General features: G+C 43.1%; 2 protein-coding genes across 3 annotated transcripts; one reads left to right on the top strand and one right to left on the bottom strand.

The window, feature by feature from the left end:
- Positions 1 to 15,975: 15,975 nt before the first annotated feature.
- Positions 15,976 to 49,238, bottom strand: adgra3 (adhesion G protein-coupled receptor A3). Its single transcript, XM_050066733.1, has 19 exons — positions 48,225 to 49,238; positions 37,395 to 37,466; positions 31,782 to 31,853; positions 26,749 to 26,820; positions 26,558 to 26,629; positions 25,414 to 25,574; positions 24,580 to 24,793; positions 24,290 to 24,454; positions 23,290 to 23,491; positions 22,964 to 23,113; positions 22,315 to 22,473; positions 21,819 to 21,986; positions 21,452 to 21,659; positions 21,049 to 21,257; positions 20,602 to 20,726; positions 19,999 to 20,122; positions 19,261 to 19,406; positions 18,456 to 18,551; positions 15,976 to 17,737 (listed from the first exon to the last, which is right to left on the bottom strand). Exons 1-19 carry the CDS (start codon positions 48,431 to 48,433, stop codon positions 16,291 to 16,293), a joined length of 4,071 nt encoding a protein of 1,356 aa, XP_049922690.1. The 5' UTR covers positions 48,434 to 49,238; the 3' UTR covers positions 15,976 to 16,290.
- A 2,473-nt stretch (positions 49,239 to 51,711) lies between these two features.
- gba3 (glucosidase, beta, acid 3) lies at positions 51,712 to 55,608 on the top strand. Of its 2 annotated transcripts, none has more exons than XM_050066767.1 (5): positions 51,712 to 51,929; positions 53,272 to 53,436; positions 53,531 to 54,333; positions 54,852 to 54,975; positions 55,378 to 55,608. In XM_050066767.1, the coding sequence occupies exons 1-5, from the start codon at positions 51,875 to 51,877 to the stop codon at positions 55,584 to 55,586; spliced, it is 1,356 nt and encodes a 451-aa protein (XP_049922724.1). In that variant the 5' UTR covers positions 51,712 to 51,874; the 3' UTR covers positions 55,587 to 55,608. The 2 variants fall into 2 exon arrangements, with proteins under 2 accessions (XP_049922724.1, XP_049922723.1); XM_050066766.1 differs by having other exon boundaries at positions 53,212 to 53,436.
- The last annotated feature ends 16,481 nt before the right edge of the window (positions 55,609 to 72,089 follow it).

The following is a 72,089-nucleotide window of genomic DNA, read 5'->3' as shown; positions in this document are numbered from 1 at the left end:
ATACATGTTAAGCTAGCATAGAGTCAGTAAACCAAGCTAACTAACACAGAACTAAAGCCAGAAACAAAATATATGATTGGTTGAAGCTTCACTGGAAAAAGTTAAGGCCAGCTCAGCTTTTGTTTGTAAAGCCTCACATCCATTCATATTGAAACGCGGGTGTCAGTTTGTAGCTTCATGTCACCGGCTTCCATTGAAAATGACTTGTAGCCTGTTGCTGTATTGCTCATAGTGCATTGAAAATGACTTGTAGCCTGTTGCTGTATTGCTCATAGTGTGAACACAGCATGATTCAAGTCGTTTCCACGCAGTGAAGCATACAGCTTATTAAACACAGGTACTGGATCAGCAGGCCTACTCAGTATCAGCCGATACACCCTGGACAGGTTGCCAGCCCATCACAGGGCCCCAGAGCAAGCTGTTGAGAAAAGGAATGGAAGAGTATCACTACGCTCACTTTTGCTTTACTACATTTTCCTCTCATGTAATGTAGCTTACAGTTTTGTTTGTCTGTGGAGGTTCGGCATCCTCCTAAAAGACAATTATAAAGCAGGGGTTCCCAGCCTGAGAATCAGAACCCACACAAGAAATCACAAAAGGAAAATCACTTCAAATTAACTACTTGGAAATGTGGGAATCAAACCTGCAACTTTTTGACTATGGGACAGTGACTGTGACTGGCAAGCCACTCTGCCACAATGCAGAACGCCATAACTGATAAACGACAAAAAAAAAAAAAGAATGTTATGCAATCGATCCTTTATCAGACTGGAAAAATAACGAATACAGAGCAACTGTCTGATGCTGCACACTGTGTTAAAATGTTAGTGGCATACTTAAACTAAAAATAGATGGACATTTTTCACAGTTGCTTAAAGCTCCGAAAGGCATTTCCTCCGTCTTCCTTCCAGTCTGAAGAAATGCCACAAACATCTTGGCAGGTCAGTCAGTTCATTGCATATTGAAGCAAATTCTGCTCATCAGAAATTTAATTCACTGACTCTCCTTATCTGTCAGAATGACAATAAACAATATTATTAAATATCTATAAAGACATATTATGCATATTACAGAGTTAAGAGAAACTTAAGCCTTGAAACATTATTCCTTGTAACTTCTTTAGAGGTACGTTCTTGAGTGTTGGAAGACGCACTTCAATTTCTGAACAGAAAGGTGAGAAATGTCAGTTGACCAAATTTTCTTTTTTTTCTGCTATTCTTCTGAGCACCAGGGAATGTGATTTATCTTCAATATGACCTTGGCACAAACAAAGAAAGACGCGTTTGCAAGCTGAGGCCAAGCATTGCCACCCAGTTGGCATGGGCTGTTTGGCACTCCATGCGAGGAAGTCAAATGGAGTGAATCTGTGGCATAAACAAGCCTGCGGGTGGAAGTATAAACATGAAAGGCGGGCCACTTCTTTAAGCCTTCAGCGATCATAAACAAACACCTTATGTTCTGCTGTCCCTATAGTTATCGCCACAGCAACGATGCTCCAAACACGAGCTTCACTTTTACGCCCCGATCCGTCATCCTGTGTCTCAATCACCGTCTTCCTCCACCTCTCCCTCTTTGTCCCCTGTATCCTAACCTCATCCTTTTTTCCTTCCACTCCTCCTTGCCTTATTCTTCTCTGGCCTGAGTCCCAAGGCAGATGGTCCATGCAAGCAGATGCTCCCCACCCAGTCTCTCGAAGGGAAAAACAAAGGCTGGATCCAAAGCAAACAAAATCTGCTGGAAGGTGCCCAGGAGGCGAGCAGGAAGTTCGTGGTACAATTAATCCCAGATTTGACCAAGGACCGTCTTTTTATCGACAGGTAGAGGGAAAGCGCACAGGTGGTCACAAAAACAATCTACCGATGATGAAGATGTCTTTCTGGGTCCCATCTTGATGCTAAGGAGTACAATTAACTTCACAGCAGTTGGTGTGCCATGAAGACCATCTGACGTGCCAAATCTGACTGTTTAATAAATCAAATGGTCCAATTTGAATCTATTTATAGAGTGAAGTGACTATAAAACTAGGAAAACAGATATGAAAAATCAGCGATCCTTGCAGATGTCTTTATCGTAAAACCTTTATTGATTTCTCTTCATCAAGAGGTGCAAAGCAAGACTAGATAAAGTCACACAATTACCTCTGTGATTTTCACAATTAGAAATAAAAACAATGCTACCTGAACATGCTGTCAAAATAGGTCTTTTATAAAGCTGCCACTTGCTAAAAATGTCAAATTATGAGTCTCCTTTTAAGGAGTTTATTCGAATAATCTTTCCGCCATACTTTGAAATCACCGTCACAATGTAATTTATTCCAACAACAAATCAAACGGCACATTTTTTTTTTGGCAGTAACACAAAGACAAAAAACCTTTCAGATCGGTGATCCTGCACAGCATACTGTCAAAACTTTCCTCTGAAAAACTGACACACACACACACCATTCTGCTGTCTGACAGATTTAGAGCAGTTTCTTCAATCTGTATCTTTACTTCGCTGTGATCTTGGGACCACTGGCTGACAGCTGCTGAGAAAACACACACCGCATGTGGTCAGTTCTCCACGTCACAAAAGCTCAAAGCTGACATCTAAGAACAGACTAATTACACTATGGTTGCTTTCTTGCCTCTGCAAAACAATTTCGTGGATTTTAGCGCAAGCACTGCGGCATATTATTCAAGGACATTCTAAACTGTGTTTTTCTAGACAACTTATATATTATAAGTTATAATTAGCTATATTTTTTAGGCCATCTTCAATCACTGTCACAGAACCTAACATTCAATAAAGTAAGTGGCTGTTTTTGTCATAACATGCACCAACAAACCCTGTAAACGCTGTCCTGAAATCTCAATGACTCAGGGATAACATTAATAAATGCTGCTAATGGGTTGTTGCCCTTGGTTGCATCACTGTCAAAGTACATAACACAGTGGCTCAAACATTAAAATCCTGACTCAGTAGTCCTTATTATTGATTATTTCAGAAAGGTCTGTTTGTCCTCAGTGTAATTTGTTCAGTCATGCATATGCAGATTTGTATTGTGGCTGACCTTCTGGATCTTTAACGCTCCGACTTAAGCTTGCACTGGTTCATACGGGTGCACTAACATTGCATATATCTTGGGTTGTGTCTTGACTGACAGCAATATGCAAAGTTTTAGTGTATTGCTGTTAACTAACGTAGCAGGTTAAACATAAGCCAAAGGAATTCAATGCAAATCAGAGTAAAACAGCTATGAGGTAATGCCTTACGGTAACATTTTTACTGTTTACTCTTCATTAATTAATGTTGTTTAGCATTTTTCAAAGCCCTGGACATACACTATGAGGCATAATTGGCTATGATAATTCATACTGACCTAAAGAAACCCACAACGGACACAACTTGTTCTCAACAATTTCAGCACATAAGACGGAGCTGGCCGTGGTGCTGAAAGTAGCTCATTCAGAACAATAAACCTTACGGGGCTGCGTTTCATATATCGCCTTTTTGAAACTCAGGGATACGGCACTAAAAGCAGAGAAATGTCTAGGGGAGCCGTTGGCACGCACAGACAGAAGTTGCAATGGTGATCTGAGAGAGCTCCAAGGCACTGATGCAAAGAATCACTGCACCGAGGAAGCAGCTCTTGGGAGGATCAGCTCATGGCTGGGTGGCTATAGCATTTTTGTGGGCGATCGTTGCATTTTAAGATTTCCCTGAGGAGGGATCATGATGTGGTAGCCCACTGGTGACAAAGCGGTGGGGGCTTTAGAGTGTGAGGGAAGAGGAAAGGATGAACAAGCATATTGAGGAAGAAATAAATACGTGATATAATTTGGTTTCTTTCTACAAGAATCGGCAATTACTAAAAAATTAAGGCCAGAAACAAATGCAGTGCATATTTCACGCCCCCTCAACTGACCCTCTGAAATGTAAGTCCTCTTACAATGAGAAACCCGGTCAGGAGTGCCAATTACAGCAAGCAAGGGAGGCTGCTGGAGGCAAACTATAGTTAAACCCCAAACCTTTCAGAGTGAGTAAAAATCAAAGTTAACAGTCATAAATTTTTAAAAAAAAGCTACTTCTGGACAGAGAACAGCAATCAATATCCTTCAATAACACAACACTTGTTTACACTCTCATCCTGCAGTATCCTATGACTGAGAAATTAGAGATAACAGACTGTAACCATCAGATGGCTTCACCACAACTAATGACTTATCTGGTCAAAAACTGAACATGATGTTCTCTGGGCTCATATCCACAATGATCTGGATTATTCAGCCCCTTTAGAGGCATTTGCTAAAGTCTGCATGTTCTCATTAGCTGCAACAAGTTTTACCACTCAATAGCAGTTATTTGAGCAGTTGCATACAATGCTGTTTTCCATTTTTCACGCCGTTAGTGAGAGAAAATCTAAATTCTGGACACACATTGCTGAAGGGGTATTAAGGTTTGAGAGGAATATCTCTCAACAGCTCAAAATCCTGACAGGTATCCTTAACAAAAGGGATAATTAGAAGTCAATTAGGTTTGCAAACAAACATTAACCTGAGCCAGGAGTGATGAGCAGTTAACTGCTCTTGTGGCTCTGAGAGAGGCGGTGAGAAGCCTGAGGGGAAACCTATGGACTATAACTGAGTGATCATTATTCTGGATGCCAGCCAAGTACTGTGGAGGGGGGGACCCAGGAGAGGATTTGTTCTGTACTGTACTGAATCCATTATACTCTTTTTTTTTTCCACTGATGCCCATGTGCCCATGTACTCAAATTCAACTATCACAAGGGGGTTCAAAAGTTTCTTGCATACAAAGTGTGGGCTACAGCTGCAGATAAACATAAGCAACCAACTATCTTTAGTGCAACAGGGATTTCTAAACCTTACCAGCCAAAACAATGAATGCCTGGAGGTGAAATTATTCAGCAGGAACAAAACTAAACAGAAATTGCTGCTGCCAGTTGAATTTCTGACAAATTGAACATAGTCGCCCACACAAACAGACCATCTACAAAGCATGTTTTCCTTTCAAGAGAAGGCAAAAGTCCAGACATGACTCCACACAAAAGAAAACACATTTATGATGCAGAAGCATGCGCGCTAAAGTTTGGAGTGAGAAAAAATTAGGCTACGCCATACTCCATTGAAAAAATCACCAATTTAATGTTGCCTTTCACCAACGGCACAGGTAAATGAACGATAATCACCTGTCAGTCACTTGTATAAAGTTTACTAAGTTAATTGAATTAAATTGCAAGCTACCCCCGTTGCCAGTCTTTTTAGCTTATATATGAACGTTGAGGACAGTGTGAGATAAGCTAGTTAAAGTTAACGCTAACGTTAACATTCAGTTAGCTAGTTGTGTAACTTAACTGCTGCTTTTTAAACAAAATAAGTGTTCATTGTTACATTAATTAAAAGCCGAATTAAAGAGTAGTCCTGTAATCATATTAAAAACTTATTTTCACTGTACCTACTCGATATTTTCGACCAAAAAGCAAGGCAACATTAATTTGTCATTTTTCTACCTGGAGTTTTGCCTGACGTTTTCTCCATGCACAGCAGAACAGCCGTTAATCACCCAATTATCGGAAACGCCAAAACATGCGACCACTGTCCTACCAGGTGAAGAAACAGCAGCATCCACCCGGCCAGAAATGGTCTCCACTTTCTTTGTGTCCATAGTTTTTCCGACGGTGGACTTTTAATTTAGTCGTAAGAGCCTCGTCTCAGCCACGGGAGCTCGTCGGCACCGACTTGTCAACGGCTGGTACTAGTTGCTGCTCATTCAACTCCCAAGTTAAACACTGTGAGGCAGCGCGGGAGCCCTGCTCGTGCACCCAGCGGCGGGAGCGCGCATGGTGGGGATGGTGTGTCTGTGTGGTCTCAGTGTTTCATGAATTATGATATGTATTGCTGAAACGATTAGTCAATTAATCTTCCACTAACAATTCAGATAGATTTACTGATTAATTGTTTATAATTTATGAAGAAAATTACAAAATATTTGCTGTTGAAAAGTGCTCCTCTGTTTTGCATTATTGCAAACTTCATGTTCTTGGGCTTTGGACGGTTGCTGAGCAAAAGTGACCTTTTAAAGAGATTAATCAATTAATATGGAGCATGGGCGGATAATGAGATAATGGGTGCCTGGGCACAGATTAGCAAAGGGCCCCACCACCTCTCCAACACAGGAGCAAGAAACACAGATGCTGGGGTGGCTTTGTGTCTCTTTGTGGTCATTTTGAGTCTCTTCCTGGTCGTTACAAGGCCCCCAGGACAACACATTCTCGCTCCGACCTCGTCACATTTTGACGTGTGGTCATGGATTTCCACGTCTACGTACAACGTGCAAGGTACCCTGGGCATGTTGGTTGTTGATGTTCTGGGACACCATGTAAAGCTCTGCCTGTTACATGCATTGTCTTCTTTCAAAATACACTTTAGTTTTCACAGGAAATTTAATGTTCACATACAGTCTCTTTCAAGTTATGTACTACGTCAGTACAACACCAAACTATACTGGCAACCCGCCGTGTATCATGCTGACATTAAAGGACACCTTTTTCGTTGGTTTCTGACGCCACAAGTTACTGCCTAAACGTTGGATTTTGAAGACTTCGGAGTGAGACCAGGCTCCCCAGGAAGTGCATCAACTTCTTAAAGTCAATTTTCATAATGGCCAAAAATTATAGTTGGCCCTTCACTAAGCCCCACCCCTTTGTGATAGCCCATCAAGCTTTTGCAAGCATGAAACCCACACTGTCAAACCACACGCCCTGAAGAAACTTTATAAAATTCTTGGAAAAAGCAACTTTAGTTAGACACAGACAGAGGGCTCTACAATATGTGTTTGAAAGATATATCCAGGATGTCAAAATGGCTCAGCAGCAAAAAAAGTTTACAAAGACAAAGATAGTAAGAAGCTAAAGCCGAACTATAGGCTACAGATCACAGTGTAAAAGTGAACCACCACATCACCTGACGACTGAGACAGAAGACAATAAAAGAAAAGGGAAACTTGCCGATATTCAACAAGCTGTGTGTCATCGCAATGTGTGCAAATCAACAGTGTTTTGCCCCCCCCATGCACCTCCAGGGAACTCTGGGCAAAGCAAACAACATTCATCTGCACACACTGACACACAGCTGGCTGATATAACAGCAAAGTTTCCCTGCTTCCCTTCACTGGTTCCTGTAGAGCAGGGTGGGTCTTTTTTCAGTGTTAACTGAAAAGCAAAAGTAGCATGTGTATACATTCAAAAGGCTATACCTTCAGTAGCTAGCTAGCTAGCTGGCTAACCCCACAATGTGCAGGGTTAGATTTTGCTTTTGGAGCAGGGCAGAAATGTATATCTCCTTCCATCCTCTCCAGGTAACGAGTATCATTAATACACAACATTCCCCAGGCACAACATTTAATTTGAAATCCACCACACCAGCCTGAAAATGAAGGAACCGGATCCTTGTCGGAGCTGACTGATGCTATGCTATGATTAGACAGTCTGTACTTGAGGGGCTGAACTTAGCAAAGTTTCAATTACATCAATATGTGATGCCCTCCAGCCCAAAAAGACTTTTTCCTATTGACTTACATGGCAAAATAGCCGTCTGTAAATCAGTGGATACATTTTTTTTGAGCGCCACAACCCCTGTGAAATTACACATTTCGCGATCAGGGTTTAATCTATTTGGTCCGATAATATTTGGAAAGTCTGGAAGAGCTGCATGATTTAATCATTTTATCGCTCTTCAAGTTAATAGAGCACTAAACCAGAAGTAGGCGGTTCGGCTGGTGGAGTCTCTAATGTGCTCTATGGGCCGCACTTTGGCTTCATGCACCACTTACCAACTTTCATAGCAATGATCAGGGCCAATGCTGTATCCAGATCTCTTTATACATCCATGGTCAGTGTGTGTTAATTTGACGTTTGATGTTTAGCAAGTGAAGGCTAGGGGGGCCCCTGACAGTTTGGGCCCCTGGACCTGTGCCTGGTAGGCCCATGAAGTCATCCACTGAGATTCAGGAGGAAAACAATATATAAAAGCAGATGAATTCATAGTGATAATTATCCTTACTTGCGGTCTTTATTATATGCTTGAAAAGTGACTCACAGTGTGGTTTGTTTGGCATGCCATAGGCTGCATTAAACTTTTAAGCAGTGGTTCCCAAAGTGTGGCTCAGGGACCACCATGGGTCTTTAACAGTGTTTTCATCATAACTCTCTCCACTCCACTCTCCCAACTCACCACAGACAGTTTAGACAGTTACATAATTCTGCGCCAAGTCAAATCACTTCGGGATGCTGCCTGATAAAATGGGAGTCTGCAGACAAATGCACACATAGGCCACTGACAGCAGAGGAATCACACACATTCAATGCACAGTATTCAAAATGTTTCTTTTTCTATCTTGCATGCAGGCAAACTGCAGTATAAACAATATGACAGCTACTTGACAGAACAGTGTGTCTGTAAACAGGCCAGGAGATTTTCCGCACATACTGTAGCCACACAATGAAAAAAGCCTGCTACAGCTGACAATAAAGCCCACGATGAAAAGATAAACCTAAAATAAATCAGACCTCCTCTTAGCAAGCCAAGACAACTGTCAGCTATTTTGAAGATTAGAACATTTTTAACAACATAGCACATCTGTTTCATGGCAGCGAAGAAGGAGAGTTTGCAAAGGATTGTTTCACTGTCTCCCAAGAATACCACAAAGGATAGAGTTTTGTGTCTCACTGTAAAACACACACTCAGTTCAGTCGAACACAATAGACAGCTTTAGACTAATCATGAAACAGGAGGCGATTTACTCAGCTGGCATTATGGGAAATTGCTGACACTTAAAAAAAAAAACAAGAGCTTCTTCCTTAAACGATTTTGATGTGCGCGTTAGAGCAAGTAGCCACTTTGAACCTCGGTGTATATTTTTAGACATACTTATTTCTGGAATATGCATGAATTATATGCGGCAGATGCAAAAGAAAGTAAGAACCAGGTGCTAGCAGATTTATGAAAATAAAAAGGAGTCCAAGAGCTGTATAAACTAGTCAAGACAAGTGTTGGTCGAGGTGAAAGGTGCAAATAAACAGCAGCTTGCCTGATGTTTGATGTATTGTCTTTATGCCCTGTGAGCATCTTTCTATTCAAAGCGTTTAATCAAATCCGAAAACTGTTGTGAGATTATTGCCAGGCACTGCAATAAAACTTGTTTAGCCCTTTAAGCGAATCTGTTTAACTTTAATAAATGCTGATAATAAATGCTACAACGTGGTGTAGCAGTCGTAGCTACAGGGAGAAGCAATAAAGTTAGTGAGCTGACTACACAGTAATATCTATGTAAAGTTTGCTAACGTTAGCCCCTGTAAGCTACAGGTCATACTAGAGCGAGTAGGGCTACAGCAGTAAAAAGCCTGAGCTTATTAAATTCAGCAAGGGTGTGCTGTATTGCTTATGAATTAAAGATTCCATTTGTAGGGGGGAGAATATGGTGTTTCTTTTTTTAAGTTAAAACGTCTCACTTTTACAGGGCATATCAGCAATTTCTTGTACAGTCTGACGCAGTAGTCGCATCCATTTTCTACTTTTATTAAAACGTGTTAAATCTAATTACCTATTAGCTTGTTGTTAACGTTTGACATTTTGTGTGCTAGTGTGTTTTCCTATGGAAAGTTGGATGAGAAGCTCAATACTGTTGTCATATTTTTCTGTTAAATATGAAGCTAGCAGTGGGTTAGCTTAGCTTAGCTTATCTTATCTTAGCTTAGCACAAAGATTGGAAACAGGAGAAAACAGCTAGCCTGGCTTAGTACAACTAAATCTATTTACCAGAGGTGGAACCAAGCCATTGTTTTGCAAGTCACAAGTAAGTCTCAAGTCTTTGTTCTCAAGTCCCAAGTCAAGAGAGACAAGTCCCAAGTCAAGTCCCAAGTCCTTAACTTTGAGTTCCGAGTCCTAAACAAGTCACAATTTGCTCTTCAACAAATTATTTATTTGCTAAAACAAGTTTGCTATATAGTTCCTTGATGTTAGCTGTTGAGCTTATGTTAGCTAAGCATTAGCTACCTAACTATGTTAATATTACCCTCAACTTTTATGTTCTTTAGGCAACTTAAAATGTCAGAGTTCTGGTACCAAAGTTTTTCCGTTTCTTCCTTCATAATTTCTGACACGCATGTTTTGCATAATGCAAGTTGGTTTTTTGTTGACCACTGTTTGTACGTGAATGTAATTTTCTTTCGTGTAATTTTTTTCTGGTGCTCTTTAGCATATGTTAGCTCTTCATCATTCTCTTCTGTAGCCTGACTGCATGCTGTCGGATTGGTTCAAACAAAGTGGATTTGGGGAACTAAGTGTCCGCCTGCTGGGATGAACGGCGTTAATGTTAGTTGATTCAGGAAATGATAGGAAATTAATTGATTCATGGCACGTTGTTTAAAATGACGTACTTTTAAAACTTATGGCCTGGGGAAAGGTATCAAGTTTTTTTTTTAAAGTTGAAAGGCTGAAGTTTAAGTAAAGTCATGAGTTATTGGTGTTAAAGTCCAAAACGAGTTGCAAGGTTTTTTTAAATTTTTTTTTAAGTCAAGTCCAAAGTCAACCACATTTGTGACTCGAGTCTGACTTGAGTCCAGGTCATGTAACCTGAGTCCACACCTCTACTGCATTCCAAACAAAACTCTCAAATTTACATATTGTGTCTTGTTTTTTTTGACCCGCACAAAAAATATAGCATTAAAATAACAATTACACATGGGATATTTACGTGCTCTTTTCATCCTGTTTTCACATTTGTGCTACGCTAAGCTAACCAGCTGGCTATGGCCTTGTATTTAATGAACAATTATGAGAGTGGTATTGATATTTCCCAAAATGTCAAACTTTAGCTTTACTTTTTCTATAAATTTATAATAAATTGCTTAAGCCCACAATAATCTCTTTAACACAAATAAGTCAAAGAAAATCTCTTCACACTGTTCAGTATTTGGAAACCTCCATCCACATATGTCTGAAACCTTATCACAAACCCTACATAGCTCAGACAAGACAGATGCATTCCAATAGACAACCTTCAATTTCCGAGACGTGTGTATGTGAGGTGGCTACTGTCTGCAACTGTCACCATGAACAATGAGTGATACTGTTTTTGAGGAGGCTATAAATAACAGAGCACCTGGACAGAAAGATGAAGCCAAAATCTGCCCAGACAGACTGGCACAGGTAGATGGATGGCAGTGTGAGGGCATTAATGAGAGCACAGGTCCACCAACACATGGGGATGAGAGCTCTGCAGATGGCTTGATGTCATCATTATATGGCGATGTGTGTATGTGTGTGACTTTGCGAAACAAGATGGGAAATGGCATTGGAGAGTGACTGAACCTCATTTTTCCTGATAATTATAGGAAGAATTTGGAGGCAAAACAGCAACATATTTATGTGAGTCTGTCGAGGTCTTTGATATGACACTTGTGGACAATTAGTATATTATTTTAACATATAATTAAAGTCCAGGTAGTCTGAAAACAAAAAAGGAATTATCACTCGAAAGCACTTTGGAAAACTATTTCAGTACACACACACACACACACTCAAGTGTGATTCTGATCTAATGATATCAAACCAGTAGCCGAGCCCTCCTCTCTTCGCACTGCCCTCTCCCTCGAGATCACCAAATGAGCATCTATTTCTGTCCTGCTCTCTGATAGTGCCCAAAGTTTAATCATGCTATATTTTGGTTTGCACAAGGTCTCTGCGCTGTGTTTAATGAGGAGACTTTGCTCATATTAGAATCCTGTCGCTTCGATTCAAACACACAGTGAAAAAATGAACCCAATATCTTCATCACATACATTGCAGGGGTTTGAAAAGCACTGCAGGTTACGCTTTTATTTCTTTGGCACGCTACAATATCAGAGTCAATTATGAGGTGAAAATCGTAGCTGATTTAGCAGTCTTGGGTGATTTGACAGGATGAGATGTGGAGTTGTATTCTCCAACCGTTGACAGGCAGATTATTTATCTTATCTATCTTCTGCCAAGACACCTTAATCGGTTTGAAAGAAATAAGACAGAAAGGTAAAGCATTCGTCTTATTCAGGCACAAGAATGACTGTCATAAAGGCGATCTCAGAAGCCATTAATGTACACTTACCAATGTAATTTAAAGAGGTAATGGGCTCTGTATCTTTCTGGTTTTGTCTTTGAGAAGTCATGGAACTGTCAAATGTGAGTTTAAACTTTAAGGACACAGCATGGCCAACTGCAGTAGAGACAAAAAATACATTCAAGTTCAATTGTTTCACATTTAAGACGCAGACACAGAACTAGGATTTGTTTCACTGAGGAAATATGTTCTGTGTTTCACCAGCTGGACAATAAATAACGACAACTTGACACGCCTTTGACATCGAGGTGGCCATCAGCAATTTCCATCGATCAGCCACAACATTAAAACCGCTTAAAGCTTAAGTGAACAGCATTGATCATGTCATTACAAGGCAACGTTCTGCTAGGAAGCCTTAGGCCCTGGGATTCATGGGGATGCCACTTGACAAGCACCATCCACCCAAACACCATTACAGACTAAGTACACCCCTCATGACAACTGCACTCCAGAATGGCAATGACCCCCACAGCAGGACACTGCGGCATGCCACACCACAAAAACTGCCCAAATTCCCAAGATCCCGATCTGACTGAGCATCCGTGGGACGTGCTGGCATCCCACGTCGCAACCCATAGAATTCAAAGTATCTGCCACCAACACCCTGATGCCAGACACAAACAGAGGTCCATGCTTCTACAGGTGAGAGGCCCCATTGTGTGACTTGGCTTCGACCTGTTGAGGTTTAGACACAGGACCTCTGGGGAACCGGCATGTCCCACAGATGCTAGATCGGATTGGGATCTGGGTAATTAGACACCCCCAAAGGTCCATGCCTCTGCAGGTGAGAGGTCCCATTGTGTGACTTGGCTTTGACCTGTTAAGGTATAGACACAGGACCTCTGGGAGACCGGCATGTCCCAAAGACGGTCAGTGGTCAGTGCCTTGAGCTTCTTCATGTTCCTTGGGCTTCTGCTCAACAGTGTTTGTGGTGCTGGCTGGGTCACTGCCATTAAGAAGTGCTGTTGCCACGAGGGGGCATACTTAGTCTGTAACAGTAACAAGAGCACAAGGTGTCAACTTGGACTCCAAATTTCCCGATCCCAATCTGATCGAGCATCTGTGGGATGTGCCAGTACCCCAGAGGTCCTTTGTTCATGCCCAGAGGTCAGAGCCAAGTCTGATCCATGGTGGGGTTCAGGACCTGTAGAGGCATGGATGCAGAACCTCTAAGGGTGTCTTGTGGGGTCTAGCACCAAGGCGTTAGTGGAGGATCCTTTGAGTCCTATGGGTTGCGAGGTGGGGTGCCGTCATGTCCCACGGATGTTCGATCATATTGGGATCTAGGGAATTTGTAGCATTCCTTTGGCCATTGTGCAGTTTTTGCAGTGTGGCATGGTGCAGTGTCCAGCTCGGGGGGCTACTGCCATTGGAGAAGGTCATTGTCATGAGGGGTGTACTTTGTAACGGTAAGTGGATGGCAATCAAAAGAATGCCAGGCCCAGGACCCAAGACTTGCCAGCGGAACACTGCACTAATGTTATTCGCTTCACCTGTCAGTGGTTTTAATGTTGTGGCTGATGAGTGGACAGCTAAGGTCACTTGAAGAGTTTACCCCCTGAAAACACCAACTAAAGACCAGAGTTTGAAACACCTTCCCTTCTCTTTGAATTAACCTGCAGTGTACCTTCAATTCTAGTCATTTCCATGCTTTCCACCTTCACTTATTGGAATCAGATGCAGAATGTGGACAGAAAAGTTTCTCTTTTTCTGATTTAGTTTCCCCAGAATGCCTCTTTAGCATTATCAGCATAAAAACCAAGTTGGCATCGGAGAAATGCAAATTTGCAGACTGTCACATCCTTTGGCTCTGGTGACAGTGTGAGTAAGCTATTTTTGAGGGAATGATGTGCAAGTATATTCTGCAAGAATGAAATGTTTCTGATGAAAGAAAGCAATTACTATTAATAATTCCAAAGTATCAACTGGCAGTTGGTGCTTAGTAGTCATCCATTTGTCTTAGAAAAGGAAGTCGTTCAGTGTTATTTGCTTGAATTCAAACATTTGCAAAAGCTCTGACCTTAGTTTAAACACAGCCTGCATACTGATGTGACTCTGCCTCATTAGCAAATATTTAAATAAACTTACCAAACTACATAAATTCAACAATTATCTGTGCAGACAGCTGCTTGACAGTGACAGTGATCATCACAAACCCTGGATGCTAATGAATGCTTTAATCTATATGTCAGGCCTTGGAGGTTTTTGGGCTGATTAACACACCGCAGGTAAAAAATATTTTGGTTCCCCTGGACAGCTAGAGCCACCTAATTACAATCAGCACAGTCAGATGGCTTCACTCTCGAAAAAGTATCAATCTTCATTCCAGTGGCAAGTTTCCACAACAGAGCCAGATGCTTCCTCTGGGCGCCACGAGCAGCGATTGGAAAATGTAAACAACACATCACTTGTCTGACGCTGGTCGTCCCTGGGCCTCCTGGTAAGGAATAGAGCTCAGATATGCTCCGCAGAGCGCACTAAGTGGAAACTGGGTGGAAAAGTGGAAGAGACGTCACGGAGGGATCGTCACTGTATCTGAAAATAGACTGTTTATCAGCAAGTGATGCTTTGGCTGTTTGAGTATACTCTCTGATGTATTATTTCTGGGAGGTTTGATCTGACCCAAAGACTTCTGAATGAGACTAAGAAAAGATCTAAATGACTCAATTTGTTTTATCTTAATTTATTATCGATTTCTGCCCAAGGTGTCTCTGTGATTCTACAGCGGAGATACCATCAGTTTATTTGCCTTGATGAGCTTTTCCCCCCCACACTGCACAAACATCCTCCGATTGTCATTCCTGCCTCGCTGACAACCTTAGATGAACTTTGTAACAGATGGTAGTGCTAAAGAACCTTGGCAATTATTTGAAGATCACTCTTTCATGCCTCGAGGGAATCAGTAAGGCTGCCACTAATCAAGGCGTAACTGCTCTCTACATAATTCAAAAGTCTTATTATAATTTGTCATATCCAAGATGGCCGGGCAATATATCTTTGCCTGAGTGAAATGTGTGTTTTATTAATATGCCATTAATGAAAAATTGGAGCTATCGGAGCCTCCTGCTTCTTCTGTGACTGGGATGATCAGTCGGCGACGATTACTGATCGTTTCTTAAATGTGGAGAATTGGGGGAATATTTTTCAGCACGACCACGGCCTTCACACATGCCATTTTATTGTACTTTTATTTATGTAAAGGATGCAAGTACTTCTTCCACTACTCTTCAGCTACCCTTAAAGCCTACAAATGCTGAGAACTGATTCGACGTCAAACTTGAGTTGCCCGTGGCTGTTGACACAAGCACCATGTCAGAAACATTCACACTAATCCATCTCCAGAGTACTCAGCAGTCGAATCATACTTTATGTCTGTTATATGCTCTCTGCCCAACAGGGATGTCAAGCTGTGAGTGGGACTCCAGTTCAGCTGTAGGCTGTGGAGGAGTCAGGAGCTACACTCCTCTCATTATTCTTTCTTCTCATGCCCTGTGAGTCAGCTGTCAATCACAGCCCGGGCATCAAGTCAGCGGGAGCCCAGAATGTACGGTGCGCTCATCAAATCTGCCAGCAGGCAGGGAGAAAACACCTATAGAGCCCAAAGCCACCAGCCAGTTGCAATTAAAGTGCTGCTCCACCGTGGAGGAAAAAAAAAACCTGAGGCCACCTGAAGGTCAGCGAAAAACCCAATTACCAGCTTGTCATATATTGTCAGCAAGAGTAATTCTTGGAAACAAAACAGCTCTGACTCACCTTTGCACTGGCTGCGGAGACCCAAGAGGAGATTGTGGGTGTTATCACAAGAATAAAAACTTTCAATTAAGTGAACAGAACTTTTTGTTTTTATTATTGTTGGGACAAACTAGAAAATGGAAAAAAATATTCCCAGGGTAGGGTATGCACAGGGCCACAGCTCAGACCATGCAGATTTATACACAGAACTCTGAAAACGGAATAAAAAGGTTTGATTAACAGTTATAAAAATAGACCATTTACAAAAACATATCTACAAAGACAGTTCAGTGGCAGTAATGGTTTGATTGTACGTGAAATTAACATACAACCCAAAAAAGACATTTCACAGTTTAAAGGCGAGAGCATTAGACGATGCAGTCTTTGGGACGGAAACTGTCGCTACACGGTAGTTTCATGTTTCCACAAGCCGGTCTTTATACTGGCTGTACTCTCTGTGTTAATCAAAGGCACTGCCTGTCCATTCTCTTTAAGTGTGCCGCCATTTTGAGTGACAAGGTTGAGCCCATACGACTTGGGTTGGCTTTCTAGTTCTGTGCCGCTGGGCTGCTCTACAGGACCAGAGTCTTTACTTGAGCTCGACTCTGCAGCAGGAGTCGCCCGCTCACTCTCCTCCGTCACCACTGACCCGTTCCCCAGGGTGCTGCCGCCTCCTTTGTCTGCGTAGCGGGAGCGGCGTGGCAAGCTTGCGCTGTCACTGCTGTCCTGCTGCATCTGGCTCTGATGCCGCTCTCTGTAGGCCATGTAGGCCGCCCGTCGGCTGTTGCGTGCTGCTACGTCATAATGGTGGTGACGCCTGTGTGGGGCGCTCTGCACGCTACCATCCACGCTGGTGGGGACGTCATAGGCGTATTCTCGCAGCACAGTTAGTCGACTCGCCCTGTGCGCACGTGCTCTGTTTTTGTGGTGCCTGCCCGTGTGTCCGTTTGTGGCAGCTGCTGGGTTGTTGATGTTGTTCATCGGGCGGAACTGCACCTCAACTGGTGCTACATGCATTTTGATTTCATTGTCTAGTGAATGTTCAGTCAGGCTGTTGTCCAAAAGGGCTGCACCGTTGGCGGTCACCGGGGCCGATGCCGACTTGCACTGCGCTGCCTCTGCGTGCAGATTGGTCAGCTTGCTGCCGTGGGCGGAGGGGCGCATGCTCGGGGCGCTCTTATTTGTGTAAGAAGAGTCTGCACTGCTGTGGCCACACTTTGTTGACTCCCCATCTGCCTTGCTCGCAGATCCTGCTGTGGATGTCATTGCCACGCCTGGCTGTGGCAGAAGGACGTCCTCCTGTGCGGAGTAGGCTCGTCTCCCAGAGCAACAAGCCTGGGACCAATAGCGCCTCATATCCTGCCTGTTGACACAGTGATGCGCCACCATGAACGCCCCCAGTGCCAGCGCGGCCACCCCAAACAGGCAGGTGAAAGCTAAGTCAAAAGGGTGGTCCTGCGATACAGCCATGGCCCCGAATACCCACAGGGCAGCATACAGCCCTAACGCCCCTGCAGCACCCATCAGCTGAGCAGCGAAGGTGTGCTCATTCTCCAAGGCCGCCAGAGGCACAGCGTGGGGAGCGGACACTATGGAGGATGATGCCTCTTGAGGCTGGAGCTGGAGAGTGAGGGGGTGGCAGTGGCTGCTGGGACCATCTGGCCCTGCCTCTGTGTTGGCTGGAGCCAGATGCTGCTGCTCTTCAGTCGGCTCCTTGAGCTCGTAACGGCGTTCAGGGTGGCGGCGCAACTGGAGCAGGATGCTGAGGAAGTACATGCAGTCTACAAAGATGATGAATCCTACTGGGCCGTAAAAAGCCCCGATACTGGGCTCCCATGCCATCCAGCAACTAGAGGGAACACAGACAGACAAGACAAATCAAACATTTAATTTATAGTATGATAACAGATGTGGCTTTTAAGATTCTCAAAGACGTTTCACCCCTCAATTAAATCAAGTTCATCATTTAGCAATTACTGAAATTATATAGCACACCCTAAAAGGAAAATTGCCAACAGTGCTCGTTAAAACAATACCACATCTCCTCATCTTAATCTGTCACCGTCATTATTTACTCCACAAACTTAAAACGACTCTCTGAGAAACTTTTGCGTCTCATTTTTAAAATAACTGTCCCATTACATTTAATAACACAGGCTGGATTCGTCTTGCTTGCAAGAAATTAATTAAACTCCAAAGACTTCATACAGATACGGGTCCAGATTTCTCAATTAGTCAGCCGCGTTGCACAATCTAAACAGCTGCTACTGTAGGAGCGGGGTGGAGGAGTTCGCTGTAAACTGGCAGCAGTTGCTTGTTGCTTGGATGCACATAACATTAATAGGCCTCCATAATCAGAACTTCAGGGAATAAACTTTTCCAACCCTCGTAAAAATATCCATTATTTACTAAAGCGATGCAGCCTGGCCGGTCGATAGCTAAAGCCAACTCCTCCTGAGGACAGAATGTAATGGGCCTGGATGCTCCTTTGTTAAATGTTATTGTACAGATAAAATGACAGCACAGAGAGAGGAGCTTTAATTGCTTCCTATACAGGCACTACTTACTATGGTGCATTGGTCCGGCTGCCGTAGTTTTTGATGTTAGCTGCTGCGGTGATCCCACACACAATGATGGGTATCCCTCCGCCGATTAAGTAGAACCTTTCGGAGAAAGCACAGAGAGGATTTCAGTATTTCTGATTGTGGGGCGACAAGCAGGCATGAGCTGGACACAGATGTCCTGTGGTATTTCAGGCCTCTACACTGACACCATGTGGAAGTTTTGCCAACACACGTGGACACATATAACTAGAGAGCTCAATGACCTCTTCTCACTTGCATGTCAAGCAAAAATATATAAAGAATGTAAAGCTGACATCATTTTAAAACATGGCACAGCCTGTCATCCACCACCATCTTAAACCTGGGCTATATTAATGTTGCCTGCTCTGTCTTGCCTGCTGGTTAAGATAAAGATAGGTGTCAGGTATCTTCACACGACCTGATTATGTCAAAAACATCCCCCAAAAAACACTCCCCTACTTTTTCTGAACAGTTAGAAATCCAAGTGTAGTTTACATTGGCAGACTGCTATGATTTTATCTGTGCTGGCATGCTTGTGCAGATCCACGTCTAATGCAAAAGAAACAGAGGACAGCAAGAAATAAGTTTAACTTCCTCACATACAGAAGGTGAGGAGGAGACACAGCAGCAAGATAGAACTGTGAGAAAGCTGTAATTAACAACAGCAGATCTCACCGAGTAGTTTACTGACAAATAGCATGAAGTCTGCAAAGACATTAAGGCAGTAAATACAGCCTAAATGTCATAATTTCGTTCCTAGCGTTGTAGTGGAAGAGTTGTATCGTACCTCAGCATAGGTCGTGGTGGAGGGGGAGGTTCATCCAGCTCTTCATAGCGCTTGGCCTTGCGTGTTACCTGCTTGTAAATGTTGCGTGCCGTCACGCCCACCCACAGAGCGGTAGCCAGAGTTGAATAGTGCAGCAAGATACCCACCTAGAAGAGATCGCACCATAATATACCTGACATTTACAAAAGCATAAAGAAATGCAATCAATCTCCTTCATCAGAATGATAAAAGGCACCCGTTGTTAAATTCCCCCAATAAAAATAAAGATGATGGAATGCAGTGCGTAAGAGTATTTTAAATGGCATGATGATCCTTGAGGAATTTTGTATTGAGTATGTCATCGTCGGCCCGAGCTGAAAAATCACCCTGTGAGATATATCTTCATGCCAGAGGGGATTAAATAAATAAACAAAAAGTTCTCTGCCAAAATCCTTTATCCAGGTACTTTGTGCAATGAAATATGAATAAGTAATGTGTCTCAGTACAACACACCATGAGGGGAGGCGCAGGATCGCCCGCAGCCATGGAAACGATCTACTGTATCTTTCTATGCATCTTTTACTGTGTTTCCACAAGTTTTTTTTACAAGCCGAGTGAACTTCGCCAAAGGCAACTTTCTCCCAACATTTTTTTCCTTGAAAACATCCGAAGCACTTGTTCATTTTTCACCGCCGGCTGCTGAGTTTGGAGGCAAACGCAGCGGGAGTGTCGGGAGGTGTGCGGGTGGCGTATACTCACCGCTTGGCACGCGCTTGCGTATCGCGTCTGATTTATGCCACCTACAAAGACCCCGCAGGTGAGGGAGACGTGGAAGCAGAGGTTGACCAACATGTGCCAAAACTTGCGGCTCACACGGACAGACCTGAGGTCACAGAGACAGAAGATTACAGAATTAAAATGCCCTGATGAGCAAGCATTTCTTACTTATGGATGAAGCAATTGTTTATGTTGATCTAAATGGCGACAGTTTTGTCTTTACCCCACCGGGGTGAGGCAGTGATACTGACAATATTCAGGGGGGGAAATTCTAACTTTTGGTTTCAGAAGAGTTTTGCAATAACAGAATTAAAAAAACATAAAGTTAAATAAATAAAAAATGGCGGTGGGAAACCTTGCACTTTATTACAATACCCAAATCCTATCACCAGGCTCTACACAAGCCTTTACTTAAACAATCCCTCAATCATTGTCATGCACCATTGTTTATTGGTGTCATCATATTAACAAAGGAAAATTGTAAGTTAAAAGATTTGTAGGAAGTAAACACTAACACAATCAATCATAATTAAAGGAAACATAGACAAAAGAGAGACAGTAGTCTATGGAGCAGTCTCGTCTTACCTGTGATGGTAAATGTAGCTGATGATAATGGTGAACAGGCAGATAAGCAGTATGATAGCAGTGGCGTAGATGACCGGGTGCAGGGGCTGGATGCTTGGAGAGAAATACTCCACACTGCTGAGGTCCTGCGTGACAGATGAGGTGATAAATTCTCGGTTTTAAAGTATTATTGTCACTTCACGTCGCTACATGTTATAACCCAAGAGTTATCATGCTTATAGACAACTACAAAGTGCAAGGAGTATGTTTTCCTGGTTCAGTGTCATCTTATGAACCTTTAGTAGACTTGGCAGTATTTTGTAATGGCCATTAGAGAGCCAGTTAGCTACAAGAGTACATGAAAGTGATTTACATTTAAAAACTATCAATTGAAATCCATGCCATGTTGATACGGATCAATGGAAGTCATCACTTTCCAAATGGTCAAAAATCAATAACCCAGCTTACCATCAGGAGGCCGTAGTTGCCCAGAGAGTTGCAGGATATGGTGGTAAAGTTGTCATGGTGGCCCAGGATGCGGCAGCCGTCGCTCTGCCATCCTCCGTGGCCTCCTGCCAGGCTGAAGTTCCAGCAGGCGGACACCGCGTCTGAGCCGCGGGCAAAGCGCCGCAGGGTGATGTTAACGGGCGTCCTCAGGACACGCAAAGACATGCCGTCTGGTGGTAAAACACAGACAGGAAGATCTGACAGTGAAAATCTGCTGTCAAGTTTTTATTTCATTGTGTGAAAATGTGTCTGCTTTATGACTCAGTGTTATTATATCTCGGAATATTTTCACATTTCTTCACTCTGTTGTAAAAAAAATAAACATGTTAAACACTTGTGATGAAAGCAAAACACAATGACTCACCTATCTTGGCCATGATGACAGGGGTGGCAACACTCCTCCTCTTCCCACTATCAGCCAGCTGGGAGGAGTTGCCTGTGGAGGGGAAAAACTTGCCATTGCGGAGGCCCAGTAGATGGAGCTTGTAGACCGTGTCCTCCACCTGTCCAGGGAGTGCAGCCTGGGTAAAGAGAGACTGAGGAAGCTGCAGGGAAGCCTCCACAATGGTGCTCTATAGGGACAAAAGACACCAGCAAGTAAAAATGTATCCCATATTTTTCCTGTTTTGTTGATTTTTATGTGTTTACTGCAATCTGAACCAAACACCAAGAGAATACCTTGCCCACAGCAACCTGCTGACACATCATAATTATTTCTAGTAGGAGCTGACCTTGTGAAGGATGCTGGAGAATGAGCTGGTTGTGTTGCATTTGAAGGTGAGTTGGCGGTCCTGTCCGGGTGTGCGCTCGGGGCTGAGCCTCTGGAACAACATGCAGGTCATGCCGTTCCAGTCGTTGGCCCTGACAGCGTGGGCCTCCAGTGCTATGTTGGGGGATGTCTGGAAGGACAACAGGAACAATGAACTCTGACTCAATTCATTTAAAGGGACATTTCACCCAAAAATTACAAACACATATTTTAATCTCCCCTGTCGTGCTATTTATCACTCTAGATTGTTTTTGTGCAAGAGTGTTGGAGAGATCAGCTGTAGAGATGTCTGTCCTCGCTCCACTTCAGAGGAACCACTGCACAGTAGCACCTATCTGTCTGGGCATCTGTGTGTGGACTTTGCATGTTCCCGTCAGGAAAAAACTAAAGAGCTACTTGCATTGGTCGTTGCACTGCCAAAAAGAATAGGGGCCCATAGTGTTGTTGATGGTACTAACCAGAGAGAAGACCTGGGCTGTGGCCAGGCGGTAGACAGCAATCTTCTGGAGGCAGGCAATGATGCGGGAGCAGGCCATGGCTTCACGCTGAGCCATCCAGAGCACCCTTTCATCGGCCAGCATCAAGTTACTGGCCATGCTTACCATCACCTCACCTAGCTGGGAGACAAGAATATCGACATGAGTGAATACACAAATATTCGTCAGCTAGGAAATTCACAGCACTGGCTGACTACATATAGTAGCAGCTCAAAGGATGGATGGAGTCAGAAGACATGTATATCTTTAACCAGCATCTTGTTTGTATCAAACAGCATTAAACACATGCTTGAGAGAGAGAGACTCATTGCTACGTGACGACATTTGAAGCATGGTGTCGCCCAACTTTATACTTTAAAATATAGCGTTCTTTGCTTACAGCAGTTACAACATGCTACGAGCTCCTTTACTTTGAAAACTTTTCTTTTCGTCAGCCTACAGCTGTGCCCAAAGTCGTGACAAGACATCCTTTCTCATTAAACAACATGACAACAAACAGCTGTTGAGCATTAATCTATTTGTCCTTGAAAGGGGGTAATACACCAAACACATGCATCGCATTCTACGGTGAACATAAGCACACAGACACAAGAGCAACCATTATACTTACATCTTTAAACTTCTCGACAAACTTGCCAAACTTCTCAATCATCTCAGCCACAAAGATAATGTCCATCTTGTCCGAGAAGTTGGCAGCGTCTATTGTGTAGACCAACAGACGTCGGGCCCTGGCCACCACGTTGCTCTCGTTCAGAGGCATCTGGCAGAAAGATACAGAGATACACAATTAGTCAGTATCTGATTGAAATGGTCCAAACAAAGAGGGAGGCACAGACAGGATAAGACGAACTCAAAGGAGTGAATTAATATTGAAACAAAGACGGTTAACGAGGTCACAGAGCAGAAAATCACAGTCTCATTAACCACGACACAGACCTGGTTGATGACGTATAGGAATCTTGTGACATCTTTCTGGAACTGGCAGCGGGAGTAGTCGTCCTCCGCCCAAAGCCCCTTGCGATCACAGAAGCGCCACGCCCGCTGCTCTTCGCCTGAGCTGCCTGAGTAGGTGCCTGCGCTCGATGGCAGTCTGTTGCAGGGGAGGTAGGCTCTGATCCCGGCCAGGGTGCGGGGCCACCTAGAGGGAGTCGAGTAATCACAGTCCTGCTGTTTCCATTCATCATTAAATAATACATGCAACGTCCTTGTTTTCTCCTTGGTTTGTGTCATAATGTGTGTAACATTAATAGCAACACAGAGATGTAATGACTGTGGCCTGAGCCTTGAAGATATTCATATGTTACACCACAAGGGGGAGCCACAGTGCTTGATATGACAGCATGGTGAACATGCTTTACTTTAAGAACTGGTTCCTGGTTACTTTGTGAGAATGCAATTTGGCAAATAACAAGGTCTGATTAACAAAAAAACACATTACATATGAATACAGCGACTGTTCGCTAATGTAATTTAGTTTCTAAAATACCCAATAAGCCATTTAAACCCAAAATAACCAGCTATATGAAGAAACATAAAAGCTTGATAGAGTTGTACTCATATCTTAAGGTGACTAGTATGAGCAAGTACTTCTGTGTCTGCTTATGTGTGTGTGTAGGGCTGGGCAAAATAGACAAATAATATGATATTGTGATATGAGACTACATATTGTCTCAGATTTTGGATATAATAAGTGTTGTATTTTCCTGGTTTTAAAGGCTGCTGTTGAGACTGTTGTCTCTGCTCTATTGTTTGCCTTTACTCACTTCTTTATGACATCCACTTTACTAATAATTATTTCTCAAAAGTCACATTGTGTAAACATTTTGTGAAAGGACCAACTTTACAATATTGTCACCATATAATATTGACATATTTGGTCAAAATTTGATATCTGATATTCTTCATATCATCCATCCAAATGTGAGTGTTCACTCACTTGAACTCTCCCTTGTTGTTGGAGACGCGTTCAGGAGCGCAGTACTCTGCAGAACTCTCCAACACCACAATGTGGACAGTCCTGGTGGTGTTTCCCCTGCTTGTCCTGACCCGGCACTCCCAGTTCCCAGTAAAGCCAGGCTGGATGTTCGAGATGGTCAACGCACTGATGGGAAACATGAAGGAGAAACCAGGGAAATTTCAGATATTTTTGGCCGTCAGCCTAATGGTGACAGAGACAGTACACTCACCACCTTCAGTTAGCATTAACATGAATGTACACTGCCGTACCTCGCAATTAGAGAGCAGTTCTGCACCATGCGCTTCTCAATGAAGATCCCTTGGGCGGCGTCGGGCTTGACCATACGGCCATTCTGGTACCACAGCACCTGCATGTCCTCGGCCACGAAGGAGGCCTGACACTGGAATGGCAGGCTGTCCCCCTGAAAGACGACCTGCCGCTGGGACGGAGTCAGCTGGAAGGAGGGCAGCTCGAGTGGAGCATCTGAGGACACCAGACAGAAGTTAGGAAGAGATTCAGGGTAGTCATTTCTCCCAGAAAAAATATTGTTACTTAGTTCATATTTGTCACAAATCATTTTTAATTCCATTTTCTCTGGACACAATGCCTCTTTGTTTCAATTTTGGCACTTTCTGGACACATGGGAAACTAAAACAGCGCCTTGAATTCTGGGTAATTTGTCATTCATGTCAGGCCGCAGCTCCTGCTACATCTGTGCCATGTATTTCATAATCCCTCACTGTGATGAGTGCCAAACTGATAAGACATGAGCAAGTACAAACAAAGGCAGCACTGGCCTGGGCAGCCCTTTCCTTATCTCCCGTGTCATTGCACAAGCCCCCGTTCCCCAAACACCAGCAGCCTCACTGATACCAAAATAGAAAAATTAAAGAGACAGCGCGCCATTTTGACACTACAATCTCTGTCACAACTCAGCATGACTTATTTCAACCTTTCAAAATGTCTGAGACTGGACAAATGACACATCAGATGGTGTCACTGGAATGGCGAATGATTCAACAACTACTATTTTAGGGTGACATCTTTCTGCTGTGTCAAGTCTGTGTACACATGCATACAAATTTTTGTTTGTGTGTTCCTACCGCAGGTGAGGAGCTCCGGCCTGATGGAGGTAATGAACTGGCCCTGGAGAGACTGGGGGAAGGAGCACTTGGTGTTCTTGACCATGATGTTTCTCTCTTTGATCCAACGCAGCAGCCACAGGAGGTTGCAGTCACACAGCAGGTAAGGCGTCTGAAACTCTCTGTGGATTGACAGAAACACACATTTTATGACTTAGGCTTTTTTATCCATCTCGCATGGGTACTCCTCTTCCCATTTCCATGGCGTCCACGGCTATGGATAACATAAATGCTCCCGGTACTGTTCTGACATGTTGTTGTATTTGCTTTGCAACAACTCCCAATCTGTTTTTTTGCCTTGACTGCCTTATACTCATGTGCTACTTTCAGTTTTGGAACCCTTAAACCCTTAAAATAAAGACCTTTGAAAATGCTGCTGACCCCATTTTAGTTTGAAAACTCCAGGGCTGCATTTTAGTTTGGATGGGTAGAAACGAACACGCGTTTAAACGATGATGCCGCAGACACCCGTGTTTGCTTCCCAATTGGGTCTTATCAGTCATGACGTATCAAACCAAAACATTATAGCTTAGTCTACATACCTTTTGTGATTTTATCCATCTCGTATGGGTACGCCTTTCCCATTTCCATGGCGCCCACAGCTATAGATACCATAAATGCTCCCGATACCATTCGGACATATCGTCATATTAGCTTTGCAACAACTCCCAATCTGTTTTTTGACTTGACTGCCTTATACTCATTTGCTACTTTCAGTTCCACCTCCTCGGTCCAAGCATAGAATCTCTAGTTTTACTTGTTGCCATCTTAGTGGTATTTTCTGTAACTAAGCAACCAGCCGCAGAGCACACAATTTGCTTCCTGTTTAAGTCAGCACGCACATGCCCAATGTACGTGAATAGTCAGGTGACATGCATTTTCAGGGGTGTTGGTGTTGGAAGGATATTCATTCTGAAACAGTGCTAAATCACATGCATGCTGTGATTTTTTTAATTTAAAAATGAAAACGTATTAGTGTGGATGTAGCCTTAAACACCATTCGTTAATAACAGTTTTGATTTCAGTAATTGTCATTGTAAATATTCAGACATCACAGTCACACAGGGATGCTTGCATCATACACCATGCTTGTTATCATACTTACAGTGACTTCAGAGACGCCAAGCTGTCAAAAGTCCCCTGAGCCAGAGAAGAAAACATGTTCCCTGAAAGATTTCTGGGGAAAAAAAAAAAGATGGAAAAACAGTAATCATTTATCATATTTTATTACAAAGACATGATTACATAAACACCTGGTTTGGCAAACAATTCATATATTCATAAAAAATGACTTACAGTCTGATCAGACTGGTGAGGCCCTTGAAGATGTCCACATTGAGACAACCGATGCTGTTGTTGGACAAGTCCCTGTAGAACACAGAAACAAGAAATTTCAGGTTTATTTCTTCCGCCTTTCAGAATCAACACAACCTGACAGCTACAATGGTCTAAAAGACCAGCAACTAGGCTGGGACATCAAGATAAGCCGTGAAATTCTGATTGTATTGTTAGAAAAACTGATAAACAGGAAGACATCACTGAGATTAAGTGTAGCAGGGTTTTTGAAAAAAAAAGTTAACAGAGACAGGTTGAGGCAAAGAACCCAAAAATTCAGCTGACAGGTTTACAACGTTCAAGGTGATTTTTAGATAATGTGTCTGTGTGGGCCTCCGGGGGGAACCTACACATCAAAGGCCCAGTAACACTCTGGGAGATGATTAATCACCTATGATTAATGTCACAAATGTCAAAAGTGTGTGTTTCTCCCCTGGATGTGACCTAACATGATGTCTCTGGCAAACATCAGATGGAAGTGTGCGAGACTCCCGACGCCTTTCAGAAGGAATCAAAGGCAAGTCCACAACCGAACACGGAAAAGACTGATCCTGCCTCTATGAATTACACTCAATGTGCAAACGTACAGGAGTGGCTGCAAAGAGGAAATATTCACTGGAGGCTCCAGGCTCCTGGAGGTAAACTCAAGTTCACCATCCTCTGATACAGCACTCCTCCACCGGTGGATTAGGACCCCACCCAAGCACACACCCTACCCAACAAATGGACATGCATTGGTCTTACAATTAAGTTATTTAAAATACTAAAAGTGTTGTTGGACTTTGGACTAGACGTCTTCATGGGTCTACCCAGACCCAAGGCCCATCTCAGGACTTATACGGGTTCAGGTCCATTCCTATTGTTTACCATGCAAATAAATCTGAATGAAATATCCTTTGGTGCTCATGGTTTCCGTAAAATACACTGAACCTCTCACCAATCTAACCATGTGTAGCATCACAACAACAACAACAAAATAAGTGACAACAGAATAACCATGGAACAAATTTCCCAGGTCCATTTGTGTTCAGATTTGTTATTTTGGAACTGTGAAGACCTCTAGTTTTGACCTCTCATGATTAACAAGATAAGAAATAAGGGAAAAACATCTGATCTACTGTTGATAAAAAAAATATTAGTGCAGCTTTAAACATTCCTGAAACCTAAATAGCTTTGGTAAGTTTTCCAATATGGTTATTATCCAACAATCACATTTAAGGCTCTTTAAATTCCCACAGAGATAACATCTTAAGCAACCATTCCCAGTGACTCAAAGACTCACAGACACAGCACCTCCACATTAGCTGTAACACATATTCTTCTCTGAATGATCCAATCGTTGAAAAAGTGCCAAGAAGAGAAACAAGAGCCTGGGAGGAAAGAAAGATTACCTCAACCCACCACCAGCTAAACTGTATCCTGGGGTGCTTGAGGAATGCGGCGCAAAATGATACCTGGAAAATGACTGTCGGGCATATGCTAACATCCGAACATTTATGTAATTATTGGTGTTGGTCCTTAAGGTACCAGCTGGGGAATTTACTGTGTGAGGTTATTAGTTCCACTTGGAGGAGAAGAAAAAGCCGCCTTTTGCAGGCTTGCCAATTTGTGCGAGCATTGTGTGTCAGGGGAAGGATAACACAGGAGAAGTGAACGGGTGGAGGGAGGGGGCTCCCCTAGCTAAAGGCATACTTTCATCTCACTTTATCGCCTGGATTCAAATCTTCAAGTTACAGCTACATCAAGGGACTTTAGACAAGATGGTGAATACTCTTATTACTTTAACACACTTCTACTGTTAGAAACCCTTATAGCTAACATCATTTTGCAAAAGAATCCACACATCAATGACGTCTGGCTATATCCCCATCTGCTTTTACTAGTCGACTAGTTTTCATTTCCAAAGACTAATCTCAAACGCATCTTTCAACCACAGGCATGTGGCACATTAACAGCACGGAGGACCGCTTCAGTGCAGCGCTTAAGTTGTTGTGATTGATACGAGGGGCAGCAGCAAAAATAGCCCGATGTGATTAGGCTCAAGACTGTTCAGCTGTTGGTGGAATGCAGAGTAAAGAGGGCTGAGGCCCGGGGGTTGGAGTGTTGTATATTGTGAGAGACGGGGGCTTTTGAATATATTTGTGTGCGGAAAATGTGTCTGAACTGTATGGAAAGTGAAATAAGGGACACACTTGTCTTTCCCTCTGAGGGTGTGACCAACAGTGCACCCTACATCCGAGCTCCAAGCACGGATAAAGAAATCCAGACGACTGGGACCAGCTGACTACTTGTACATCAGATGTTAGTCCTGTGGTAACGGTGCAGGCGGAGAGTTCTTTATATGCCAGTCATCTCATCTGTAGACCTGGTTTCACCTTGACATGGACTGTCTTTTTCAGTATGGTTTGGCTTTAAATTAACAACGGTATACATGTGCACAGAACTGTGACCTGAGCACTGGTCTTATAGCAGCTCCTCTGGAAATCAGAGGAAAACAAACTCCACTGAACCCCTACTGAAAGGTTGCCAAGTTGTTTAAGACACTGATTTATGCTATATGTTCTACTGTGTTAACTTTAAAATCAATTAAAAAATTCATATTAAACCCTATAGTGGGGACTGAGAGAAGTTGGACTGATGGTTGATGCAAGGGGTTAATTGGAGTCACGCTGTAGAAACCGACACCATCACTTTTGATTTATAGTTCAGTGTTTAATATTTCCCTTTGATGCACCACTGCAACGCCAGATAAATTCGTCATACATGATCGGGCTGTATCATGCTTTAATTATATTTCCCACAGTAACTCTGTTTACACTCTTTCATTGATGTGCAACAGTTTGAAAGTCCAACTTGTTTCATTACTGAATATCAGACGGTTCCACGGAGGTCACATGGTTTCGTTCACTGTGGTAATGTGGGGGGGGGTCGTAGTGAGCATAAAAGTTGCAGTGGAGATGACTTTGCTAGATGTGTGCTACTGAAAAGGAGGAGAAAATGGGGACATTTATCAACTGTCGTCTTCACTCTCGATAATCTCTACTGGCATCAGAAGCAGCCCGCGCTGACCAATAATCGTTCTTGTAACGCCCACGTGGTATCTTCATAGCTACATTTTTGAGGAGGTGCACGTCATCTGTTGCTTAGCCTATGGCGGAACTTCTCAGCCTAGCACATACCCGCACAAGTTATTGCACGTGAGTATATATGAAGCTAAAGTGTTTCTCAACCACTTTCCAAGGCAGCATGAAAGTAGGACTCACTAACTTTGTTTAGAATGACTAAACTACAGCTGCTTCTGAAACACAACTAGCCTTTGAGTGTGTCAAAAAGACGAATGTGTTTGATGTGTAGAACCCACTTTATCCAAACTGGTGCAGCCTTCACTTTAAATGCCCCTGTCACTGCTCTGTGACAAAACACATAAGATGAATGGCCCCTCCAAATGGCACGTCTTGAAATGAGAAGTAATCTAATTAGGCGATACTGAGGAAAATCACAGACTGTCTGGAGTCGAGTCAAAGATAAGGACAAAGAGAAACGTAGAGAAGCATGTGCCAAAGGTGTGTCGAATAAATGTGATATAAGAACGTGGTAAAGATCTATTTTTAGGTATGTCTTGCTGCCAATTAACTCCACTCCCATTTTCCAAAAATGGGAAAAAAAAGTGGGGTGGATGTGTAGCGGAGGATGCCAACCTTTGATGTAGGGCTTCTGTGTTTACATTCCCAGGGTCCGGCACTACCTCATCCTCTCCTTCGCTCATCATCCCATTTCTGTGCTCCCTCCCTTTCACAGTCGAGTGAGTGACAACTACCCTTTGAAATTAACTGAGGCGGGCGGTGGGGCCAATTAAACGTTGTTACCCTCAGGCAAAACCAAACTGTACTCTGGAACAAACATGTCCATTTGAGGTTGCAGATCGCTCTGTAGTGATAAGGGAAGGCTTCACGAATAGCTTGTGTGTGTCGGGGGGGTGAAGATTTTAATATGCAAAAGACATATAGGCACGCATGAATCCGTGAGTGTGGCATGAATATGGAGTGAAGATGAGGGGGGGAAATGAGGCCAGGCTTGAGCCAAGGAGCTGACTGCCTTCCTGTCTCGCTCTTATTGCTCCGCAGCGGCAGCCAAGCTCAAGTTTGTGTTGGCAGCGGCTGGGCACTGTCGGATGATTCCAATTCATGCTGTGCTCCCCCTCACGCACGCACACATACACAAAGAGAAACACACAACTATACGCTTGTGTACACAGATTCTGACCTCCCATACTTACACACCACAAATCCCAGATGGACTGTATTCTCTGCATATCAAAATTATCATCACATGACATTCTTAGACACCACACACACACACATTTATATATCCGCCTCCATTTTTTTCCTCTAGTGTGTGAAAGTATATAAGGCCTCATGCTGTCTGCAGTGGTTCCTGGCGGTGGGCCAGAGAAAACAAGGCAGTCGAAATAGACTGCTGCTTGACCATGCTCCCTTATGGACACTGGATACACTGTGGACCTGCTAGAACACGCACTACACATTGCATAGATCCACACAAAACAACAGCTGCTTTAAATACAATATATGATTGCATCATTGCTGAGAGCAGTGAAGCAGTCTGTGACTAAATGCTATTAAAAATAACACTTGCACATACAGCCTGCACTGCCCAGACACTATATTAGCTGAGCCACAACACAACCATTTTTAAACACCAAAAGAAAATTACTTTAACCACATTTCAATACAACAAATAATCACAAGAGGCGCCTCTTCACTCGCAATATTCATATTCTCACATGGCAAGTAATTAAAGCAGGCACTCCAAACTGCCTTTAAAAAAGCTGGATTTAGATCTTTTGGTTACAATAATATAAAGGACACCTCGGTGAAATCCCAGAGGGGCTACATGTGTGAATGTAGAGTATGCACACACTTGAAGAAACCACATTAAAAAGAGAGTGAGGCTGCAGAAGCTCCACCACTACTCACAGTTTTTTGAGTGCTGGCAATCCGAGGAAAGCGCCTGGTTCAATACGACTGATCATGTTACTCCGCAGGTCCCTGTGGGGGGAAAAAAACAGAATCTTCATGAGCAATTTAAACAGCAACAAAACAGAGCTGCAGTGATTAGTAGATGATTAAACAACAGCAAATGAATCTGCAAGAATTTTGCTAATTTAAGTGATTTTTAAAAGAAAATCTGGCAAAGATTCACTTGCTCCAGCTTCTCAAATGCAAATATTTTCTGGCTGTCTTGGGGCGCATTCACACCTGGATAGTCTGAGGGACTCGGTTCAATTGGGCGGGGAATGCCGATCGGTTCGGTTCGGTTCACTTTCACACTGCACTTTTTAAAGCGGACCAAACCACCTGGACAATGTCACGCAGTTACAACAGCTGCTCGTTAGGGGGCGGCATTGCCCGAAACGACCACTGACCAGGAAGAAAAAAAAGCATGAGGAAGAAGAAAACCCAGCTCATCGATTGGCCAGGACCGAAAACAGAAATCCATCCCTATCAGCCATCACCTTCCACTCTGCTTCTCCCAGTTTGCGCTATTAGCATTGTTTTTTTCTACACAAAATGCACTGCGCTCTACGACACTTCCTCTCTTTGGTTCACTTCCTCTCTTTGGTTTGCTGGATAGTCCATAAGCATTTCCCACTGTAAGCGAACTGCACCAGGGTTCTCTTGCAAGTAAAACCGAGACCCCCAGTTTTCAAGCGGACCAGGATTCGCTCATTTGGTCCGCACCAGAGTTCGAATGAGCGTTCACACCACTCCAAACGAACCTAACCATCCGTGGAAGTGGACCAGGGTTCGTTTAATGCGGACTAAATAGCGCCAGTATGAATGCCTCCTTACCCTTTTGTGACAGTTAACTAGCAATCGTCGTGGTTGGTCTGAAAATGCCACCATCTCTTTTGGGAACTTGTAATGAGCATTTTTCTCACTCTTTACTGACATTTTGTACCTTAAACAATTAATACAAGACACTATTTGGTAGATAAATTGATAATAAAAACAATCATCAGTTGCAACCTTTCGAAAATAGCACATTGTAGGACGCATAGGATGAGTTATTAAATATAAGCAGACAGGAGTTCAGTTTCTGAAGACTGATCCTTAAATATTCTAACTGCATGGAAACCACTTTAACCACTGGACCTTTGAAATTAACATTTCATGCAAGCATCAACATGGCAAGCAATTAAAAGTGGCAAGGACAGACTTTATAAGAACATAATGATACAAATTTCCTGTCGCCCATAATAATACTATGGTTACAATATTACATGCCATAGCATATCTTGCTTCGACGTGCATTTCTTTTTCTATCTAATTGGAACACCCAGACCTCCACCAACCTCACCCACTGATCATTACTACACAACCGCTGTCATCAGTGACCTGACTGTAGCTCTTACACACTCCCTAACACACAGATGCACAAACACACACACTCAGACTTTCCTCCTAAGAGGTTCAAAGGCTTGCGGTCATCAAATTCCTGTGGCGCTCACCTGCGCTGGCACTGCCTAGTCACTCATTACAGTGGAGGTTCAGGAGGCTTTCTAGTCACCACCTGAACCCACACAAAGGGCCTCTGGGTAACTCTGTCTATTTGATGTCGAGGAGCTGTCATCTGAGGGTGGGTAGGTGGCCATAGATAAGTCATAGACAAAAAAAAAAAAACCCTGTTGCTTGTTAAAGCTTTTGATGTGAGCTAGCAGAGCTGGGCTTCTCTGTGCAGGAGTGTTGAGAGAGAAATGAGAAGGCAGGACAGAGAAATCAAAAACATCCTTATAAGACCTTCGTCGCCAGTGAGAGCCAATTTTGGGAGTGTGTGCTGGGTACGCAAACCGCCATGTTGAGTCTACTAATTTGAAGCTAATTTACGTTTATGTAAACTTTGCTTGGAGTCTGCAGTTGAAGGAAAGCAGGACACAAACAACATTGTCCATTCTCTCCGGGTTCAGAATGCGACTGGCTGATGAGTCAAGAGGAAAGCTCTCCTGCTGCAGTTTGAGTCATGGGTCATATGTCCAAACCACAACATCAGGTTTAAACATATAACAGAGAACAATGTTGGTATTCTGACAGGTATGCTCACGTATGTTCATGAGAATTACATTCACTGTACAGTTTTGTGGTTTCAAAGTTCTGATATCAAGAAGGATATCTTATTAGGTTTTAACTAATTCTAAAAGATGGAGTTACTGAATGATATATGCAGGTGGTCTTTATAGTTGAGCTATCAGTCACGCTGGAAAACCTGCTAAATTGTCCGGAGTAACCACTACAACTAATGACAAAAAAGCACACTGCAGCTCTAAGATATTCCATTACTTGTGGATAAAATATGGAGAGTCAGAGTGAAACAGTCCATGCTTAACCATCCATAAGTGCATTTCAGATTCCAAAGACCGCTGACCACACATGACCTGGCACCTTTTAAATCTACTTGCAGAGAAAAACGCCAGGTTTTCTGGTTTGATTATTTCTCGGTGTGCTCCTGAACTGCTCTTGAACTGGCCCCAAACCAAAGGGTGGTTTCGTGGCTGCTGCCATTTCTAGGGGCACACTTACTGTCTTTCAAAAGGTGCTATTCATGATAAAAGTTCTTTTTCAAGATTGTTTTTGGCATCATTTTCCAGTGGAGGGTTATAGATGTGTGTAAGGTTCCTGGCATGATGCTACATTCCCTCTGAGGAGAGAGTACTGATGTGTGTTAAACAAGCCTCCAGTTGCAAAGACTGATGTATGGCTCCTTGTTAATCGATAATAAGAACTACAGAACCCTTCAAAAATATTACTGTACAAACTCACTGCAAAAATCCAGCTTTCAGCAAGGCTATGTAACTTCTCAAAGAAGCATCAACGCAACTTTCTGTCACAAATAAAACACCAATTATAGAAGCAATAAAGCACACCCTGACTTGTTTCAATACATTTAGGGATTTTGCTGCGACAGCCTTACACGATCTGGTATGAGCAGCAGCTTTTGTCTAATATTAGCAAACATGAGCGAGATACGGCTATGTTAATCACATTGCTTAGTCAGCATGCTAATGATATTATGCCTTTCTACTTGTGCTTCTGTTACATCTCAGCATTTACCATCATCCCACCGGTTAGGAAAATTAGAGCTTTGTCAACACTGTCCTCTTTAAAAGGTGCACTTGGTTAAAGGAGCACTGCAATATCCATTTTAAATTAACTTTATGTATAATATCCTTATGCAGTGTCTGCCACTAGTATTGTGCCATTTCTGAGTAGACAACAGTCAGTTCTTCAGACCAACACTGCACACTAGAGCCGTTATCCTTGCTCCCTTTTTCACAATAAGCATTCCTCCACAGCAGCGGATTTAGCAAGGAATTAGCATGTGACGGTCGCCTAGCTTGGCTCCTATTTCTATGAGGAGAGTGATAATGGGGATTCTGTGTGGCTTATTTCCAAGCAGGGGCACCTTTGGCCCCGACAAAACACAGCGGTCTCCACAGTTACTTTGCAATTTCACGCAGAGTGCCGGATAGGCATAATCAATTCTCTGCCCCTCTCTGGCACTCACAGCCAGCTGCTGTCTCAGTCTTCACGACTGCATACAGGCAGTCCAAATGAGGGAGAGTTTCTTTGTGGACTAAAAAAAGGAGGAAGGAGGGGTGGAAGGCAAGATGGAGAGCCTCAGCTCATTCAAGCAGACTCGAAAGTTAGGGGAGAAAAGCCGAGTGTGATTGAAGGTAGGAGGGAGGGTGTAGGGATTTTGCAGAGAGAGAGAGGCTTCAGCATTCAGAGTGTGTTTGGGAATCGCACTGCTGACACCTCTGGCCTTGGCTTGGCCTCATTACAATGACAAAAGCGCGCAAGCCATCTAGTGATCTCGCTTCACTGGCTGAGGGTGGACAGCAGTGGGGTGGGGTCTCTGAGGCACAATGGGAGCTGCTTTTGGAGGTAAACTTGCCTGCCGATTGATGCGACGACAGGCAGAACCGAGTTTACAACCAAATCGACTGGCCATTCACAGACAAAGCACATAAGAGCCTTAAGGGCCTTCTGTGTGGAGACAGATCAAAGCTTTTTTTACACATTCAACACACAGGCTCTTGTTTATCCTCTAGGCCTGAGCACTAAAAACTAACATCTGACCCAATTCAAGAGCAGACAGGGAATTCTCCTAGAAATCTATAAACAATCTAAGCAGATGAATGTCTTGTTAAAAGGGGAGTCAACTTAAGAGAAGTCATATAGGACCGTTTTTCACAACAATTTATGACCACAAGATGAAAAGAGGAAGAAATTCTGCAGGTGCTCTGAACTGAAAATGTGCAAAATCAAACTCTGCAAGTGTGGCTGAGGGGGATATGAGCAGGGTCCAAGTACGAAGGCAGTTGTAGAGTCACAACCTTGATATGTCATAACAATTCTGCACACCAAAATTTAGCAAAAGTGTAAAACAGTCTGGAGTAGTTTGCAAAATTAGAGATTTTTCTTGCAAGTTTGGCTCAGAAAAACCTAAATCTTCTTCCTGAACTGAGGCACCGAGGCTAAAGGTGGCCAGTTTAACGTCATATACCTTCTACATTTCTTGTCTTTTTAACCGGGAAGAATGGCAAGGGAAACATGCCCTTAGAATTCCATATCAATGCAGTCATGTGTTATTGTAGCCTTGGGTAAAAGCACGGCCATTAATGGTCTGGTTATTTTATCTGCATGAAGCCATTCCAGAGTGATAAATCACCCATATGTGCGGACCCAGAGCCATTCTCTGGAAATTTCTGTAGGAAGGAAAAACGGGTGATGACATTCCAATCTCCACAGTCAGCGTCACATGTCATAAAAGACATCTCTCCGTTGTTTAAGAAATCTCAGGGAACATGTAAGAGTATACCAAGATATTCATCATCTAGAGTGAATTTTCCTCCACTGTCACCTCCTTGCCACGTTACTTCCTTCAGAAAGGTTTTCCTCCAAGATAAAGACTTTACCACCTTTGCTAAAACAAGTATGACTGTATCTTGGGGAAGCAATGAGGTTGCCTATGCTACTCCTCAAGAAGAAAGTGGGCCCCATCCCCAGAATAACCAAGCAGCTGTATGTTGAGAGTATGTCACCAGGCAGACAACAACCGACCCTAGGGGCTCTACCTATAATTAGCCTTTTCTAGTACCATCTCAAGTCTTCCACCATGGACTGATAATCTTGAGTGAGGCTAAGTGCTGTGTGGGTGCCGACTCATTTTCTATGACCTGGATGTTCCACTGGCATGAGGCCAGTGTGTGTTTTACAAACGTTCTACTCCACAAGCCCGAGTCTCACTTGTGGAGTGATGGATGGCTCCTGCTAATGCACTGGTAGATATAATGTGAAATGTTGTGATGGTGCTTGACAACAGAAGCCAGGCCATTGGAGAGTCCACTGGCGATATTTCATGGATACGTACAGCTTTAATATCTGCTTTGCGAGATAAAAAACATCATTCTTTAAAGCTAAGATTTCTTAAACCAAGCACAAATTTCAACAGCCAAGGTAAGTTTTACTTTGTAATGCAGTGCTCATGCATATCACTGTCAGAAAAGGCAAAATAATAATAATACTTACAATTTTTCCAAAGAAGACAATCCAAAGAAGGATCCATTTCTTAGTTCTTGAATCTTATTGTTGTTCAGAACTCTGTGAAGACAAAAAATCTGGATAAATGCAAAGCAACAGAAAAGAATATGACATTTTATGCACATCATATTAGGGCTAGGTGATAAAACGATCTCGGAACGGGATTGCAATAAAATGTATGTCGATGACGATGATAAACTATAGTCATTTTTACTCTATGTGGATAGAACTAGATAGATCCAAACAGCGTGTCATGCAGCAGAAGTTAACAAACAGCTGTCAGGCAATCTGAAAATGGACGAAATTGTTGATAAAAAAGGTTACACAAGGGCAATACTTTGGAAGTGGTTTGGCTACTTGAAAGATAACGACACACGGACAAAGAAGATCTGCAAATTACGTCGTCGGTTGGTGCCAACCAGGCCGGGAAACACAACAAACCTTTTCCATCACCTGAAAAGGTGGCATCCCGGTGACTACACTGAGAGCATAAAAATACAGGCCAAAACTGCAGAAGTTCACCAACGAGTGTTACTCGATGGCCTAGCACTTCTGCTGTGGGCTGCACCGAAACAGCGATCAATAGTGTCCATTTTTGCCACCGCAAGCCCGTATGAGAAGCGATCGAAAAGGAGCAGAGACATCACAGACGCAGTGTTGTACTTTCTAGCCAAAGACATGATGCCCATGAGCACCGTGGAGAAAGACGGGTTCAAGAAATTAATTAAAGTGCTAAACTGCGGGTACAAGGTCCCAGGCAGGAAATATTGTTCTCAAACTGTTCTGCCCCAGCTTCACGACGAGTGCCATGAGCTGGAACATAATTTGGTTTCTTCAGGTGTCAGACATTATCAGGATACTTTTCAAACTCACAGCGTTATCAAATTATATATCATGATAAATATCGATATCAATACAGGGAAAATTATTGTGATATATTTTTTGCCATATCGTCCAGCCACTACATGATGTTGATTAATAATATCTGTGTGTAATACATGTGTAGCATATTCCACCAGAGCATATTGTGTTACATATTGCTGGCAGCTAAAGTGTAATATTCCAATTTGAAATAGCCTGCATGGATTTCTGATTTTCACTAATTTTCATTCTGTACATTTTTTAATATGGAAAGCTAGAAAAATGCCGTACAAATAAAATCATTATTATAATCATTATTAAATCCAGCCACAGAACTCAAAACATCAGCAGTGCATTAATTAAATTGTAAAAGTGGATTTAAAATGAATCTCGTGTCTTTTTCAACAACAACTGGAAGAGCGCCATACTGCCACTTGTCTCAACATATCAATATTAACTCTCACTCTTTTTCCAGTCACAGAATGTTCCTCACCGCCAGATCATTAGACAAACAACTTGAACTTCAGCCGGGTATTTGCTTTCATGTTAAATTGGCAGCATCTGAGCACTCTTGAGACAGGTAGCCAAAATGAGATAAAGAGTGATCTTTCTGTGAAGCCCCTTTGACTTCACCAGGTGAACGGGTCGTAATCTGATCTGGAGCAGCAATGACTCACTGGTGATACACTTGCAGATTTTTTCCCGTAGCTGCCACATTAAGTAAGTTAAGTATTCTAACAATAGGACATCTGTGTTTTTGATCAAACACAAGATCAGCTTAAATCTTGCTGGCATGAACTGACACAGTTATACACTGTATGCTTATTCACAACAACACGATAAACAAAACCAAACAAATCTTTAATAAGGGTTTAATCTCTTAAAAAGGAGTATTTTATAGAAGCACCATTGAACAAAAACTCAAAGTCTACATACCAGGAAAAAGATAAGTGTTCTACAGAGGACTTATCAATCATATTTACAGCTAACACTGGATTAAGTGTAATGTGATATGAGGCAACAAATACGTACAATGTAGATAATAATAAAACATAGCCTGAAGTATTCCTTACATCCTCCTTTAATACAAGCAACAAATACACAACCTGTTACAGAAGAAAATCTGTCATCGTTTTCAACTTCATCAACGCAAATATAAAAGCGAGCTTGGAAATCTTCAAGTCCAAGTGTGAATTCTTGATTGCTTCCTCCCTGGGTAATAAACCACATTTTATTATCCAGTTTATTCCCCCTGCACAGCACAAGCTGATACACTGCACACAAAGCTGCAAAGTAAAACTCCACTTTCCGTGCCCAAGTCCCCGCGAGTTCCCGTCTTTCTCTCCAAACTACTCCCAAGGGATCTGGGGAATCAATAGCACCGTTAACTCCCGGCAGAAAACTCGAGCGGGGACTTGTGGTTAGCATATGTTTCTGGCCAGCTGGGAGGGGATGTGGTGGGTGACATACATGCTAGTTGCACCCACAACCCGGGGCCAGATTGGAGTCATTATGGGGTGTTGAGGGGTTGTTTTATTACAGGGTTGGACAGTGGAGACTCATTGGAGATTTGCTGCTTGGCTCCCTGCCGCTCAGAGAGAGTGCACGCACAAACGGTTCCTGTGTTTCACCGACTGAGTTCTGCAGGTTTCTGAATGCTGAAATGGCAGATGTTAAAACACGGTGATGTACAAGGCTGCAAATTCTATCACTGCCTGTGCACACATGATCTGATGATATAGGCAGAGACGCTGGGCCTCCCAAGATTGTGGTCACAAAAGTCTCATTTATACTGAAGAATAGTTAGCATACCAATGAGGAGCATTTACCAAGAGGCCTGTGAGAAATAAGGAATGTGGTACTCAATCCACATAATATGGAGAGTACACGAAGGCACCTTACAAAACAATAGGACTGCAGTAATACCAGTTTGAGGAAGCACATCATTTTTGGCTGACAGTGTTGGCAACTTAGGCAAATCCTTGATTCCGATCAGGAAAAACTACTTCAAGAAGAGCAGAGGAGGAAACTCTCCTCCAGGATGGACAGACAAGCAACAGATGTTGTGTGTACAGAATACCCCAAAAAAGTAAAATTGCAATATGGAAAACAAGATGACAAAATCATAGTGTAATATAATTAGATTGTAAACATATTTGAAGAATACTCTCCAGGAGCATGTTAAGCAACTTCCAGGTGCCGCCAAACAGACAGGAACTGAGCCACATGACCTCGTTTGCACCCTATCTGTCATCTTTAATTTGGGCTTGGCAATCACCCTTTTTTTATCATGAGCCAATTTGCAGAGGTACAAAGAGGGCAGAAAAACTGCTAAATCATGTAACGTGGTGACAGGAAAGTATGGCAACTCTCAAAGACATTTGCCAAACAGGAAAAATCTATTAGGGAAAGATGCACAGTGGTCACAAGTAGACCCTCACCAACACTGACGTTAAGTTATTTGAGGTTGCGTACAGCACAAACAGGCCTTTTATCTTCACGGAAAGTTGTATAATTAGGTTTACAGAATAGATTGTGAATTTTAAACAACATGCCTTCGGAATCACTGGAGTCTGGCTGCATAAATGCACATTTCTAGCCTTGTGACTCCATGGGTCGTCAAAATAAATCTGTGAAAGAGAGGTCTCCTGAGAGTCATGAGCCCTTCCTCTTGCCCTCTTTCCATCCCTCCCTTCTTTGCATGCTTCGACCTCTGTCACTAGCCTTGTCCCTCCCTCTTCCTCATGACAGGAGTTTGACCTTGGTCTGCTGGAAACTGCTTCGGCTGCAAAATTCATCTTTTTTACACTTTCATTGGTGAGAAAGAAATACCACCACTGACTATACAAGCAATAAACATAAAGCAAAGCCTCAAATTTGTATGGGGAGCCATTTAACCACCCACATCTCCACCGCCCTCAGGACGTCTGTAACTAGACCGTCTGCTTCCTTACTGTCTGTCGGCCTGAGGTCTCCAGAGTGAAAAACTGTACATGGAATTTCTTCAGGCTAGGCCTCAAACGACAGACGAGGGGAGTCTCCCTTATCTTGATGCATAGATAAGACCTGCTTGAGCTCAAGCCAGGAACAAGCTGCAGGGGGATCCGACCAAATCTCACATCCTGTCTCCTGATACCGATGCTATAAATCTCAACGACATTTATGGAAAAGTTATGTCTGAAACCAGAATATCTACTCTGAGTCAAAGAGTAATATAAACTGCATTGGCCTAAATTTCATCTTGCCTTCAAAGTGAGTAAATATGACACCGTCGAAGGTAGACCCCCTTTCACTTAAGAAAAATACACCTTCGAAAGCATACGCCTCCGGCGGTAGGCACTTTATCCAGAGGAGGACTAAAAATGGCCAGCCACTACACACACTCCTCACAGGCACATAGCGTTTTAAGGACAGAGCCAACTGGTGCTCTCTCAACACTTTCTTTATGCTCAGGAGGCTTTTAGACAAAGAACTCCCAAGAGCGGAGAGCTGTAACCCTTCAATGGGTTTTCAAATAAGTTTCAGGCTGCAGTTGAGCTCATAAAATCCCTTCTAGAGTGACCTCCTCTGAATATAGCGGATGGAAAAGTGGGCCTCAGCTCAGGTGGAAAAGGGAGCTGGTCCAATAGCCGAGGTGCTCGGACTTGCCAAGGTAATTCTTGCAGTTATCCAGCACTTTCTTTTCCCATTAATGATCCAAAGATTTCTCTGCAGCATTTGGCTTTATTTGAGAATGGGCACCAATGGGTAGAAAAGTCTGCAGTGAGGATTTTTCATTTTTCATACCAAGTCCTTTGAAGGGATTCACTTACGTTGGGGCAGGGTTTTTTTTTTTAAAAAGGGCACTTGTCATACAAGCTGTTATTGCCCCTTCAGTCTTGTAAGTCAAACAGTAGGCCTTGCAATATCCTCTTTCAACATTCAACAGGCCAAGCCATTAGAGCAAGGTATTCACCTCATAGCTCTCTGCTTGAATGGAAAAATGATCCACCATGCAAACACCAGGATAAAAGCAGATGAGCAGTCGAGTTAACACAGATGAGAAGGCATTGCACAGCCTTAGCTCACGTCTACGCACTAAACTGAACTGCTTGTCTGGGATTAAATGAGACTTGGGGCAACCTGGCAAAGTCAAAACTCAACAGGTCTGTGAAATGAAAGGCTGCGAACTGACTAAATGTGCAGCTGTCAGTGCCTCGCCTTTGGGATTCTGCTTTCTTCAGCAAACACTACAGAAGTTCTGTGGAAAAACACAGGAGCATTCCTTTAGACCAGTGGCTTTTCTGGAAAGCAACAAAAACAAATCCTCTCAGGGCACGGATGACAGCAGGCACCTGTGTCCTAGTTAGACAAACACTTCCAAGACTCCCAGCATGGGTAGCTTTTTAATGTTGAGGGGAACAAACATAAGAGATGATTGACATAGGGACTGATCATGCCTTCCAAACTGATGCGTCTGTGAGATTTTTAAATCCAAAGGGAAACTTCTCCGCAAGCCCGAAGGAAGTGAAGTCTCAAGGAAACCAGATGAGAATGTAACCCTAACTGCCAGTTTGCAAGGCTGTGAAACAAGACCGTTAACTGCACTCCAATGTGTCATCAAACTGTGCGCGCTTTTTCCTGCAGCGAGGGAGGAAATCCCTGCTTTCTTCCTGACATTAATCCTGCGCTGCTCCGGAGAGGCCCAAACCAGGTGCGCTTATTTGCACTGTCCAACCCAGGTGCTCCTGTGAAAGGATCCTGATTACACTAAACAAGACCTGTAAAGAAATATGAGCTGCGTGAGCACAGAGAGCTTAAATATAGTCTTTTCCTGTCTGTATGTGGGCTGAAACTAACACAGACACACAGAAACAAACACTGATGCACACACCCATAGAGACGAGTCACACCGCCTTATTTATATTTCCGTGTGAGGCAAAGGTTACATCCAAGCCCTCGTATTTTAGCCGAGGCCTACACTAACATGGGAGGACAGGCCAGCTGTAAACACATTTGTGTCATTTCCTCTCGGATTACTTCGGCATGCGGTATCATTCGGAGAGCACAAATGCGGGGAATGCATCACTCATTTTCCTCTACAGAGAGGCATTCAGAGCAGAGCTGCGCTGACTATCTACATGCTTTATCTCAGGGTAAACTAGTACCAGCAACCATTTAAGTCCAGTAAAAAATGTACAGATAGACATGGTTAAAATAAAGGACGAGGTGAGTACCTGAGGTACTTTTTCTGGCATGGCGTCAAAACAATTATCCCAGTGGTTCAATAAGTTCACGAAAGCTAAAGAGTAGATGAGAGATTTCTCAGAGGTGTTCTTGTGGTTCAAAGCTCTTTTTTATGTTCTCTGAAAAGTCTGATTAAAATTTCTATTCAGTAGAATCCAGACCCCTGAAGAGGAGAACAGGAAAGCTTAGGTACAAAGGAGGGGGGGGGGGGGGGGGGGGGGAGTATGATGAATGGAATGGGTCTCTAATCACACCTAGCTTATACTGCTGTTTCTGGCAGGGCCTTTAATTAACACACACAACAAGGCGTGTCTACACACAAATTGAAAAACATCCATATAACAAGGCACCTATGTTGCTGTAATCACCACATCAGTGAAAAAACATTATGAAACTGGGTAGTTTAAAACATCAGTTATGACATTTGGTGTTATTTTGTATAACGTGTTTAAAATGAGAATTTTGGGCATTTGCTGATAGTAATAAAAGTCAGTCACGCAATTGGAGAACATAACCAGGGAAACCCAAAGGACTAGCTGCAAAGCAAACAAAATCACTTTACAAAAAAGAAACATGAAGATGCTCGTTCCATAAACAAAATCTAGTCTTTTTTTCCAAATTAAACTAAACAGTATTCTTAAAAAGGAACATAGCATTTGTATATCAATCACTCACCTCGTGTTGAATTAAATTTGTGAAGAAAACTTTGTTCTTTTCGCATGTCTCAATGCTGAACGAAGAATCCAAAAACGGCAAACATTCTTGTTGACTTTAGGTAAAGCGGGGCTGGGTTTAACAAGAGCAAAACTATATCAAAACATAGCTCGTCTCATTTAGCCAGTCATATGCTAAGTTCTTGCAAAACACATGTATTTTTGCTAAAATACAAGCATTTAAAACTAAATTGAAAATAAACCGTATCTATATTCTCCTCAAAGCCAAACTCCATTGGCATAAAAACTGATTTTACCTCACTGTACAAGGAGCTGAAAGTCTATCACTGCCTCAATCAGTAGTTTGTTTGTGTTGTGTGACTTTGGTGAATCCGAACTACCCCACTAAGTTTTCTTTACCAATTGAACGCAACACAGGGTGAGAAATTGATACACAAATGGTCATTTGAGGTTTGGAAATATTCCTTTAAAGTGTTCCATAATATAATATTTGGTAAAATAGTCACCAACACCCAAGTCCCAACAGGACCTTGTGAATTTGACAGCAAAAACTTAATGTGCTCACATGAAAAGCTCAACTGGGTGGGACCTGCTTTAGTTTAACAAGGAGAAATAATGGCTGGTAATTTTCAAGCTTGAGAAAGGACTCTCACAGCAGCCGAGACCCCGGCTTCAGTTCACTGGAGTCCAGACCAGCTGTGTCTCGGCCACGGTCAACCCCACCACAAGACAGTGGGGGGGTTCGTAAAAATGGGACCACCATACCTACTGACAGGGTGCGCCGATTTTACAGGTCATAAATTAACGCCCAAAAACTGTGCAGTCAACATAAATTGCAGTTTCATTGCCACTAATGTCTACAGGGAATTGTGAGCGCAGCAACACAGTTTTGTTGTTTTCCTACAATGGACAACAACAAATGTCCAGAAATACAAAAGCAGAGACTGGAAGGAATTCCTGGAAGTTGCTCTGCTTTCTGTCTTTGCTCTGTAATTATATCTTCCTTGTACTTTGGAGGCCATCCTCCCCATTACATTGCTTAAGCTCAATGCTAAATCATGAGGAACCTCCAATCCATCACTGTCAGAACAAGATGACAGACTTGAAGCTCAGTGAAGACAGACAGACTAAGCAAACACAAGGACAAGATGGAAGGCTTACTAAGTGACTCTGGAGCAGACCAGCTAAAAGAGATCAGCGTATTTCAAATTCTATAAATACCAGAGAGGACACTAGAATAATTCCAGACCACAAAGAGGAAGGTAATGGAGAATTTGAAAAAAATTCAAGAACGACTAAAGTTCAAGATCCCTTTTTGCTTGTTTTCACCAGTTTCATAGTGATCACCTCTACTCATCAGCATGGCTCACCATTTGTCAATGCAAGTACAAGCTTGTTTGTTTTTAAATGTAATGCTGTGACATCTTTTACAATCTAGGAAGGTAATGGTTTCAATTAATTATAGTGCTGTATGGTTATTCATTCAAAGAGACAGATACTTGTTTGACCCAGTGAACATTATTTTCATTGTAATACAGCAGAGTGGGCTGATTCTTCAACAGTCTGTCAGTGTGGTGCATTTATGTGTTGGTGGGATAATACTACACCTGGGATTTCAGATTCAGCCCCCGAATAGAAGTAGCATCTCAACGGGTAAGTGTTGACGCAAATTTGGCAGTGCTTTATGATGCACTCCTAATGACTGGGGGAAAATTGTTGTTTAAAGGGATGTTTAGTCTTAACCCTTTTACACTACCAGATTTTTGGCCAATGTTGGGCCGTTTTGCAGGCAAGTTGCGAGCGTTTAGACACACAGAGCCGGATTGGCGAGTTGATCCAAGGTGCCCAACTGGCGGAACCTTTTTGGTTTAAAGAGAACGAGGCACCCTTCCGCCACAGGAGGAGCTGTTGATGACGCTGCAAGTGCGACCCACTGGCAGTGGACTAAAAGGAAACAGCTGATAGCAGGAATGAGCAGCTAGTAGCAAGAGGGAAACGCAAACCTGGAAGATACTGTAAAGATGAGCAACTGGGGAGACAAGGAATTGCGCGGCCTCCTTGCCCTCGCAAACGAAGAGGCCATTAACCGTCAAATGACAGGAACGGTGAAGGACGGGCCAACTTATGAGAGAATCGGCGACCAGCCGCGGCCTTCCTCGGAGTACGTCACTGTTTACGTCACATGCTGAGCTACATGTTTTATTACTTGCTCACGCCCCCCATTGCCCCGAAAAAGGCGCATTCTGTATAACACAAGTAGGTAGGTGGCATTTCACTGCACTCCTCGATTTTGTTTTTATACTGCCAATGCTGAACGAAGACTGATCGGGCTTTCCTGCACAACTGCTACTTAAAAAGGGCTTTAAAGAGAGGCATACTGTCATACTCACAGGTCTCTTAGGCTTTAACACTCAGCTGAGTGGTTCCCAGGTGTTCAGCTCCACCCAAGCTACACCACACTGGCCTAATTTGGATTTTTTGGCTCCAGTAACTGATAAAATGACTGCAAACATAAACCCAAGTTCCAAGCTTCACAACTTCCCTGCAGAAACACAATATCCCAGACATGTTCATGTATTTCTACAATCTACCAAATCAGTGTAGTTGCGTCTGCATTTCCATGCTACGATGGTGTAAATTTGCCAAGAAATAATAACCTCTTAGTCTCAGCAATTGTGCATTAAGATTGTCCCGATAGAACAAACCAATATGTAGGCTATGGAAAACAGATTTAAAAACCTTAAAAGCTACTCCTTTGGAAAGGGCTTCAAAGACATGTGCATGTGGTTTGTGGTAAACAGGTTAAAACATGCAAACTCACTTAACTTAGCAGCCAATCCTATCCCTTTCTTTCCTTCCCGGGAGTCTATTATTTGCTCTCTACTCCTGCACCCTGCCCTGGTATTCTCATATTTCCCCCATCGCTCACCACCACCACAAAGCACAAGTGGCAGTGGACGCACAGCTTTGAATTTCTGTCTTTATGCTAGTTTTGTTGGTGCTCTGTTGTGCCCAACAGTCTCTGACAAACCAAAATCAGAAGTGCTTTTTGACTGATCTGATTTGAAAATAAATCAGTATAGTAATATTTAAGTACATCAATCAATGAGGTCATGTGCAGAGGGTTGTATCAAATCCACTTGTGCTCAGTCAGTTGTATTCATGTGTGTGTTTGGGGTTGTGAGGGTTGCCACACAAAAACTAACAACTGCACAATAACACAGATGGCTGATGTGGTGCTGTGGGCGACAAACAATCACAACTGCTGCTTCTGAACTATGACGTGAACTTTTTTACTTGAACACTGGTGGTTAATTCCCAATCAAAAAACAACTTAACATTAAATATAATCACTGTCTATACAAGTGCACTCCCTGACTTCAGTGTACTGTGTCATCAATAACAAAGTCCCCCACAAACTCGATCTAAACCCAAGCAGAGAAGTGTATATTTCAGCCTAGTGGATAAAAACCCCACAAAGATTAACTCAACCGCTAATGACCTCTTTGCTGCATTAAAATGCCTTGGAGGTATGGGAAGATAAGTGTCTTGTGTGAGCACTGATTTGGTAGCCAAAATATCTTCCTGTGTGTGTGTGTGAATCACTACAGGAAGACAGGCGGTTACTATTACACAGGGTTTACATTTACACCACTATAGTATGCAGCTGTGAAAGAGTGATCTACAGCTGGCATGGGATGGACACAAATACCGGTATACTATAATAAGAGTTGCCAAGCTATTGTTGGCTGTACTATTAAGAAGATGGCTGATATGGAAGTTAACCATACATTCATTTATTTAGATATTGAAACTGTAGTTTCCATGATATTATCAAAAATCCATGTTCAAGTCCAAGCAGTGGCATGAACTATTTAGAAGTAGGCAGCACAGGGAATAGAAGTAATGTAGTTCACATACAGATTTCTATGGCAGATAACTATTAAAGCTAAGTTATGAAGCTTGAAGTTTAGTGGCAAACAGATTTAGTGTATAGTGTATAGCTAATGTGTTTTAATCTGTTGAAATGGATGCGATGGATCCCCTGTGTACTCACAGTGTGACTGTCCTGTTGGGGAAGGAGTCCGGGGGTAACACCTGATGGAGCTCCATGTTGCTGCACACCACCTTCCTGTCGGACTGCAGGCTTTTCCCACCGCTTTTCGAGCGTTCATCATATGATTTGCAATCAGATGATACCGCCGAGCCGCCACCGCCGCCGCCGAGCAGCAAAATCACAAACAACTGCAACAGATCCACCCTCATTTTCACACGCGACCAGAAAACCACTGCAGCATTGGCAAAAGAAACAATGTTTTGATACTGAAAACGGGGCGAATGGGGGAGTTGATACTGGGAAGCTTTGTTATGAGAAGGACAAAAATGAGGCCAGTATCTTGTTTGGCTCAAGCGAGCCTTCCTCCTCCATGTCTCGCCAGGCTTTCCCCTTTGCTCCGCGGTGTTCAGCCCCACAGAGGTGTCCTTCTTTGTTTGCCAAACGACTCATTTATAATTCCCTTTCCATCCTGGCGTGGTGTCCATTTCCTACAAGTCGATGAATCCGCAAATTTTGAACACTGCGTGTGCTCGCTGGTTACTGAATAACTTGTCCAGTTGTTGAGAGGCTTTCTTTGTTGCCCATAGCGTGGGTCCGAGTCAGTGTTGTCTTTTCCACGGGAGAGGCGGCTGCAGTAGTCCCAGGTTATCCACACACCAACTTCGGGAAACGCGGCCAGGCTTTTTAAAACACCCACTTTAATTTCCCTGTACTTTGGACTACGTACACCAAACAACAGCTAGTAAACTTTTCTGTTTTCCAGGGACCAACAGGAAATTAGTCAGGGAAAAAACACAAAAGCGCCACAACACCTTCTCGGGTCAAAGTGTGCTGCAAATGCCCCAAACAAAGTAAAAAAAAGTAAAAAGCTAAATGTCGCTTAAAAGAAAATATCCAAAAGTGGTTGTTGTGTCTCTTTTAGCTCCACTGAGTCTTTTGAAAGTATTCAAAACCAGTTCACTGTCCATTGAGAAGTCCTCCTCCCATAGCTCTGCCCCGGGCTCCACCATTGTCAAGTCCCTCGGAATCCAAACCATATCCGGTCCACGTTTCAAAATAAAAGCATCACCGGAAGCGTTTATGTGATAATTCAGTTTAGTGTGTTGGGCATGATTAAAATAGTTTTACAGATATATATGATATGATATGATATGATTACAGTTGTTTTTACAGTCTATGGTTTTACCAATGGAAAGTGTTCTCAAGTATTGTACAAATACTTTTTTAAATTACCTATACTTTACGAGTGTATTTCTATTTTATGTTTCCTTAACTTATGGCAAATATTACACAACATTTGCAGAGAGTGACACAAAACCATTTAACCCACAATTTATAAAGTTATTAAATCATAACTCCACCAGTGTTTGAATGTGACTAAGTAGCCTACATTTAATCGAGTACCATGGGCCCACTTAAGTACAATTTTGAGGTAGATTACATCTCAGAGGGAAATATTGCACTTTTTTAATCAACTACATTTATTTGACAGCATTGCAGATTCAGATTATTAATACAAAATATAAATCAAGGAATAGCCAAATTGTCAAGTATAGGTTAAACTAACCAGCAGTGGCTTATAAAGTAATTAAAATCAGCTCCACCTTCAGCTGCAACATTAAAGTGATGAACATCAATGCATTATAATCCAATAATACAATATAATATAATATAATATTATTTTGAAATAGACTATTCTTTATTATTAGTACTTTAACTTTTTGTACTTTGATAATATTTTGATGCCAATACTTTTGTCTTTTTATTCAAGGGTTTGAATGCAGGACTTTCAATTGTAATTGGTTATTTTTAGATTGCTGTATTACTATTTCTACTGAAGTAAATTATCTCATTGCTTCTTCTACCACTGCCAACCACTCCAGTTAAATGCTGCTTACGGAAATAAGTAAAAAATCAATCCAGATATACTCTGCATACTATGCATACTAAAACACTCAGAAGTGTTTTTAGATTAAATTTAGATTGTTTTTCTGTATTTTAGTTAATTACACTTTTGAATACAGAAATTTTACAGAACAAATATGAGTGTTTTTATGCCTCTGTGCAGTTGTTTCCACAGAAGCAGCCTAAAGGACCACATCTTTTCTTTACCTGTGGTCTTTTCCTCAGTTTGGGTGCCTCTGAACAAGTTCAGTCAGGTTTGCTGTACTCACAATGGCCATGAAAGATTAAGTCGCAAAAATCCAATTGTATCTTGTAGCTATGAAGAGGACGTTTAACATGGCAAGGATGTTTTTTTTGCCCTTTGGCAAACAGTCCATTTCCTTTGTTATGATGAGGTCAAGTGAGTCCCTTCATTCTATAGAAAACTAGAAGATAGCACTGAAGTTATCACAGGCCAGAGAACATATAGCTTCAGGCTACAGCTTTTGCCTCCACTAGTTTATTGGTTTTCAGGACCTTGGTGCTCTTTAACCTTTTTTGTCTGCATTCAGGACGTCACATAGATTATTCCCACTGGATATCATAAATCCAGGGGCATAGGTTTTTACTTCTTTCACTAAACTTAATTAATTGACTTCATAGAATATGGCCTCTATAAAATCATATGTACACTTTGTTATATATTTATTACCAGTTGATATTATGTGATGTCTTGACTGGACAGTGTAAATTTCATACATCCAACAACATTCAATTTGTCTCTCAACAATTCCCCTCCTGTTAAATTAATTTGCAGATACCTTAGGATCAAACAATGTTAACAGCTGACATTTTGGGCTGTTTTGACTGGTCAGTGTGAATTTCATACATGTAACAGTCCACCTAACCAGGGTAGGCAAAAATCTCCGTCAAATAATGCACCCACATTGTAACTTCAGGCTAGAAATATATGAATGAAATGCAGATAGCCTATTTTGGGTTATTTTAACTTAATAGTTTGGTAAAACTGTATGAAGTACTAAAAAAACATTGAAAAAGAAGAGTTCGCCCTCAGAAATTAGACTACTGAGATTAATCAAGGGACACTTGCTAATTTACTGAATTTCCGACCAAGTGTCAAAGAAATACAACTTCTAAAACACAAATGACTCTAAGCCTTCATTACTATAGACTTAAGGTCATTTATCACCACTAATGAACCCCACAAAGAAGCTTGTGTCGTTTTTAAACTGTACATTTCCGTAGAAGTTATTAAAATGTCTGGTAATGTCGCTTCAGGCTGTGCGCGCCCCCGCGAGGTGCCTGCAAACCTCGGCGGGCAGACACAACAACTGCAGCCTCGTGTGCTGCTTTCAGGTGCTCCTCGGAAGTTTGCACATCCCAAGTCGTGAGCACAAGTTTCAAGGGAAACTCAACATACAGATATCAGTAACTAAAGTAATTTTAGGTTATTTTGAACCACACGATTCAAGTAGTACTGCCAAGCCGGAATGAAGCAAAGAAAATGTATATAATTGCGCTTTGAGTTGGCTTACTCTACAAGACAACCCTCACGTCCCGTAAACGCCACATCTCCAAGTATTTCCTGGTTCAGAATACTAGGTTCAGGATATTCCACGTTGTTACATTATGCGCTAAAATAACCAGTTTAAAGTAAGATTTCTAGTAGACATTCACACTAATCTGTGCAAACCGCAGCAAGACATTAGAACTGATTTGGTTCAGTGTCCTAAAGGTGTACAAACATGTTCCCACGAGACTTCGCGTGGGGAGCGGGAACTGCTGCGTATCAAATAGAAGGTATGTAAACACAACCACCACACTGAACTGTGAATCGTTATAGTGGGTGAACTGGACACAATACCACTTACACTCCTGTAGTTAATATAATGAATAGACCAGGGATACTCAGCTCGCTTTGCCAGGGCGCACTTAAAAAAACAAACAATATATATTAGTGTATGTAATAAATTAAGTGACAGTTTGAAGCCTGTCGACATCTGCTGTAGTGTGCAGGTGTGAACAGGGGCGTTTATAGGATTTGAGGACAGTGGGGCCTTAGCCCAGGCCTCTGTCAGGGGATCCACCCTGGACACTTGTTTTTGATTTTAAAAAAAAAGCATATTTTGAAGTTTTTAATGCACTCTTTAACCTTTTTCACATTGAAATTATATAAAAAAATCCTATAGTTAATCATTATCTTCACTGTGAATAAGATAATGATTCTCAGCTGAATATCACTGTAATAGACCTACCACAAATACTTCCATCAGAGTGTTGCTTTTGCCAAGACTAGTTCTTTTTTAATGAAATTTATCTATGAATGATTTTATAATGAATGCGCCAAAATTGCTTATCACTTCTATCACATTCAGTATGACAGTAAAGTATGGACTTAATAACTCTGCCCTAGTTTGTGCTGATGTTGCATTATAACTTTTGCTTTATGGCTATTTGGGAGATAGCTAGTTGTCTTATATTTTTTTATAAAGTCCAGTCTGTCAGATCAGAATTTAAAAAAAATGTTGAGTTAAATCCACACCACTCAACAAGCTAAACATCATAGGCTCCATTAAGGTTATATTTATTGAAGAACCTTTGTATTACAGTACATTAAATGGCATGGGTCGGATGTTCATGATATTGTGTCCACTCCCTGCAAATGGCACACACCAAGACACAATGCAGGGGGTAATTTTTTTTCATACTTGAGTAGGCTATGCATTAATGACATGAGGCGTTCAATTATAACCCATACATAACCTTGACCTTTCACCATTGTCATGCCTGGCCAACTCATAGACCGTATTCAGTCAAGAGACCATTTTCAATTAGCTCATCCTAATGTAAAGCTGGCCCACTTACAAAAAATCTACAGACCATCATTATTATACAGGGGGACAAATGCAGCAAAGTTAAAACAGCAAATGGTACTAGGGATCAGCCAGAGATACAGTCACAATGAATTCAGTAAAATCCACAGGCACACTTGAAGTCTCAATAGAAACATTACTGTGATTTCTTTAATGTCAACATCCTACATACTTTTATGAAATGAAACAACCTTTGTGTGCGCACCGAGGTGGCTGGCAGGCAGACAGCAAGGGACCGAGTATCTGGGACACGTTTTGTCACGATAAAGGCAGAGTGTTTGGGGAGCAGAATGGAGATGTGGCCTGTAACAGCTACGAGCTGTGGGAGAAGGACCTGGAGTGTATCCAGCAGCTTGGACTGACGCACTATCGTCTGTCGCTCTCCTGGGCCCGCCTCCTGCCTGATGGGACCACACGACGTGTCAATCAAAAAGGTATTTCCATATCCCCAGTGGACCTGTACCATATTAGAACACAATATTTTGCCTTATCACCCATTAAAAAACACATTGTATATGTGTTCAACAGGTGTTCAGTACTACAACAAGGTGATTGACGATTTGCTGGCCTGCAATGTATCACCTATGGTCACACTTTACCACTTTGACCTGCCTCAAGCTCTCCAAGATCAAGGTGGCTGGAAATCACCGGATATAGCGACCCTGTTTGACAGCTACGCCAAGTTTTGTTTCCGAACATTTGGTGACCGCGTCAAACTTTGGATCACTATCAACGAACCCTATGTGTGCGCCAAACTGGGCCATGAAGATGGTATCCATGCCCCTGGGTTAAAAGAACCGGGGATTGCTGCCTACCTGGTGGGTCATAACATGCTGCGTGCCCACGCCATGGCCTGGCACAGTTACAACTCAATCTACAGGACAGAGCAGAAGGGGGCGGTGTCTCTGGCCATCAACAGCGACTGGCTTGAGCCGCTACACGCAGGTTGCACTGAGGATATCGCCGCCACTTACCGCCACTTTGCATTCACACTAGGGTGGTTTGCCTGGCCTGTGTTTGTAACTGGAGATTATCCAGAAATAATGAGATCTGCCATCAATGCTCAAAGTAAGAAGTTGGGGTACAACGGTAGCTCAAGGCTGCCCAGTTTCTCAAAGGATGAGCCTTCCATTTTGGGCACGGCTGATTTCTTTGCATTGAACTACTATACATCTCGTAAAGTCAAGCCGGGAGAAGGGTGTGGAAAGATACTGTGTATGAAGAGCGACCGGCATACAGAGGAAGTTTTGGATCCGTCCTGGCCTATCTGTGGTGTGTCCTGGCTCGCTGTCGTGCCCCATGGCTTAAGGAAACTTCTTAAGTACATCAAGGTAAAACTACAACTACAGGTCCATCATTTGGGGTAATGTTCTGTTTCATCTCCCTCAGTCCACATCACTTAAGTATCCCCAAACAAGGCTCAAACACATCCTTTATTTTGAGTGCGAATTCAATCAGCTGAAATGCGAAGCCATTTTTCTTTCTTCTCTTGGCATCAAGCTGAATTGACCGACAACAAGACAAATCGCCTTCAACCAAACGAGTAGAACACCCTGACATTTGTACAGTGTCTTGCTATTGATTTTGTATGTGGTAATCTCCTTTTAACACCTCCAGAAACACATTGATGCTTCATTAGGGCTGTCACATTGAATGAAACAGTTACTTTGCTGAAAGTGTTTGCAATTGCAATTTCCTGCTGTTGTGCCTTGTCACAGGCCATTAGTCTGAGCTTGGCACCGGTGAAATGCAGCTAAACGGCACACTGTGGACCAATCTGTCTCTCCCTGGAATGTCTGACAGCTGAGATGCCTTGTTTGACAATAATATTTGCCCCATGACTTTCCAGGACACTTTCAACCACCCTGCGGTCTACATTACAGAGAACGGCTTCTCTCAGGTGGGGCCGCTGCAGATTGAGGATGCCCAGCGCTCAGAGTTTTACAAGGACACCATCTTGGAAGTGGCGAAAGGTAATGGCTGGTAAATCTGCATTGGAAATAAGCAAATAGCCATTCGCAGATAGGAGCATGTTCCAAGCCAGCGGGGAAAACAATAGTGAAATATTACGAATGATACTAAATGGTTAAACTGAATTTGGTATAAAAACAGTAATGGTGGAAACAAACATCTGGATGTGCAATAGATTTTTATAGATTCATGAAAATGTTATTTTTATTCATATTATTTTATTCCCAGACCTGAAGGCTCAGGCGTTATTGCCCAAATGTAAAGCATTTGTTTTGGCACCACCATCTGGCCAATCTGTGCAATTTTTATTGCTCTAGGATTCGTAGTGTGCTTGGATTTATTCTTTTCAGATCTACAAAATTAAAGGTCTTTTCTACGCTTTTACTCTCTGTGTTCGCGTATAGCTATACAAGAAGATGGAGTCAACGTCCGTGGATATTTCGCCTGGTCGCTGCTCGACAACTTTGAGTGGGCCGATGGATTCAGTGTTCGTTTCGGATTGTTCCACGTGGACTTCGCAGACGCAAAGCTAAGCCGTACCATCTACCAGTCTGGACGGGAGTATGCAAAGATGATCTCAAAATACAAATGTGGTCAAGAGGAAAAGAGATAATAAAAATCAGCAGTTTTTGCATTGCTTTCCTGTCAGACTCACACATTCATACAAATAAGATACGCCAATCCAGTTCAGCGAACCAACCAGGCTTCCTTTTATCGTAGATCCAAAGTTTAAAGCACCACTTTTGTGCCTGGGTTTCTTTTCAGTTTAGAAAATGGCCGGGGTGATTTATAGAAAATCTGACTTCAGCAGGGTACACGAGGACATGGCTGAACAGTGTTGATTCAATGGGATGCAAATTAGTATTCTATCCTGCCCAGTTCCCAGTCAGTCTTTACTAGGAGGTTTATGGAGAGTTCCTTACTGAGAGGGCCAAGGCAGCTGTAAGACCAAGCTGCTGCAGAACAAATGCGTGTGAATGCATTGTATTTGTCAGTGATTAATAGCAGTATTAATGGTGGCATCATCTTGAATAACAGCGCTGAATACACACTTTCACTTTGGGTGTATAGTGGTGAGATGCATGGTTGCAGTCCATCTACATCTCTAAGATCTCCTCAACCTGTGAGTAGATAAATAAAAAAAAAACAACAGCAGCACAATACCGTGCATTGTACTCTGGAAGTTTATTGTACTATCTGGTATTTGTAGTACGAGCGAAAATAAATTACACAGTCCATTTGGTCATCCCTTTTATATTCGACACACACAACTCCTGTACCACCTCACCTATCACACTGGAAAGAACCCATCAAAAACTCACTTATCATAATGCCGCCAGGCTGCATAAAGCACACTCCAGTAGACTCAGAAGGGATGCCAGCTGAAAGCAACAGATGTCCTGCCACAGGAAGAGAGTGTAATGCCATTTGTGTTCCCCGGACAGCTGTGCAAACTCTCTACTTAAAGAAAGAAAAGAGCGAACAAGGCGAAAAGCCTCCCGGAGGCCTTCTGTTGATTCGTTGTGCATGCTGTGGTTAAGGTAGGATTATTTATATGGAGTGCTGAACAATGCACAGTAGATCTACAAGGCTGGGTATTTAACATTAGTGTGTGCAGGTGTGTCTAAAAGAAAGCGGGATATTGTAAATCATTTGCACTGTTTTAGGTTAAAGACGAAAGAAATGGCAATTAAAATCAACTTGATCTTTGCTCTATGGAACTGTAGACAAGGATGTGCAGTGTGATGGCACCTGTTTGTAAGCCTACAGTGCCACCTTGTGGTATCAAAGTGAACTACAACTTTGAATTGCACCACACTTCACATTTTGGTGTCACAAGATGTGCTGCTTTGATTAATAAAATGCATCCTGTTGGTGTAACAATAAACAACTAAAGCAGCTCCCTAACCACAATACATCACAGATTTAACACAATTAATATTTATGCTCCGATGTGAAGGAAAATGTCATTTATATTCTGTGTTGGGAGACTTTGTTTGCATTAATAAGCATGGTGTATCGTGACATCCAGTTGGCTGTGCATACTGTTTTCAACAGATGTGAGTAATACCCTTGTGGCCCTCCTCCATCTATGTCAAGCCGAGTGAGATTCTCCTTTGTCTTATGATGAATAACAAGCTATTGTGGAAAACATGAATAATGCCACCGCCGCTCACATTAGAACTCCTTTGCAGGCTGCTTTGAACGCAAAGTTGAGCCACACTTCACACTATTTCGACGCTAATGAAGTTCATCTAATATCTGTGGCTCTGTCAGAAGCTGCTTTAAATCTCTGCAGAGTGACGGTGACGGAGCACAAAGCGCTAAACATTTACTAAACAGATGTAATATGCAGCTTGTCAGACGGGGACAGCAGCCGATTAAAAATCAAGCAATGTGTTAATAAAAAAAATCTTTTATCATTAAAAAAAGAAAGTTCAAAGCAGTTCAAAATCCCCTTACCTGCATGTGTCAGAGACAAAATCAGAACTAAAGCAGGTTTGAATCATGTTTCCCATGGGCAACTGAATTCCCAGCTAAGGGTTGATTAGTAATTCCACCAACTGTCTCCCAGTATTGATGGATTCCATCTTCCTCCATCCCTGGCTGGAGGTAGCTGCATGGGTGAAAGAAGCACCACTGCAGCTGAATTGATTGAATGAAATATGAGCAAGAAGTTCCTCTGCACTTAGTGGATGTTGGAATTAGCCTTTTGCAGGGGGGGCGACTGAGGAATAATATGTGCCTATTGCAGGTTGGAAAGCTTAAAACATTAATTAGCATTTAAATAATTCACTCCTCCAGTCTCTTTAATAGCCCCAACTACGAATATTCAACTTCAATTCATTACAGCGGGCAGAATTTATTCTGATTAGGCTGTGATGTAGAAAGTCGCCGAAGAAACCATTTCTAAATGTGCTTTCCAATTAAGTGCCAAATATATCATGTGTATAGATAAGTTGCTTTTGACAATGAATTAGTACGTTTAATTGTAACATTCAATCACTGGCGGAGATTTACCCCCGAGGAAAATTCTGGCAAATTACCAAGAGAGGCCCATTTGTATTTGACCAAACTTAACTCGTTCTATTTTGACAGACACTATGAAATATTCATTAACTGGGAAATTCATTTACTTATTATAAATTAACTAAATAATTTAGCTGCTGATAAACTATCTTCATTGTGAATTATTGGGAAAGCACAATCTTGTGTATCGGTGCAGTGCTTACAGGTGCAAAGGGTATGACTTCTGGCAAATAATTACCTTTTTCTATTTACTGATTACCCTCATATGCATATTCCCTGGAGAAATTGTATAATTAGATTGTTGCTTCAATATCAAGATGAAGAGACATCAGCCACTCCCTTCCTCTAGAGCACAGATACAAATCTTCCTCTTCCCTTTCCTCTCGCTCTCTTTGTCTGGGTCTCTCAGTCAGCTGGTGAGGGACCCGCGAGAGGCCCAAACCACCACTCAGCCTGCCTTCTGTCTTTTTCTTTCTCCCTCTCTCTTGCTCTCTTTCACTCACTCTCTGTAGCTCATCATCTTTCCCTCTCCTAATCGCATTGCTCATTTTCCATTGACAAGAGAGTATAAGGAGAGAGGGAGGAGGAAAAAAAAAAACAGCACAAACTTTCTAAATCCCATTGACCTACTTCGCCAGACATTTCAGTGGGAATTCATATTAGTGCAAAAGAGTTAGAAGAAGAAATGTTTTTCATTCCCCCCCCCTCTTCTTCCTCACAACCCCCCTCCTCCTCTTTCTCTTTCAGCTGGAAGCCATTTTCCTCACATCCTGTGTTTGATCCTGTATGACCACTACAGTACATTACACAAGTGGATAAACGCCTTACCGTGGCATAACCAGCGGTTTGGAGCTCTGTCGCCACTTTTGACAGTGGCATAAGAAGCATGACATCGGAGCTATAAAAAGCGCTCTGGAAGACCTCGTGTTTGATTGATGAATTTGGCGGTGCAGACAAGATTGAGGGGGATGAATATTGCTAGGCCTTGAAGACAGGAAGTGGAATTATGACGGACCCATACAGAGAACTAAAGCGGCGAGACGAACAGAATAAAAAGAGAGAAAGGCAATTCAAATCTTTTTCTTTTAAGTCCCTCCCTGAGGGACTGCAGATGACCCTGCTAACGACTGTTGAAATTCTAACTCCCTTGAGTGTGATGGCGCCGCGTGATGGGAGGGGGTTCGCAGACCTGCCTGAAAAATTGAAAGCTCCTAGAATATTCAGCTAACCCCGTGCGCTCGGTTGGGGGTGGTGATTGGGGGGCACATGCAGAGATTGGTATTCAGGGTTTGTGTGCGTGTGTGTATGTGGTGGGTAAGCCCGGCGGTGGTGGCGAGAGAGAACCCCCCTCCGTGTGCGTGTGTGTGGTGGCCAATGAGCCGAGCGCCGTGTCTCATGGGAACAGTGGTAGGAGTGCGAGTGAACATAAGTGAGAAAGAGAAAGAGACAATTTATGGAACCTTTAGAAGCGAAGTGAATATAACTGTGATGGCGGTGTGGTTATCAGGCCCGGATCCAAGCAGGGAGACTAATGACGTGGATATAACCTCATGCTCCCAATATGCAAACACAATGTCATCAACAAAGAAAGAGTGAAAAATTCATTTGCTCGAAATCTCAGAAACTTTCCGGACAGAAAGTGGTTACCTGTGGGTCTTATCTTTCTGTAAATAATGAAAGGAATACAGGGGGATCCCGCATTTACCTTGGCCTTTCATGTCCTACTTCAATCAAACATTTAAAGGTTCCACTTTCATACAACCTGCTTCTTATTGTCGTATCATCAGTCCCATTGGTGATAATACCTTTCAAGTTAATTGCTGAGATGTAGAAATGCAGCGATATCCTTAAAAAGCAAACAGGCGGGGCAAGGAACACAAGCAGTCAGGTGATCATGACCTAGGTTAACCAAACGGGGGCAAGCAGTAGATTATCAACCAACTGTAAATGTCTATCACAGACTAAAGAATGCCTTCCTGCTTCAATATGACACACTGTATTTACCATAGTTGTGCATACAGTTTTCATGCAATGAGGGATTATATTCTGGGTATGCTCGCATTCAATCTCAGAACCCATCGGCTATTGGTCTGATGACGATCAGCCGCTAGGGGACAGTATTTTGGAAGATCCAGTGTAATCAATGGATATCCAGTGCCAAGACTTCCTCTTCCAAGCACTGTTCATTTTGGCTAATCTCTATCAACATATCTGCATAACAACGCAGATACATTTTTAAAAAATCTAAATCTAAATCGTCATCAGACGATAGCCGATGGGTTCCGCGATTGCATATCGGCAAGTGTGTTCTGCCTCTACCGCTCAAATGTGATACTACTCAGACTACAAACGGAAACCAGAATACTTCCAATACCAAAATCTTGTCCTGCTGCCTACAGATTCAGCATACAGATATCAGTTTACAGTGATTTGCTCATACCCAACTAAAATGGAAGGAGTCTCTATCTGTATGTTCTTCGACTCTCACAACAACTGTTCATCCGATTGACTTCACATTTGGGATTGTATTGCTGAGGACCCAAGGACTTGAAATAAACGGGACATATTTAGTAGTAGTGTATTATGTACACACTGTAGAGTATTGAGAGGGGACCCCTATTGACTGTTACACCACTGAATGGCATGCGGGGTACAGCTCATTCTGTCACTCGCTAGAGAGACTAGAGAAGCACAAACATTACAAGCTATCAGAATGAACGTTTTTTGTTCCTGGAAATAGCCTGGTCCCAAATAAGCTAGCTGTTAGCAAATGATGTGTATTTTAGCTTTGCTAGATGACATAAATATATCATGATTGGTACTGGTGTACTGCCCAGGACCCAAGAAAGCACAGTGTCAAGTGTGTTGCCTGGAGGGGCGGTTTGAGAAAGCTGCAAGCAATCAGCGCCTTCTGAACGGCACGTTTTGATCTTTATACAGTCTATGGTTTTGATCGGCCACTGCACTAGCCCAAATAAAGTGGTTTAGATCATTGGTCCCAAACTCCCAGGACCTGGACCATTACCTGATCACGAAAAATCCGCTCCTGGGCTGCAAGGAAACAATATCATCTGGTAGTTACCTCAGAATTGCCACGGCCTGTCTGTGCTGCATTTTTCTTCATCACTCCACTCCCCACTATGTCTGCAGCAATAGGATACAGATCTGAACTGAACTAAGTCATCCTAATGTGAGATAATCAGTCCGTCATCACCCACTTAGCTGCTTTATGTGGCGTGCGTTCCTCTTGCAACAGGCTGGCTAACATGAGTAAAACCTAAACATTTAGAGCTTGTGAGAGTTTGAGCGAGCTGCAGAGACTCTTTGGGGGAGGTAAGAGAGGTAAAGGTCTAATGTGTGTGTTATATTACCCAGCGTCAGTTTAGATAATTGCAGTTTTACCCTGGTTTATTTATATTTTGGCTAAACTGTGAGCTTGTTTGAGGTTCTTGCTATTGTTATAGCCAATAGAGTAGAATAGAGATGATGGCCACTCTGCACAAGACTTTAAACAGCGAAAGGAAATTCTCATTAGCTACTTATTGAAAAAAAAGTTGAGGTATTTCCTGAAACAACAGGTGGTTTCTTTGGGAAAACTCCCCAGCTCATCTTTGATTAACTGCAGAGGCTTTAGGTTGAAGCCATTTCAAGAGAGAGCGGACGCATGGGGCGCAGAGCAACAGTGCGCGTGGACTAATTAACTCTAAGTGTTGTAAGACATGCTCCCTTCTCACCCGTGTTGTCACTCAGGGTTTGAGTGGCGCTAATGAGAGAATTATCTAGCCTCGGACCCTGGTAATGCATTCAAATGAACACCAGCTGACCTGACCTATGAGATGGCTTTTTAATCTCACCACTTAATACCAATCAGACCTGCTTTCTCATGTGCCTACAGTGGGAGGGCCCACTGCTCCAAACGCCGTCATCCACTTTTTTTCCCCCACTGTTGATCTAAGGGAGAGCGTTAATTGTCTTGGATGGCTCAAGGGCCTCTGCTGATATTATGCAGGGCAACCTCAGGTGTGTGGGATAAAACAGGTGAATATGGCTTCTGAAGTGTTTTCCGGGCATCAAAGTGAAAGTGTTTGAGTGCGTGTGCATGCCCGTGTGTGCGTGTAAGCCCCTTATCATGAGAACCCAGTTGAGGATTAAGAAGGTTAATAAGGTCATGAGTTTGCAACAAAAATCTGTGACATACAATAGAGCTTTGGCATTGTTGGATTACCATAATCATCATCCTTTGGTGCCCAAACCTGTGACTCAATTGTTGTGCTCACAGTGTTTCCAAATGCAATACAAACGTTCTGCAGGGGGCGGGTTGAGGGAATTTAATAATTACCTGCTGGTATTACCAATTTAAGCATTTATACTTTGGCAAGTAAGCCTGTGTTTCAAATTGGATCAAGGTATTTTCGGTTTGTTGTGTCGCAAACTTAACTGTGATGGTTTGTTTCAGCCAGACAGCGCAGAACTTGTGGGCAACATGAGCAATAAGCCCTTTCAAGTGTTTGGGCTGGAGCCGTTTTTGTTTTGCCAAGTGCTCGAGGTAACAAATAGCAGATCAGCCAGAGTTCAAGGCTGCTCGCGAAAATGGTCGGTGCGTTTCAATGCCTTTTGGGGAGACTTTTATTGTTATAAATCTTGTGGCATACTCGGAGCGTGTATGTTTGGGTGACTGTGTTCCGCGTGTGCCAGGGAGCCGAACGCGAGCTTGGGTGCAACATCTGCTTGTGTAAACTTTCAGATGGAGGTTTAGAAGGCAAGTGCACCCTCCTGGCCTCACAGCCATCCCACACTTGCAGCATACAGAAGTGTGTCAGGATAAGGAGGGGGGAAAAAGTATTGATGAGTCTAATATGCGAGGTCTTTCCGCCTCCCTGAAGTCATTAGAATCTATATTCTTATATTGTTCACAAGCAGTCAGGATTTGCCTGAATGGGGCCCAATTAAAAGGGATTTAATAGGATTTGCTTATTCCTGATTCAAGAGGGTGGTTGCGATACCTTTGGTAGCAATTTCACTCTGCAATGTATATTTTTAAGTTATAGCATTGGATGAGGAGTAAGCTCTTTGTAGTGTTGTCATCTTGAAGGAAGTGCTGAAAGATATTATGCTGAAACCGCAATAATGACTGGATTAGATACATTATTATGCAGCTTCATTTTTGTTCCCTATTATATGGATATACAGCACCCTGATTTCAAATAGTTTGGATCATTGCAGACAGTGTTTTGACTGCTCTGTGTGTGATCACACCTAGTGTCAGGATATTCTAATTATGGCAGGTGAAAAGTTTTGTAGTGATGTCTTGCGCAGACACACACATACAGTATTCAATTATGTGTTACGAGGTGGGGTGCATTGTGTAGCACACCTTTACATGTCGCCGGCTGACAGCTAATTGTACAGCCGACAATAAAGATCAGCTGGTGTGTTGTGTCGTGTGTGTGTGTGGCAGAGTTGCAGCTTTTGTCTCTCTATCTCAGCCCACAGGCCCCATTGTCATGCAGGCGCTCAGGTAACAGGCCCAGTCGTCACTCATCTGCCTGACGGACGCCGCTATCTGCCCTGGCGGTGACTGATGATGGGAGTGTGTGTGTGCTAGCACCAGACAGTGTGTTGTACCGAAGGTGGGGGGGTGGGGGGTGGGGGGGGGTCCGTGGCAGGTAGGCAGGCGGTGAGGGAGGTGAGATGGATACCACCCTGACTGAGGGCTGGGTTAGAGGCCAGTGGGCAGTGCTGCATTCACTGACCATGCCTGTGAGCAATACAGGGGCTATTGCGCACTGCAGCCAAGCAAGGACAACAGTGTTGGTGAGATGGATCAGTTGTCACATGGACAGAATGACACTGAGAAGAAAGTTTAGTGTTGGCAGGTTGGCACTGTGGAGCTGGATGGCAAAGAGGGCTAACAAAAAGATGTGATGTGGCTCAGATTCACCGGGAGAGTGGCGGAACTGTCACACATAGCTTTACTATTACTCTATAACATTGGTTGTCAGACTATGGTGTGGAGGTCCAGAGAAGGGTAAAATAAAATGGAACTTAAAGGAATACTTCAACCCCCAAAAGACCATTTGCCTCCAGTGAATGAAGAATCCAAAAACTGAGAAAATTGCTGATGAATTGTCGCAATGATGCAATGTCTTATCGAGAGAAACTTAAGTCATTAACATCCAAAATGGGGGCAGGTGGGCAAAGTTCAACTTGCTGCATGACAATGGAAAAATCTGTTTTTATCAGATAATTATTTGACCTAGTAGGTCTAGAATCCTGAATGTCAAATAACTTTATTAGTGGTCACATATGTGCTCCATGTATCCATGTATGTACATATATGCATGCCCATGCACAGGTGGGATATATGAATGTGCGTGGATATACGTGTGAGTGTCCTCATGCGTCTGCTGTCCAGGAAGATCAATGCGTCCGCATCGATGTTGTCTTGCCCTCCGCACGTGAAGTGAATGGAGGGGGAGGAGGTGGTGGCGAAAGGGTGGGAGGAGAGTGGGATGAGAGGCGCGCGCTAAATGGATGCGATGCAAATGGCACCAGAGGACATAGGAATCAATTTACCTTATTGAAACAAATGAGAGCAGCTCAGCCCTGCCATGGCGTGTGTTCCTTTTTTTTTTCTTTTTTTTTGGCCGCCCCCATTGTTATTGTAATTAACCCACCCAACCCAAATCCCTGACCCTCCCTTTCGCAAACACAGCCAACCCCCTCAACAACCCCGTCCCTGAAGCGTGGGGTCCCTTTTACCCTAATGAAAAAGCCTTAGAGGTGCCCAGGTAAAAATGTAGGTGCTGTAATCGTGATTCATGGCCCTGGGTGACATGCTAAAAGGCATGGGAGATCTGCCTAGGAAAGCATTTAGGATAGGGTTTTCCGTGTACGAGCGCCAAGACCCCCACTTCACCACACACACACACATACACACACACACACAGAACCCCCCCACCCGTAATGACTTACGGATATTCCCTGCTTCCAGCATGCTCTCATGTTTATAAACTCCCCACTCCCCACATTCATGGAATCCCAATAACCAAAATGGACTCCACCTAATGTTGGAATGACCTCGGAGGTAAGTGGCCAGCGCAATGCCTATTTCATATAGTGATGTCCTATTGAAAATTTGCCATTCTTTTGTTTAAGGTTAGGCCACATTGACGCCAAAGGTCTAATTCCCCAGTGTGGCATGGGCATTGTGTAGGGGTCTTGGGGGATGGATCAATAGTTAGACAGAGCGATGGGGTCACAGTGGAATCAATGCGCTGGACAAACGACCTCCAGCTGCCTCCCGCACCTTCCAAGCCGCTTGACACCTGAGGCGATCTTTACTGAAATGTCCTCTGCTGAAATGCCACAGGGCCACGGGCTGCTGAGCAGTCACTCATGCAGGGCTCCCGAATCAAGTGGTGTATGCAAACCGGGTCTGCTGTCATCCACGGCAAAAGGCCTTGGCTCAGCGTTACTACATAAACAAAACTCATGCACCTGAGAATGTCAATTACTTGCCGCCTGCCCCTTTGGACGGCCCCGTGCTTGATGGCCAAATTGGGATTAATTTGAGGAGGATGGGGGCCAGTGTAGAGGTGACACCGTGTCGTTCCACCCCGAAGAAAGAGAGGCGGCTGTGGCATGGAGAACAGGAGCAGCAGGCCGGCTTGATTGTTCCCCTATTACCCCTGCACGGCGTTTTGCATAAGCGGCAAAAGGCGCTGATGAAAACAAGTGGCGGTTTCAGGTCGGAAGCAGACACCCAGAAAATGAGCTTTTTTTCCCCCTTTCCCTTCTTACCCTTCCGCTGGGCCGCATAATTCAGAAGAGCCATCTTGTGGAAATGTCATCGTGTGGTGGCGGCAGAGCAAGCAGTGTGACAGAATGCTGTAACGCCTCCTGGGCTGGGGCCCTCGCCACGCTTGCCACGCCCGAGTCGGCCTGACCTTGCAGGTGCTGATATATGCAGCCACATTGGTGTCAAAAAATGGACAACGGGTGCCGCTTCTTTGTGGAAGCTTTTAGCCCCGCCAGCACAACTTTTTCCTGCAATTTGGGTTCATTGAGAGGTGGTGCATATTTCAAAGTGAGACTGTATATGTTTATTTGCTTGAGGATATAGATTTCTTCCTTTTTTTCCTCCTTTTCTTTTTTTTTTGAATAGAGGTCAATTCCCCACTGTGCGTTCCCTTTTATGCACCCACTCCCTATTCTTCATTCGTCTTACCTGCTGACACATCTGACAACACGCTGCTGTATTATCATCTCCCAACCCCCAGCTCTATACCTTCCACAACAACACAGGGACGGCTCGACTTCTCTACCCCTTCTCTTTCTCCTTTAGAAAACTGATTATAAATGGTCAATTTGAAAATAGACTGGAAAGTCCCCAAGGCTGCTTGCCTTGTCAAATTGAAAAGGGACAAGGACAAGTCAGTCGACTTGCCCCCCGTCCGCCGTCCTGATATTTCCGAGGCAGGCGTACGAGAGGGAACATAACAAATTCCCCCCATGCGGCGGGCAAGGCGATGGCGAAGGATGACGAGGGAGGGTGGGGCGGCAGCGAGCTGAGGATCTTCAACATCTAGCCCTCAGCATTTATATCACAAGTCTCCACAAAGAGTCTATGGATCACTCCAGTGGGCTGGTGTTGGCAGTATCAGGAAAAGCCATAGGCTGTCAGGGAGTATGTGCCTTTCATATTTCACTGTAGACAGCCTTCCCTTCTCCCGGCCTCACTCACAGCAGCCTTTGAGGATAATATCTTCAAATCTCTCCTTGCCATGCTGAGAGGCTATTTTTAAATAGATATTTATTTCATTCTCTCAATTTTTCTTCCTCCCTCTCCCCTCTGTCCTACAGGTATAGCTCTACCGCTTGTGACCAGTGGAGAAATCTGCACAGAACGGAGAAACGCTCGTGGCAAGGCAGGTATTTCTGTCAGCAAGGAATCTATGAGGCTTTTTCTTTCTCCATTTTCTCCTTCCATTCATTTATTTAAAGGTAAACCTGTCTTGTTTCTGTTTTTTCCTCCTTTGTTTAAAACCAATCTCACCCTTCCAACTTTAATTTACCAAATTATTATAAACAAAACTAACAAAAAAAGACACTGGAATTGAACTTCATCAGGCGCATCACCCCAATATGCCGAGGTCTCGTCTCATCGGCGGACGGAGTGAATGAATACTTTATTTTATGAGTCTTCTGGTGATCTGCAGTGACTTTTTGTGCTCACAATAAAGTCCCTTTCTGATTAATCACACTAGTGAGATGGAAAGCACCCTTTGATAAAGCCGCGAAGTCCATTGCGGCGCGATTCATCAGGGAGGACCTTGCAATCAGATGGGACGTGTGCCTTTTCTCCAACACGTATCCCCCTCTCTGCTCAGAATACATTAGAGGAATGTGAGCGACGGAATCATCAGATACCAGGAGGTGAATTGAAGTGGTCGTGAACCTAGTGTCAAACTCAAATAGCTGAATGGCGATAGATAAAACAAACAAGGGACGTGAACCGCTTGCAGAGGGGAGACGAGGAGATGCGCGCCGCACTGTCGAGAACTTTTACAGATGAGGCCTGCGAGCCCTGCATCGCAATTGGGCTATTATCGAGCGTGACCCCTGCTGGAACTGTAACATATGACCCTAAATTTATGTATTGCATGAACTTTCTCCCCACGTAGCATGACATGAGTTATGTTTCATGTTGAATTGTGAGCTGCCCCTGCTTTCCCCCAGGGTGCACGGTCCTCCTGACCAACTGCAAAAAAAAAAGAAAAAAAAAGAATAAAAAGGTAGATGGAAATTTATGAGCTGCGACTTTCCCTTTGGGCTGAATGTTGCTATTAGCAATGTGACCATGCTTCAGGTTGAATACATTGGGGATAGAATACACAGCGATAGAATACACAGTAAAGCTTGTTCACTCAAAAGCCTTTTTACTCGTAGAGCTTCAAGGTAGGCCTCACAAATTGACAGCTTTTCTGTCTCAGGCAGTATTACGCTCATGTTTACCATCGCAGACACAATAATATTAGATAAAAACAAGACGCTACGACCTAATGCTTTACTCTACCCTCCTCCCTTATTCCCTGACGATTGTCTCCTGCACGGTAAGCACATTTGAAGTTGTTGTCTGTTATTCTTTATCTTATTTCGTTCCTCTAACCATGGCTAATAACAATTTTTCCTATCTTCTCCTATTTCTGGGCTAAGCCGGGTCTTAGAGCTGGCCCTCCGTTTTACAGAGAGGCAGAAAATGCTTGGGTAAGCAGAGGAAGGATTCCTCCGTTGCTACTTCAGGTAGTCCCCTCCCTCCCTTTAGCTGAGATTTCTATCCCAGGCCCTTATTATCACCAAACAAGCACTTTTTGATGATGATAAGTAATAGCCACATCCCTGTGTGTAGGACTCACTTCTCAGGGGAGTAAGGAGAGCATGCTGGTCATTTTTCTTGCCTGTTTGGCGTCCTGCGATCCAGGGGAAAATAGAGGCTGCATGGAGGGGGGCTGGGGGTGGAGTACGGTGATTCTGTGTTTGTGCAGCACTATTCACAACTGGAGGAATAGGCATAAGATTGTGTGAGAGTAATGCCTTCTGATGTTTTTCAGTGTGTTTTGGAAAAAAAAATAACACCGGACTTATAATGCTGATCACTGACGACACCATATCTCTTCGAAAATGCAAGCAAAGTGAAGCATTTCTAAGTTTACCCCTCGCATTACTGGTGAAATAAATCGGAAATGGCCACAGCTCCACATTAAATATCTCAACATTATCCAACTTCACAATGCGGCTGTCAGGCAGTGTGGATAATCCCGGTGATAAATCCCCGACTTGATTGTTTGGAGCAACAATGATGAAGAAAGAAAAAAACATCAGAGGAGGGGATGATTTAGGGGTCAGTACTTCCTGACAGTAGTTCTGTAGCCATTAATAAGCAGAGTTGGGTGACGGTGGTGGTTGAGGAAGGAGATGATAAACTGCGGACAAAAGTGAAGATATCCTGCGAGCGAGCAGACACACATAAACAGCATCTCGGGCCTTCTAATCCCACAGACGTGCTCGACAGTGGCCTGTCAAATTGCGCCAACCAATTTGAATGCACAGCAGGGGGACTTCCTTCTTTTCAATTTGGTGGGCATCTTGTTTATTTCCTGCTATAGCTGCATCTCGCTGCCAAACACACCAACACACCCCTCAGAAAATCTATAATTTATTTGGACTTATGTGACAGTTTGATATTATAGTCTGCTAAAAGAGGAAAATAAGGGGAGGGATGATGGAGAAAGGGAAGAAGAAAGAGGGGAAAATAAAAGACACAAAAGGTGGTATAAACTCTGAAAGGACGTCATGTCTGAAGAGGGTTGAAATATATAGCAAAAGGTGTCATGCCATTGTTCCGACTGCCTACAATCCTAAAGCCTCAATAATCCGAAAATGTCCCATCGGACAGAAAGCCCATTTGTACAGCCAGTTATCCCGAAAACCAACGTCCATTGCTCCAAGGGGCCATTTCTCCTAAAATATGCTACATGTTCCTCCAAACAGAGGCAAATGGCAATTTATTTAGCAGACTGACATCAGATCTTCCTACTGTCGTGAAGGTATGATCCCACTCTGCGTCTGATTGACCTACCCTGATATTCTTATTCTAACCTGAGCCAATCTCACTCCTCATGCCTAAACCTAACCAACCCAACCAATAATGGCAACGAGTACTAGCCAATCAGAGGCAGAGTATGGCAGGTCATGCCCTTGCTATAGTCCGATGACATCATTTTGGATAATAAATAGCCATGTGCCACTGGACTTTTGGAACAAGGGGTGTTTGTTTTCGGGATAAGAGGCTGCCGTACAAATGGACTTTTGGATATTTTCGGATATCAGAGTTATGGTCTGTTGGAACAATGGACAGTGCCCATAGTACAAAATACGACAAATAAAAAGTTAAAGCTAAATGTGCCAAACAAATCTGGTTTTGTGGCTCAGAGTTGAAGGTTTAAGTCTTCTGGACAGGATGTTCTGCTGTCAGTTTGCCCGCTATAAAAGCTGTGGCCTTGGGTGTGGTCTGCCAAGTATGCCACTCAACAGAAGTGGTATTCAAAGCAGGTGTCCAGTGTGTCAACAACTCTGTCCATGAGTCAATGTAGTCTTTCTGGGGAGATGACAATGAAAAAGAAAGGCAATGCCGTTGCTTTCACTCTCTATCTGTGACAAATGGGCAATATTTAGTACAACTTTAAAATTCAATTCAAGATTGAAAGTGAAAGTATTTGTGTTCATTTCTCATAGATCTTGTTTTTGTTTGTGATACAAGATAATATATATTTATTTTTTGTTGTAGGGGAGGACTTGCCTAGGGCGCCAAATGTGCAAGGTCCAGCATTGTGGTCACATGAAGGTGGTAACTCTCCCCCATACTGGTGGCTGTCACGGTCGATCCCTGAGCTGCCACTGAGCAGCCTGACCTTTGGCTCTGCCTTTTAGTGCATTGATCCACCGGTCACTCTTAGCCAAGATGGCCTCCCCCGTCTAGCTCGCCCCCATCCAGTTAACCTGAGTGGACTCGGTGACTGCCTGGGCTATTGCCCTGTGGCCTCTGACATGTGGTTGCCCCCATATACACAGTTCTGTGCACGGCACTGTCGAAATTATTGCTTTTTCAAATGTGTAAAATCAGAATGCATTCAAGAAAAAAAAAGAAAGGAGAAAGGAACGCTTTTCTTCCAGGCCAGATGCACTGGGTCACGCGTTCTAATTTTAGGTGGTGTTAATTGCGGCCCTCTCAAGTGTCCTCACTGCCACCTTTGACAAAAGCACCATTCATAGGCAGGGCGGCCAGGCGGGCTGGCAGGGCGCCCGCTTTGCCAGTTGTTGCTGACACCTCCTTGGCAGCGCCAGGCCGACTCTGGCTGAGGCGTCTGCTATTGCTGCCTCCCCAATAAGCATGCCTCATGGTGCATGTTCTATAAGCAGAAATGTTGCATGCTCTCGTCCTGGTATGTAACACATGTCATGTCGGTCCCGTTGGATTTCAGAAACAAGTTGCATAGTATTACAGCAGTGACAGACCCTAAGAGGCATGCTGTAATTTCAAGATAAGGTTGATATGATCAAGTCGCAGCGTGTGAAAGACAGAAATGGAACAGATCCTGTGTAGTCCGTAAAACATTGCGGCTGTCTTGATCTAAGTGAGGGCATTTTGTCACTTTAAGGCCTGGGAGTTCACCTCTGAGTCGGGCCTCGTAAACATGGTCCCTGCAAAAGCAATAGAGGCACGGCACGTGCTGCACAAAGCAATTCAGCATTCTAACGCCCTGTCACTGGGCTCACATTTCAACCATTCTTTATTCTCTGCCACAGTTCCAGCAGGGTGTAAATTGTGCCGGGCTGTAATTAATCCATGTCAGGTCAGAGAAGAAGAAGAAGAAGAAGGAAAAACGAGGGGAAACGAGCTGAAGTATGAGGTGCCTTTGATTATAGCAGCCCCCACTCCACACACACTCACACACACATACGCCTGCGCTATATTGTTTTGCATTCATGAAGGAAATCTGGGACCCCCAAGGAGCGAGGGCCCTCCTACAGTACTTTCATGTTTCTAAAGCCTGCTAGAGCTCTATTTGTCCCATTGTACTCTGTCTCCACTATAGGACAGAGGCAGCCTTCTGGCGGGGGCGGAACAAAATATATATATCTTCAAAAGACAATTCATGCTGGGCTTATATATGTGACCACAGCATAACCCCAATTTCAACTCGCACCATCAAATCAGGAGTGGAGAAATTAAAATGCACGATCCACATAAAATATATAAAGCGATATAAAAATCCACTCCCCTGCTACAAAAAGTTCTAAGTCAAGTTATGATGTTTGGAGAATAAAAGACTCTACAACCAATTTTCAGGTTTAATGGAGGTGAAAAGGTTCATTAAACTCCCACCTTTGGTGATATAATGATAGTTCACCCAATTCAATAGCTTCTTGAATTAGCCCCATCAGAAGTGCTGCTGTCAATCATGTTGACAAACACTTGCATTTAAGGATGGAAGAATGCTAATTTTGAATGGGAGTGGTAGCA

This window comes from Epinephelus moara, chromosome 17, assembly GCF_006386435.1.
Source record: "Epinephelus moara isolate mb chromosome 17, YSFRI_EMoa_1.0, whole genome shotgun sequence".
Taxonomy (NCBI): domain Eukaryota; kingdom Metazoa; phylum Chordata; class Actinopteri; order Perciformes; family Serranidae; genus Epinephelus; species Epinephelus moara.
The sequence above is the reverse complement of the archived record's forward strand: the minus strand, read 5'-3'. Positions and strand labels throughout refer to the sequence as shown.

What these genes read in the sequence shown, in the direction of transcription:
- adgra3 (XM_050066733.1), bottom strand. Translation starts at nt 48,433, where the DNA reads ATGAGGGTGGATCTGTTGCAGTTGTTTGTGATTTTGCTGCTCGGCGGC. An exon ending in TTGCCAGCACTCAAAAAACT is followed by an intron (nt 26,821 to 31,781) that starts GTGAGTAGTGGT and finishes TGTGTTCTACAG; the next exon opens with GGACTTGTCCAACAACAGCA. An exon ending in AGCCGGACCAATGCACCATA is followed by an intron (nt 17,738 to 18,455) that starts GTAAGTAGTGCC and finishes TGTTCCCTCTAG; the next exon opens with TTGCTGGATGGCATGGGAGC.
- gba3 (XM_050066766.1), top strand. Translation starts at nt 51,875, where the DNA reads ATGTTCCCACGAGACTTCGCGTGGGGAGCGGGAACTGCTGCGTATCAA. An exon ending in TGCTGCGTATCAAATAGAAG is followed by an intron (nt 51,930 to 53,211) that starts GTATGTAAACAC and finishes GTGCGCACCGAG; the next exon opens with GTGGCTGGCAGGCAGACAGC. An exon ending in ACGACGTGTCAATCAAAAAG is followed by an intron (nt 53,437 to 53,530) that starts GTATTTCCATAT and finishes TGTGTTCAACAG; the next exon opens with GTGTTCAGTACTACAACAAG.